The sequence below is a fragment of the Mustela lutreola genome, chromosome 3 (assembly GCF_030435805.1).
Source record: "Mustela lutreola isolate mMusLut2 chromosome 3, mMusLut2.pri, whole genome shotgun sequence".
NCBI lineage: Eukaryota > Metazoa > Chordata > Mammalia > Carnivora > Mustelidae > Mustela > Mustela lutreola.
In genome coordinates, this window is record NC_081292.1 from 144,888,963 (window position 1) to 144,961,051 (window position 72,089).

The following is a 72,089-nucleotide window of genomic DNA, read 5'->3' on the forward strand; positions in this document are numbered from 1 at the left end:
CAGACTTCCACGCAGGGCACAACATCGTGCAAGTTGTTAGATACTACAAGTTAAAACAGCATTGAGTTTACAACCAAAGAACAGAAAAGTCAAATCAAAAATCTGAGAAAACAGGCCCAGGGAGAAACAAGTGCCTCAGATCTAAGCAGCTGTATGCCCAGAGTATATAAAAGCTGAGCACTATTGGAGTAAAATACATGATTTTATGTCTCCACCACGCTATCATTGTCAGTCATTCTCATCTAAACTCTAGTCCTGTTTCTCTTAAAACTACTGAACAGACTTACTAGTTCTCTTGTTTCTTTTTAAAATTTTTTCTTTTAACACAAGTAACATATAAATATATCCTCAATGTAAAAAACTGAAATAATACAAAAGTATAGAATCTCCTCAGGGGAAAGCATTGTTTGGAGTTCGGTGTATATCCTTGGAGCCTTTTTCCATTACATGTCCATTCAAATATGTAGAGATTCATAGTAACTGGGAACATACTGTACATAACAATCTTCAACTTGATTTTTTCCATTTAGTTGTTCTCTAAGTATGGACCCTAGACCAGCTATATCATTATCACATGAAACTTTTAGAAATACAAATTCTTCTGCCCTGCCACCAACACTAGACCTCCTGAATCAAAAGTCAGGGAATAAGCCCTGAAATCTGCCTTGTAACAAGTCCTACAGCCGGTTCTAATGCACACTAAAGATTGAGAACCTCTATTTTTGAAATCTTTCCAGGTTGGGCCATACAGATCTATGCATTCTTTTTAATAGGTGCACATTATTCCATAGATTGAATATATCATAGCTGTTTAGCCATTGTCCACCTGACAGTTTCTCCTAAGACAAAAACTGCAGCAATGAACATTCCTATCATGAACTTCTGGGGTATGTCTATAGATGGATTGCCAGGAGCAGACTACTATGCCGAAGTGTCTTTTTTTTTTTTTTTTTTTTTTCAGATTTTGATACTATCAAGTTGCCCTCCAAAAGTGTTTACCAGTATTCCCATTGAGGGTGAGAGTGCTCATCTCCCCACATTTTTTTTTTTAAGATTTATTTATTTGTTTGACTGAGAGAGATCACAAGTAGACAGAGAGGCAGACAGAGAGAGAGAGAGAGAGAAAGAGAGAGAAGCAGCCTCCCTGCTGAGCAGAGAGCCTAATGTGGGACTCGATCCCAGGACCCTGAGATCATGACCTATGCCGAAGGCAGCGGCTTAACCCACTGAGCCACCCAGGCGCCCCACCCCCACATTTTTTTAAAGATTTTATTTATTTATTTGACAGACAGAGATCACAAGTAGGCAGAGAGGCAGGCAGAGAGAGAGGGGGAAGCAGGCTCTCCCCAGAGCAGAGAGCCCGATGTGGGGCTCGATCCCAGGACCCTGAGATCATGACCTGAGCCAAAGGCAGAGGCTTAACCCACTGAGCCACCCAGGCTCCCCACCCCAACATTTTTAACAACAGTTGTTATTAGCAGTTTTCCTCAGTTTTCCCAGTCTGATGAGTGAAACAGAAATGACGTAGTAAAATCACATGTTACCAGAGGGTTCAGGTTAAGTTCAGGTTCTAAAGTGGTAAAGTGAAAACCATGTATAGTCAAAATTATTTAGATGATCTCTGAAGGATAGCTACTTTGGAGACTACACACTTACTCCCAAAAGGGACAGCCCAACAGACTTTTTTCCAGGCTGTTTCTGGAGATCAAGATGACATGTTTGGGGACACTGTCATAAGAAAAATACACATCTTTATCTTTTTTTAAAAATTATGTTATGTTAGTCACCATGCAGTACCTCATTAGTCTTTGATGTAGTATTCCATGATTCATTGTTTGCATCTAATATCCAGTGCTCCATGCAATCCACGCCTTCCTTAATACCCAGCACCAGGCTCACCCATCCCCCGCCCCCTCTCCCTTCTAAAACCCTAAGTTTGATTCCTAGAGTTCATAGTCTTTCATCATTCATCTCCCACTTTGCTTCCCTACCTTCATTTTTCCCTTCCTTCTCCTAATGTCCTCCATGCTATCCCTTATGTTCCATAAGTAAGTGAAACCATATAATTGACTTTCTCAGCTTGACCTATTTCATTTAGCATAATCCCCTCCAGTTCCATCCATGTTGATGCAAAAGTTGAGTATTTATCCTTTCTGATGGCTGAGTAATATTCCATTATGTATATGGACCATATCTTCTTTATCCATTCATCTGTTGAAGGGCATCTTGGCTCTTTACACAGTTTGGCTGTTGTGGACATTGTTGCTATGAACATTGGGGTGCACATAGCCCTTCTTTTCACAGTACACATCTTTAAATACCAGACTCACACTCCATGAGGTAGGAGTCTCTCACATCTAGAAGCAGCCTGTGAAATATGCAACCATATGAGCAAACAGCAACTCCTCAGCTCACACCTTACCTTCACCACCCCACTGAACCCTCTGTTGAACTGGATTCAGGTAACTTATGTGCCCCTTTGAAGCATTTCAAGTGTGTTCCATTCTTTTATTTTACATTTTCTTGATTTTTATGTATAGCAATTGGGCATTTTAAGCACATTTTCAGGTTTTCAATGGCCATTTGTATTTCTTCCATAGAATGCCAAGTTCTATCTTTTGTCTTTTTCAATTGGACTACTTTTTTTCTCACTAATTTGAAGAGGTTCTTTATATATTTTGGACATTAATTTTTTATGGTATGATATTACAAATAAATTCTTTCTATTTGAGTATTGTTCATTTGGTATTCCTTTATATACTTGCATCGTTTATCTGATTCCTATGTCTTTCCAACTAGATGACTATTGAAGACTGAAGAGCAGTGAGTGTGCCTTATATTTTAAAATGTACCTCCTCACCTCTCCAGTCGCCAAGTTTATAGTAAAGTTACAAATAGTTCTATGTTCAGTAAACTGAATGAATTATTATATAGGAAAAGCAAAGTCTTAAGCACATAACCACATGTTATTCAATATTTAATAGTCTGAGCAGTTTCCATTAGGATTCCTTCTTTCATGAAAGAAATTGAGGAAGACACAAAGAAATGGAAAAATGTTCCATGCTCCTGGATTGGAAGAATAAATATTGTGAAAATGTCTATGCTACCTAAAGCAATCTACACATTTAATGCAATTCCTATCAAAGTACCATCCATCTTTTTCAAAGAAATGGAACAAATAATGCTAAAATTTATATGGAACCAGAAAAGACCTCGAATAGCCAAAGGGATATTGAAAAAGAAAGCCAACGTTGGTGGCATCACAATTCCGGACTTCAAGCTCTATTACAAAGCTGTCATCATCAAGACAGCATGGTACTGGCACAAAAACAGACACATAGATCAATGGAACAGAATAGAGAGCCCAGAAATAGACCCTCAAATCTATGGTCAACTAATCTTCGACAAAGCAGGAAAGAATGTCCAATGGAAAAAAGACAGCCTCTTCAATAAATGGTGCCTTCTTTCAAACACTCTGTCCATTATCCACTATTTTACATTATTACCATCAGAAGAAATCTATTAGAAACCATATAAGACTGTCTAAAGTTTTGTAGACCTTCCTTTAATTTATGACTCCATGGATGAGAATCTGTCATAAACTAGGAGGAATAAAATCTTTAGAGATCCCTCGTTATGATGCTTCTCTAAAACTTGGGCTTTCCTTCCCTCACTTATATCAGTCCTTCCACTCCCTTCATGACAGAAAAAAAAAAAAAAAATGACAAGCATACTTCTATATACAAAGTAATGATTTTTTTTTTAAACACAAAAACTGTTAAGAAATAGATGAGCCAAGAAAAGAATTACTTAAAAGGGGCACCTGAGTTAAGTGTCCAGCTCTTGGTTTCAGCTCAGGTCATGATCTCCAGGGTCATGATCTCATGGGTCATGAGATTGAGTCCCACATGGGGGCCCATACACAGTGCACAGTCTACTTAAGATTCTCTGTCTCTGTCTCTGCCCCTGTCCCCACTCAGGCACGCATATGGGCACACACACTCTCTCTCAAGCAAAAAATAAAATCTTAAAAAAAATTTTTTTTTAAGAATTACTTAGAAATATTCTAAAAGCAGGGGCTCCTGGATGGCTCAATGGGTTAAAGCCTCTGCCTTCAGCTCAGGTCACAATCCCAGGGTCCTGGGATCTCTCAGGGCTCTCTGCTCAGCAGGGAGCCTGCTTCCCCCTCTCTCTGCCTACTTATGATTTCTGTCTGTCAAATAAATAAATAAAATCTTTTTAAAAAAGTATTCTAAAAGCAGTAATAGCTTCCTGTAGATATGCTACAAAAATATAGTTAGTTTATAACCAGCAATAAACCAAACCAATCAGTTATCTAGAAATCTCTTTTTTAAACTCAGAGAGTATACCAGGAAATGAATTAAATAGATTAAAGTTAGTCTAAAAATTAAAATTAAATGCACTGTTGACTTTCAATGTATTTTTACAGCCAAGGTAGGCATTCAATCTATTACTCTATAAAATCCAAAATCTGTATTAGGCCAACCCACCAGAAAGTTACACATGTGAGCTGCATTGTTTTATTAATTTCGACTGAATTTTTTCTTTACAGTCATGATGCCAATCTATACTGAAAAACTGTATTGGATTTATCATAAAGATGATAGTAAAAACACTGTCTATTATGTTACCCATCTTGAGCACACTACTTGTTTTTATTCTTCTGACCACTACAAATTGTGCAACTGAATGTATTCTGCTTTTTGGGTTGGCAACTAGAAAGTTCAGAAACAAATGAGTAGTCCATGAGTGAGTAAGAAATTAAGGTGTGCATTTTGATTTTCAACCTCGCCTTGGCTTAATCTTTTTCCTATCTTTGTTTTCTATTTGTGCAAAATTCTTTTCCTCACATATTTCATCTGCTGTATAGTCTGTGTTTTTGTAAATGGTTTTAAATACTTTGGGGAATGAGCCAAGTGATGAAGCAATGGATACCAAACTAGAGAAAAGAGAGAAATCAAGGTATAAGAGTGGAAGCTAAAAGTAAACCTTCAACAGAATCACAGATTTTGTTCAATCTACAAAGCCTGGCATTACCTGGGCCATAATTCAACCTGGGGACTAAATTCCTTGAACTCCCTGCCTATCTCCATCTACCTTGAAGCTCCTGGTTTTAACATCTCTGACTTGTTGGCTCCTCCACTTTTTTTCCTGGACCTTACCTCATCTAAACCTTGACTGTCCTCTGCTTATAACTACCTGCATCTTGGCATAGAGACCTGAGTCTCTGTCTAATTTGCTGATTTTGGCCCCAGCCATGCTATAATTCCTCCCAAATGCACATATGATACAGGTTTTTATCACATTTACCTTCCAAACTGTACAGAAAGTGCTTTCTTTTAGAATCTTTCTAGAATGCATGAATCTTTTCAGAGTGTTGGAGTCTCCAGTGGTATGATTTATAGGCAAAGAATTCATAGTTCTCTGAAATTGAGGCCAAGCCTTAAAAATCTAGAGGAGCTACATACTCTTTAAGTGTCTATCTCCAACCAGAGGAAGACTGGGAGACAAGGACAAAAGAGCCTTCCATCAGGAGGCAAAAAAACTTAAATAAAGAGATCGAGTCCTGCCATGACAATAAAATCCAATGGCTTTCCAGTTTATAATCACAGCATTCTAAATAGAAATCTGTAAAATCTTAAGAAGGCTTTTTAAAACCCTGCCCTCATTGATGATCTCCTCTCACGTACCTTTATTTTCTACTCTCCACTTGCCCTTCAGCCTGACCTGGTATTCCCACATGACAGGCCCTTTCACTGTCAAGCTGTGCTCACTGCCCTCAAATCCACTTACAGCTTAACTTTTGCCACTGGCTTCTGGTCCTCAACCCACCACTACTCTCTTGCAAAATCAGGCCATCACCATAGGTCAAATCAACAAACATCTGCTTCCCAATTTTCATTGTATTTATCCTTGTAAGTGCATGTGACAGTAGTAATAATAGTAGCTATTACTTATTGAGCACCAACTGCATGCTAGGGCACTTTGCCACATCATTTCTTTTCCTTATAGCACCCAATAATGTTGACATTATCTCAGCTACGAGAATTCACATACCTTATGCCAAATCACACAACCAGCAGGTAGAAGATTAGGGTTTCAAATTCAAGAATATTGGAAGGGTGGTTTCAAGGTGGCTGCAAATTTTCTGCCACCACTCTACTAGTCAATTCTAAATCTCTTACTTAACTCAGGAGCATCTGATACAGTTGATCATTCTTTCTCTTTTAACTCCTTCTTGTGGCTTCTGGAGCACCACCCTTTTCCAGGTGTTCTCTTGCCTCAAATGACCACTCCTTCTCAAATTCCTTTCCCCCTATGTCTCCTTCTTTTCCATGTCTAAATGTGGAACTAGCCTTCAGGATCTTTTACCCTGTTCATCTACATCCACTGCCAGGGTAAAGACTACTAGACCCATGAGATGAGATAACATATATACTCAGATGCCTGGGTGGCTCAGTTGGTTAAGCATCTGCCTTCAGCTCAGGTCATGATCCCAGGGTCCTGGGATCAAGCCCCATGTCAGGCTCTCTGCTCCTCCCTCTCCCTCTGAGGCTCTACCTGCTTGTGTTCTTGTGCGCTCTCTCTCTCTCTCTGCCAAATAAATGAATAAACAAATAAAACCTTTAAATATCATGTACACTCTGATGACTCTTACATTTATGCCTCCAGTCCAGATGTCTCCATAGAACTCCAGACTCCTATGTCTCACTGCTTACTTGTTATCTCTATTTGGAGGACAAATTTTCATCTTAAACTTAATGTCTGAAACAAAAGTCTTGATTCCTGCCCTATCCCCCACGATGTCATCTCCTCCCACAATCACTCCTATCTCAGAAAATGGCAACTCCCACTTTCTAGTTTCTCTAGCCAACAACCTTGAAATTTTTACTGTATCTTCTTTTTCTCTCATGTCCTATATCCAACCCATCAGTAATCCTATCAACTCTGCATTCAATTTATATCCATAATCCAACTAGTTCTCACATCATTCACACCTTGATCCAAGTTGCCATTCTCTCTTACCTGGATTATTACACGTAAGAACCTCTTACCTTGTCTCTCTGCCTCTATTCCTACCAGCACCTCTCTCCTATTCACTAGCATCCCAGTCTCCATGTAATATCCAGATCTTTAAACAGAAATCACTTCATGTCACTTCACTACTCCAAACTCATAATGGTCTTCTATCTCATTCATAGAAAAATCCAAAATCATATGGAGGACTTAAGGCCTTACATAGTCTGTCGCTAGCTCTCTCTTCCATCATCTACCTTTCTCCCTTTCTCTGTGTTCCAGCTGCCTTGGCCTCCTTACCATCCCTAAAATGAGCCCTCTTCCTTCCTATTTCAGGGCCTTTGCTCTTACTCTTTCCCAAGGCATGGCTTGTTCCCTCACTCCTTTTAGACTCTTCCCTTTTCCTTATCAGACAGGCTTCTCTCAGCACCTTGTATGATAGTAAATCCCACCCCAGCTGTCACTCTCTATTCCCTTTATCCCACTTTACTTTCTTTAGTTCAGGCACCTATCATCACCTAGCAGAGTATATAATTTGCTATTATTTCTTCCCCGCCTTTAAATTACAAACTCCATGAGGATTGGGAATTTGATTTGTTCACTGCTATGTCTGCTACAGTGCCTGATCACAGTATACACTTAAGTTACTTGAATAAGTTAATTCCAAGCATCAGCTCAAACTTCATTTTTAAGTAGGTCACTATTTACACATATGCTCCTAAAGACCTGAAAAAGTTTTAATTAGGAAACTCTTACATTTTGCCAAACTCATTTGGCAAACATTTTTACCCTGGGGTCATTCTTTCCTTATGTGTAATTGTGTGCCAGCACATTAATTTTTTTTCAACCACTTTCAAGTTGGAGTGTATACCCTTACCATTTAATTCTTTCCTTGTTGATATACATACATATTTACAGTTAGGTTTTTTTTTTTCTTTTAAATAGATACAAAAGTGCCAACATGTGAACTTTGGGGAGGAAGTGAAGGGTAGGGCCAGAAGAATGACCACGATCTCCAGGGAATTGCATCATCATCAAGGCAAACATGCAACACACTTTCCATTTGTTACTTTAAAGTCATTAGAAGAATGGTGAGCTGTGCCAGGTCACGGTAGACCACTAAGGCAGGACTGATGCCAAATCTAGTGATGAAAGGGACAGGTCAATCTCCCCACATTTAGCTCTCCTGCCACTGAAGCTGAACTTAGGAGTCAGAATATGTGGGGCTCAGCCATGTATCTCTCTTAATTAGCCCTATCACCTAAGAAAATTCACTTCTAGCCTCTGGGCTTCTTCTTCTGTTTATAGCTGCATTGGATTTTATCAGTGATTTTAAATGTTTTGGGGTCCTAGACCCCTTTCAGAACTATAAGCTATTGTACTGATTTCTTAGGTCTGCCATAACAAAGTACCACAAACTGGATGGCTTAGAATTAGAGCTACTTGTTTCACAGCTCTGGAGGCTAGAAGTCCAAAGTCAAGGTGTCAGTAGGACCACGCACCCTTTGAAACCTGTAGGGAAAGGATTCTTCCTTGCTTTTCCAGCCTGTGGTAGCCCCAGATGTTCCTTGGCTTTCCAGCATAACTGCAATCTTCACATGGTGTTCTCTCTGTATCTCATACTGTCTTCCCTCTGTAGGTCTCTATCTGTGTGTCCAAATTAACCGCTTTTTTATAAGAACACCACACCAATCGTATTGGATTAGGGCCCACCCTAATGATCTCATTCTAACTTACCTATCCCTGTAAGACATTATTTCCAAATAAGGTCACATTCTAAAGTAGTGGGGGTTAGGACTTCAACATATATTTTTTAAGGAATACAATTCAACCCATGGAACACAACCATCTTCCTAAAAACAGTTCATCTGCATTCAATCTTGGGAAATTTACAGGCCTTTGAAGCTCAGCCACTTACTAGTTTTTATTAACTATATGTCTTGGAGCAAACCATAAGTCTTTTAAGCCCTCCATGCTCAATTCTAAAATAACAAAACTCTACTTATCAGAGTTGCAGTGGAGAGTCAAAGGAATCCATATAAGGCAGTAAGTGTAAATTGTGAAAAGACAAACAATTATAAAAGAACAATTTACAGTGGCTGAAATGGGGCCCAAAGCTATTGGTTTAGACTGGGGTCTCTAATTTTTTTTGATTACACATTTTACCAGTAAGAAATTTTTTAGTATACTTCTAATAACAATTTACTTTCTTATCAATTGTATACAAGTATTACTAAATTTAAGAATGGATGAGATGAAATATTTTTTTAACATTATCCAAAATATTCTGCAGTTAAACAGAAACATGAAAAAATGCTCTACATCACTCAGCATCAGGGAAATACAAATCAAAACCACAATAAGAAATCACCTCACACCAGTCAGAATGGCTAAAATTAGTCAAGAAACAACAAGTGCTGGTGAGGATGTGGAGAAAGAGGAACCCTCTTATACTCCTGGTGGGAATGCAAGCTGGTGCAGCCACTCTGGAAAATAGTATGGAGGTTCCTCAAGATGTTAAAAATAGAGGTACCTTCCAACCCAGCAATTGCACCACTAGGTATTTACTCAAGGATACAAACATGGTGATCCAAAGGGGTACCTGCACCCCAGTGTTTATAGCAGCAATGTCCACAATAGCCCAAATATAGAAGGGGCCCAAATGTCCATCAACAGAAGAATGGATAAAGAAGATATGGTGTATATATAGTATATATAACAGTATATACATAATATATAATATATATATAATGGAATATTACTCAGCCATCAAAAATCCTTACCATTTGCAACAATGTTACAATGTTTTAGTAAATTCTGTTTGGTAAATTCTGTAATGTTGCAATTTTGTTTAGTAAATTCTGTTTTAATTTGACTTATGGGGGTCCTATACTAAACAAAATAAGTCAATCAGAGAAAGACAATTATCATATGATTTCACTCATATGTGGAACTTAAGAAACAAAACAGAAGATCATAAGGGTGGGGAGGGAAAAATAAAATAAGACAAAATCAGAGAGGGAGACAAATCATAAGAGACTTGTAAGGATACGAAACAAACTGAAAGTTGTTGGAAGGTGGTGAGGGAATGGGGTAACTGCATGATGGGCTTTAAGGAGGGCACATGATGTAATGAGCACTGGGTATGATATAAGACTGATGAATCACTGACCTATACTTCTGAAACTAACAATACACTAGATGTTAGTTAATTGAGTTTAAATTTAAAAAGAATTCTGCAGGTAAGACTCTAGAGGTTTGATGGTATCATACTGATAAATTCCTACATGATACACATTAAGGAAGAGGTTCATCACTAACATAAATCCATAGTTTAGATAGTATTTGTGGTAATTTTGAATTTTTAAAAACTATTCCATATAAATATGATTACCTTGTCATTGTTTTTAGCCTGACATGGCTGATGAAGAGCTTGTCCTAGGAGGAAAAGTTTCATCATCTCAGGCATTTTTTTTGTTGCTCACTTATGCTTGCATTAGAATTAGATTCAATCTGATGTTTCTTTGAAGAAATCTTTTAAAGACATTGGTCCACTTTGTGAAGATTTAGCAGAAATTCTACGGCATTTGCCATATAACCACTTAACAAGGCACCTTTTACTAAAGCGCTTTCTAGGACTCTAAAATTGAACCTACAAGTGGGGCCTCCTGAACCCCTTGAAGGAACTCCGTTTTAATTCATCTGCAGATCAACCAGACAAAACCATCCAATGTTTAGACTGAGTGAACACACTAGTGTTGAACTTCAGACATAGTAAGAGGAAAGTATAATTTGTTTCTTGTTTTTTAGTCAAAAAATAAATAGAAGTCCTAGTATTTTCTCTCTGCACCCTGGTGAATTGTTTTGTATCCTCCCATGTTGGAGACCATTGGAACAGTAATTATCTCTACTTTATTCCTCTTCTCCCTCAAGTTTATGTTGACATGAATGCGTATATAAGGAACCCATGAGGCCAAGAGGGTGAGGTCTGGGGCAGGGGAAGTATGGAAGAAAGTGGAAGAAGTGGTATGGGTTTGTTTCCTCTCTGGTTCCTTGGACTGATTAAAAGATGAAGACAAAAATGGAAAGAATTGCTTTTCTGGAGGTATTTGATGCTATTCTGATAGGAGAGGGTCAGAAGCTGACCAATATGGGGAGGGTCTGAGCAAAAGTAGGGCTGATCAGGGACCCAACTGACGGAGTGTGGCTCGGAGCTGAGGAAAGGGCTTACTTCCTGTCTTCTGAGTGAAACACAGAGTTTCAGCATCCTGAAACTGGAGGTTTTAAGAGTAATCAGAACCAGCAGCCACATAAACAGGGGTGTTCTTATGGTTATTAAGTGGACAACATATGAGGGCAAAGAAGAGCCAGACAGGAAAGAAATGAGGGCAGAAGCCATGTAATGATGGTAGCTCAAAATGGGTGTAGGCACAAATGGAGCACACAGTTGAGGATTTCTAAGAATTTCTGGGCAATACTTTGGGGGAGACTGTAGGCAGAAAAATGGACCCCAAAGATGTCCATGTCCTAATCCCTAGAATCTGTAAATATGCTAGGTTATATGGCAATAGGGAATTAAGTTTGCAAATGGAATTGCAGTTGCTGATCACCTGACCTTAAGATAGAAAGATTACTGGGGATTATCTGGGTAGGGCCAGTGTAATCACCCTTAAAGCGGAAAGAGGGAAGCAGAAGAGTGAGTGTCAGTTTGATGAAATGTGAGAAAGACTTGACCAGCCACTGATGACTCTGATGAAGGAGGAAGGAGACATGAGCCAAGGACTGTGGGCAGCCTCCAGAAGCTGGACTAGACAAGAAAATGAATTTTCCCCTAGACCCTCCAGAATGGAAGTCAGCTCTGATCTCTCCTTGATTTTAGCCCAGTGAGACCCCAGGTCAGACTTCTGACTTTCAAAACTATAAGATAATTAATTTGTGTTGTTTTAAGCCATCAGGTTTGTGATAATGTGTTAGAGCAGCAATAGGAAGTTAACATAGGGGATGTGCAGCTCAGATCTTCCTATTTTGGAGCTTAGCCTGAAGACATAAGAAACACATAAATATAAACCAGTATTATCATGCAGAAGCTGAATGGCTTTCAGAAATTTCCAAATTAGCCAGGAACCCTGTGACTTGGTGGCAAACACCTCCTCAGCTCTTTAGGTACTATTCTTCCCATTCCCTCACTCTTCTGGAAGAAAGGAAACAAAGGGATACTTTCATCAGAGCTAGGTATGAACTCTAATGTAAGGACAGCCAGAAGAAGCCACACCCACCCAGACTAATGAGTAATGTGCCATGCATGTAGGAGCTTCCAGCCCAAGAGACAGGTGGCATAAAAAGAGGGGCAAGAGGGATTGGCAGTCGGACTCCTGATTTCGGCTCAAATCATTATCTCAGAGTCATGAGATCAAGCCCCACAGTGAGTTCCATGCCCAGCATGCTTAAGATTCTCTCCCCACTCCCATGCTGGCTCTCTCTTAAAAAAAGAAAAGAAAAAGAAAAATGAAAAAAGAATACAAAACCAAGGTAAGTGGGAGTTGAGGGTTCAGATACAAAAGAAGCAATAAGGTGACAGGGTCCAGGAGGAACCCTCCTACCCACCCCGTTTGCCTCGCCATTCCCTGAACTGGCTACTTGTTTGTGTAAAGCTAAAGAACAAAACCCGGGTAAGGCCTGGTGGAGATCAATGCCCATATCTCACACCAGTACAAAACATAATTTGGATATGCCCACCTGCCTTCTGTGCAGGCATGAAGGCCCTTCAAGACATGAGAAGCAGAGGGTACTGCTCCTTGGATCATCTCCATAGTGCCTGGTCTTGCCCAGGTGGACACCTGGATTTTCTGGGAAACCCCCCTCAGCCTCACAGCACCTGTCTCAGGTAGGCCACCACAGCTCCTTCTGAATGCCCAAGTGCTACTTGTACCACACAGTCCCCTTTGTTCTAAGACGGCCAACTGACAATTAAGAACCATCTACTTTCATTCCACACCCCATTCCAGAAGTTCTGAGTCTGGGAGAGAACTCAGAGAAAAAAATCCAGAGCTCTCTTTCTACACTGAACACTGTGGAAAAAAGGGAGCCTTCCCTGCCCAGGCAGGTCTGGATGAGGAAAGGAGTTCTTGGCTCAGAAGTCTAGAACAAGGAAGAAGAGAAACCTCTCATGTACCCACTTCCTATCTAGAAGCACACTGAGTCCTGCTAGGCACATTATGTAAGTATGTCTTGATTTCTACAAAAATACCACCTAGGGGTTGATGGGGTGGCCATTCTAACCCTCCCCTACCCCCAGGACTCTCCTAGGCAGAGCACCTCCCTTCCACCTCCAACTCCATCCTTAATCATGCCTTTGGCAGCACTCCAGGAGCAAGAGACTCAAAACGACATGAAGTCACTGTATCTTTTACCTAGGGCTATCATTACAAAATACCACAAACTAGACAGCTTAAAACAATAGAAATTCATTCCCTCAGAATTCCAGAGGCCAGAAATCCAAAATCAGTGTTAGCAGAGCCCTACTCCCTCTGAAGCCTCTAGGAGAGGCTCTTTCCTTGCCTCCTCCAGCTTCTGGTGGCCTAGACTTTTCCTCAGCTTGTGGTAGCACTGTTGTCTTCCTGTGTGTCTCTGTCCTCGTGTGTCTCTGTGTATGTGTCCACATCTACATTTCCCTCTTCAAGTAAGGATGCCAGTCCTGTTAGATAAAGGGCCTACTCTGCTCCACTATGACCTCATTTTAACTTAATTAATTACATCTGCAGTGGCCCCATCTTCCAAATAAGGTCATATTCTGAAGTACTGAAGGGTTAGGACTTCAAGGTACCTTTTTGTGGGGAACACACCACCATTCAGTCCAAAGCAGTCATGGTTGACTATTCTGCAGGAATTCTATTTTCTACTTTAATGTTCTTCATAATGTGCAATACAGTTTTATCTGTATCATCTGTTATTTCTAAATTCTCAACCACAGAGTTGGGATGGAGAAGGCAGGAACCAGAATTCCCAGCAGAGATTATAGCTTTGAAATATAAATAAACAAACAACAGTCAAATGGTTATTTCTGGGCAGGATTTTTCTCAACCCCGGTTATACCTTAGAATCACTTGGGGAGGGGTGCCTGGTGGGCTTGGTTGGTGGAGCATGTGACTCTTGATCTCAGTGTTGTGAGTTTGAGCCCCATGTTAGGTGTAGAGATTACTTAAAAATAAAATGTTAAAAAAAATTGGGGGCACCTGGGTGGCTCAGTTATTAAGCATCTGCCTTTGGCTCAGGTCATGATCCCAGGGTCCTTGGATCAAGCCCCACGTCAGGCTCCCTGCTCAGCAGGAGCCTGCTTCTCCCTCTCCCATCCACTTGTGCTCTCTCTCACTATCTCTGTCACTAATCTGTCTCTCTCTTTCAAATAAATGAAATCTTTAAAAAATTTTTTTTGATCTGAGAATTATCTGGGGCAACTTTGAAATATAAAACAATATGCATGTTATTACAGGGGTGCCTGGGTGGCTCAGTGGGTTAAAGCCTCTGCCTTTGGCTCAGGTCCTGATCCCAGGGTACTGGGATCGAGCCCCACAACAGGCTCTCTGCTCGGCAGGGAGCCTGCTCCCCCTGACCCCCCGCCCTCTGCTGGCCTCTCTGCCTACTTGTGATCTCTGTCTGTCAAATAAATAAATAAAATCTTTAAAAAATATATATGTATGTTATTACAAATATATATCTGGGTAAGTTAGTTATATATTTATATAAATGCTGCTCTTGACCCCAGATCAATTACACTGGACTCTCTGGGGGTGGTATCCAGGTGCTGCTATTGCTTAAAGCTCCCAGGAGATTCTAACCTAGAGCTAAAACTGAGGAATCCTGTCCTGGGTAACTCAATACTGCAGGGAACTATAGGGAATCACTGTAGGGACCATTCCTACCAGCTGGCTGACTACTCACATTCCTCTGTACTGAGCCCCTTCAGAATATAGGGAGGAAACTGAAGAAAATAGTTTATATAGGCCCAGTTATCTGAGTATAAAGCATTCTGCTTAAGGGTGGTGCCATTTCTGCCCCTCTGACGAGTGAAATGATGGACTAGTGACAGAGTGGGACTAGAAACAGCACCCAAGTGTCCATCCCAGTTTGAAATGCTAGCTTCAGGAGCATTAGGGCTCTGCCTGGCAAGCACTCTCTTGAAATAGTTTGAGTATGGTACTGAGAAGGAAGCCATCATTCCAAAGGGATCTAACTGGGACATAGCCAATGTAGGGGTGGGGTGGTATTTGTTCTCTTAAACCTTATGTTAACCACACAGGATTATCTTACTGTTTGACTCTATTGGACTTATAGCTACAATCAAATTCATTTTTCCCCCTGTGGGTTATGAAGCCATGGCTGTCAGACAATAGAGCTCACCAGGGTTTCTGAGTTACTGGTTAGAAACCCTCATTGTTCTTGACAACTGAGATCTTTTGGGGTTCCCAGTCTGTCATCTACCATACCAGCCACCCTTCCATGAATGTGTCTAATAGGCTACCAATGTCCTCTAACTCATTACAAATTGTAAAACATTCAACAGATAGGGTGGTCAGCAGGACCCTGCCCGAGGCCTCTAGGACTTCCTTTGTCACATTGACACTGACACCATTAGTCAACATTGCTTAATACAATCTTCCTTGGGTATGACCCATTACTACCACCATTCTTTAGCCTATATTTTTCAATTGTGGCCACAAAGATATCACAACAGATTTTACCTAAAGGCAAAATTACAAATACATTATGTCTAAAACACTTCCATTTTGTACCAGTCTTTCCCTAATGCCAAACAAGGACATTAACCTGACATGTCTTACTTTTAGTGAACCCATGCTAATTCCTAGTGATCACAACTTTTGTTTCTAAGAATTAACAAACTATTCAAGGAAAAGAAGAAAAATCTTAGTAACTAGTTCATAATGAAAGTCAAGCTCACCAGGCGGTAATTTGCAAATTCTGCCTTCTTTCCTTTTTTGAAGAATTGTAGCACATTCTCCCTTTCCACTTCCTGAACACTGTTCCTGTTCTGCAGAATTCTTCCAAGATCACTGATAGTGGGTCAGCAGTCTTACCTGTATATTCTCTCAGTACCTGGGCTATCACTCCTCCCAGCCAAGAAACCTGAACTCATCTGAAACAAGTTAAGTGCTCTCCTTACAATCCCCTTGACTGGCTTGGGTTTCTATCTCTGGTTGCTAATGTTTTTAGCCTTTCCAGGCTGGGTTAGAAAAAAAGTTATTCTCTTTGGTGGAAAAAAATGGGAGCAAACTGGAGCCCAATCCAGATTCAGTGCTGCCTAGAACTCCTACTCCTGTCCCCTTACCTGGGGACAAGAAAATTCCAGAACCTGGGGAAAGTTTGTACATATCAAGGGAGCTAAAGGGACCTCTCTATAAAGGGAGCTAAAGGGGGAGGCAGCCAAACCCCCATCACACGACTCAAAGCCAAGCACAAAGCTCCCACAAAGATGGAATTGACAGGAAAGGAAAAGCACTGTGGCCTCAGTAATCTTCAGAGGATGACAGCATCACTACTCATCGTAGACACACGGGGAGTAGAGACCAAGGCCAGCTCTGGTTCCTAATGGACAGTTCATGTCATCACATTCACAGGTGTGTATGGGGGCAGGAGGAGAGTCCATATCTCTTAGGAGTATGTCTATTAACAAAGGAGTTGTGAAATGGATATTCGTGGCAGAGTCCTTCAGCAGGTGCAGGAGAAGTAGTAAGGATTTACTGAAAATCAGTCTTCGTTCTCTCTCAATTCCCCATACAATCATCAATCAATCACTTAGTTAAACTTTCAAATGATTGATCTCAGGATGGCTCTTTTGAATAGGAGTTTTCAATTCTTGAACTACAAGGGAAAGCAAATTCCTTAAAATACAACTATACCCAGAGATTTTTTTTTTTTTTCTGGAAGCACCCAGCAAAAATTAAATGCTTATTATAAACTGTTCTGAGCACTTTACACTGATAAACCGCTCACAACAATTTTGTGAAGCTGATAGTATTCACACCTTCATTATACCAAGGAGGAAGCTGAACCACAGAGACATTAAGTAACTTGGTCAAGTTCATACAGCTTGAAGGCAATAAAGCTGGTATTTGAACCCACATAGACTAACTGTAGATCACTTACCTAGTGGTAAACTGATTGCAAAAATGGGACAATTTTCTACTCCTTCCTTTATCTATGCTTGGAATCCTGTCACCAATGTGAGAACAACCCTGTCTGGCCTACTAGAGGATGAGAAACCGTACAGAGCAGAGCCAAGTCATCCTAGCCAAGGCCATCCTAGACCAGCAGACCCCAGCCAAATCCCCAGCTAACCACAGATGCATGAGTAAGCCCAGCCAGGATCCACAGAACCACCCTGAGACCTGACAGACTCTGAAATATAATAAATGAATCCTGCTATAAGCTGCTAAGTTTGGAGGTGGTTTGTTACATACCAGTAAAGAACTGATACAGAAATGCTTGACCACTACACTACATTTTCTTTCTGATGACGCTGGCTTCATCTCACTCTAAGATTGTCCTGGAAAAGAAAGTTTCTGCTGTGAAAACCCATCCTCCAGACTACTACCTAATCTCTTTTCATCTCTGTGTTGCCCCCTGCCCTACCACTATGCCAACTTATCGAGACAGTTTATAAATATTCCTCACCTTTAGTCCCTAGTTTTTTCTGGAATCAAGAGGAAAGTAGGGTACTTCAAACCCTTTGGTACTATTTTGAGCTCTGTTTCCTTCTCTATCCTCTTTGCCCCTCTCTCCATCATTTAGGAGCTAAGCTGGAATTAGCCAAAGTAAGTGGTGCCAAAATAATGAAATCAGGGTAATGAGGGAGAAAGCATGTAGATAGTGCTGTAAATCAATATCGCTCCTTCTCAGGCCTTTCCCTTCTCTTGGGATAAGCTTCTTACTCAACATGGATAGGGACTAGCAGTCCCTGAAGGCACGCTTCTGCTTTGCCACCTGATCCCCTTAAAACCTTGAAGAGCTGAACTCTCCCTGTCTGCCAGGATTCAGGGGGGCAGCAAGCTGCACCTCCACAGGAACTAACAGCCCCTGCTGCTCAACTCAAATTAAAAAAGAGTTTGGAAACATGTTCCACAGAGTAGAAGCCTTCTTGGGCATTTCTTCCAGCTGCCTCCAGCTACTGTGTTCCCAAGGAAATGGGGGAGAAGGGGCACGCTTAAGGCATCCTGAGGGATAGGGACCACAATCCACTAAAAATGGGACTAGAAATTTCCCAAAGAAAAAAGAAGACTCATAAAAGACTACTGCTTTTTCCACTGGAGTATTTCAAAACTTTATTTTCTGTTAGGCACTCAATAAATGCTAAATGATGCTAATTCTTCTAGCTCTTCTTGCTTTAGGAGTGAAGCCAAGATTGTGAGGGTTCATTGCTCAAAAGGCCAATAGCTAAGTGACCTGGGTTGGTGAAGAGAAACCAAAATTCCCTGGGGCAAATCTAGCCTTACTGTGCCATTAAACACCCACCCCCCTTACTCATTACACTTCAACAACAATAGTTTAGTTTTAATTTCTTTTCCTTATATTTCACAGCCCTAAGGGAAAATGTCCTGTGACAATTCTGTAATAGTAAGACAATTACTGGTGACTCAGGGCTCCCTGCTGCCTCTGCATCCTCTCGCAGCTGAGGAGCAGGCTTCCCACGTAGGAACAATTTGCCATGTGAATTAGTAAAGTCAGAATAAAAAGAATCTTTACCTTTAAAAAAAATGACAGAAATCCAGATGAAATTTGATGAAAATTTAGCTCAAGGATTCTGTTTCAGAACAAGAGTCAATTGTAGGCACTGGGGTGCCTGAGGAAACCTTTCAATTAAAGTCACAAATATTTCAACTGAGAATTTACCTCTTCTGAGCCCACCACCCACATCATCCAGGAACCCCAAGAGTATCCTTCTTGATTTCTCCTCCTTGTTTCTCTTTTTCGGCTGTCTAACTTCTTCCCTTTTCACCTTTGACAATGAATAGGGGAGAAAACAGTAAAACTGTGCTCCACTTGAGGAAAAACTGACAAACCCTGCCTTACAACTCAAACACTCAACCAGAGCTTAACTGAGAGTGAACAGTTAGAGATGTCCTAGGTTAGAGGGCATAGTCATCCCCAAATTCCCAGCAAACTGTGTTCTAAAACATTTTTGTGAATGGGTAGTTTAGAGCTTGGACACCTTTTTCCCCATAAGCGTAAAGTTCTAGGGATAGGCTAAGTCCTCAGACTCAACCATAAAACTCTACATGGCCACAAGGGTCTAATAATGCACTCAAAGTGAGAACTTTAGGTGTTACATTGCCTCCTTCTATTTAAACTCTAGTTTAAGTTAAACTCCTTAAACTTTAAAATAGTTTCCATGAGAGAATGCTTGAGAGGATGTCAGAAACAGATTTCCACTTACCCAAGAACCAAAGTGAACTTTTCCTATTAAAAAAAAAAAAAAAAAAAACGAGAGTTAGGTGAAGGGGGAGGAGATTCTGGCTCTACCAAAGTAGCCCTGATGTGGCAGGTGCAGGTTTTCCAAGGAGGGTAGGTTGGGACAGGAACTTCTGGGTACCAGTGATAACCTGGAATGCCTCTCTGCTTTTACATAACATATATTCTTCAATTCTTTAGTTCAAACACTTGTCTTAAGTACTCCAAATTAGGAACTAGAAAGCAGTTACTTAGAAGGGAGTTTGGAGACGGAAGGGATCTTTGGACTGCGGGTCATAAATCAATCAATGAGCCAAGGAAGACCTACATTCACCTGTGATGACACTCTTGATTTCTGTTCTTCAATGGGAGCAAGAAGAATGATGCTGGATTATCAGCTTCTTAAAGACCAGGATGTCCCATTTATTTCTGTATACTCCAGGCCCCTCAGTGCTTTGTTCATAATTCATCGATGAATAAACATAAGAGGGGCTTTAACTTTTCAATGTTCAAGTTAACCCTTAAACAACATGGACTTGAACTGAGTAGGTAGGTGTTGTTGTTTTTTTTTTTTTTCTAGTAAACATGGTACAGTGCTATAAATGTATTTTCTCTTCCTTATGATTTTCTTAATAACATTTTCTCTTGCTTAATTTATTTTAAGAATACAGTACATAATACATATAACATACAAAATGTGTTTTAACTGACTGTTTAAGTTATCTGTCAGGCTTCCAGTCAATAGTAGGCTATAAGTAGCTCTGTTTTGGGAGACTCAAAAATTAAATACAGATTTTCAACCGCAGAGGGTTGGTGCCACTGCTGTGCAAGGATCAGCTGTAGTTGTAAAACATGTGGGCTTTAGAGTCAAAGTTCTCAGATTCAAACCATTTTCCTCCTGGGTGCGTAAACAGGGGTTTTCTCCCTGGGCTTCCAGTTTTCTCCTCGAGAAAAAAAAAGGGTGATGATGGTCTCTATCTCACAAGGTCACTGTAGGGATTGATGCATTTATATTTGTGAAACACATAGCACCACGCTAGCCACAATCTAAGCTATTACTATTTTTCCACCATCACTTAGCTCGCTACCTAGATTCTACCCCAAATTAGTTTCTCAGGGAATTTAGAAAACATGAAAGTTGATGGTATAGTGGGCTGAACTGTGGCTCCCAGAAGATTGTCCAGTTGGAGCCTGAGAATGTGTGTTCATTTGAGATAAAAATCTTTGTAGATGTAATTAAGACAAGGGTCTTGAGAGGAGATCATTCTGGATTAGGATGGGTTTTCCTAAACCAGTAACAAGTATTTTTCTAGGACATGACAGACAAGAAGTCATCAAGATACAGAGAAGAAAGCCACATGAAAATGGAGGCAGAGATTGAGATTCTGCTGCCACAAATTAAAGAATACCAGAAGTAACCTGAACTTGGAAGGGGCAAGGAAGAATTCTCCTCTAGAGCCTTCAGAAGGAGCATGGCTCAGCCATCATTTTGATTTTGACTTCTTGTCTCTAGAACTGTGACAGAATACATTTGTATTGTTTTAAACCACCAAATTTGTGACAATTTGTTGTGCAGTCTTAGGAAAATAATGTACAGTTTGGGTACAGTTTGGAACAACCTAAGTTTGGCAATGAAAACAAGCCCAAACATGAGCTGGTAATTATCATGAGGTTCTTTTTTCAGCATACTGTAGGGAAACTTCTCTTTAGGAAGGGAAAATCACTGGCTTCAGAGACTGGAATGTTCAGGCCATTCTGTCTCATCTACTCCCAGCCAAACACATTTGGCTAAGAACCCTGAAAACATTCTGCATTTTTCCACAAGGAATGAAGTGGAAGTACTTGATGTGTGGTAAGACAGTGGACAGAATCAGTCTCTATCTGGCCCCAAATAAATGGGCAAGCAATAGGGCTCTTAGATGGCGTCCAATAAATACACTCGCACTACCTTTCTGACTCCCATCTATGGAGGTCAAAGAAGTCATTAACCAAAGATTCCAAGCTAAGGAAAGCTATCTGATTGCCAAGAGGGCAACATAAGTGTATATGTTGAGATAAAGATCCTCTCCCAACTCTATGGGTTGTTGCAATCACACCTATGAAACAGATCTCCTTTTAAGAGAAAAATACATCCAGGTCTGGAACTAGAGGGTATTATGCTTAGCAAAATAAGTCAATCAGAGAAAGACAACTATCATATGATCTCCCTGATATGAGGAAGTTGATAGGGAACATGGGAGGTTTGGGGAGTAGGAAGAGAACAAATGAAACAAGATGGGATCTGGAGGGAGACAACACATAAAAGACTCTTAATATCACAAAACAAACTAAAGGTTGGGGGGCGGGGAGGAGGGGTAGAGAGAAGGTAGTTGGGTTATGGACATTGGGGAAGGTATGTGCTATGGTGAGTGATGTGAAGTGTGTAAACCTGATGATTCACAGACCTGTACCCCTGGGGCAAGTAATACATTATATGTTAATTAAAAATTAAAAAAAAAAAAATGTCCAGGTCATCTGCAAGATCCTTCTAAGCCTTTGAAATTTTAAAGGAGTCCTCAGGAGAGTCATCAGAGAGATGATGCCCAGAGAAATGGTTTTCATTCTTTGCCTCTCCTCTAACTCCTAGAGAAAAATAGCAGCAGACAGAGCAGCAACTGTCAGAGAGCAGTGACTTTTTTTGGAGCAAAGGCATTAGACAAGATGACACACACTGACAGGTTCAGCAAATAGCGGGTGCTGTCATAACAGCAGATAATTTCTCTGTGTTTGCCATGCGAGAAAGACAGTGAGTCACGCAGTATTTCAAAGACAGGTCACGATTACTCCATGTGTCATCTTCTAACGTGAAGGTCAAAAGAAAGGGGAAGGTGCTCCAAAAGAAATGGAGGCTGAGAAGGGAAGAGCAAGGAGACCTGGGTGCAGGCAAGTCAACCACATCCAGGCAGGTCTTGCTTCATAGTTCCTGACAGTGTCCAGGGAACCTATGTAATTATCTGCTTTGTTGACATCTGAGGCTCTCCCCTCACATGCAAGCAACACTTCATTAATTCCTAAGTCCTTTGTAACTTGTGAAAGTCAGGTCTTCCCTTACTCAGTAAAGGGTTTCCTATCTTCCCTTATTTTAGTAATTTACTCAGTTTATTACCGGTAAAGAAGGTTGTAAAGGGAAGAGGCAGGGTGAGGAAAGACACATACAGTGCCAAGAAGCCACATACAGTGTTCTGGATCCCAGAATACTCTGAAATGGACCTCACTGCTTAACTGAAGGGAATTCCAGAATACTTAAAACACTCATAACCAAAGAGGAAAAAAAATTAGAAGCCAAACGGATTCAAAGGATTTTTGTCGTTATTTGCCATTTTCTTTTCTCCATCAGGGAAGAAAATGCTGAGAGAATGAGAGAGAGAGAGAGACAGAGAGAGAACCCCATGAAGCACACAGGTAAATCTGGGTGCCTATTTAAAATATGTAAATGCTTAATTTTTCCCCTCTATCAGAGAGATTTTCTGAGGAAATGTACATTTTTAGCACTCAAAATTAAAATAGTGCACACACACAGGCACTTTGTCAATTCACAATACTTTGTAAGAGGACTGCATGATTCTAATTATTAGGGTAATTTTTAAGTAAATAACTTCATGAGTATAAAAAGCTATGCAGTGTATGTAATTATGCTACATTTAAAACACACACACACACACACACACACACACACACACAAAACACCTCTATCCTTCCTGACCAGGGAATGTCAAGTTGACTGTTAAGGTTGGGACAATGGCAAGTGTTCAGCACATATAATCACAGTAAGGATCTGCTGACTGATTATTGTTGACATTACCTAGTTCAATCTGATTCATCACTTGGGCAGGAACCAAGAGATGTTGTAAAAGGGCAGGAGGTTACTTTAGGAGGAGAAAAACAAAGTTTCAAGCTATGTGTGGATAAGAATCCTTGTTGCCCCTGAGATCTTTTTCTAGCAATTGTCTTGTTCCTGGGGTTCACCCTGTCTGGAAGCAGGCAGTGGGGGCTTGGTTATTTGTGCTTCAGATCTGGAAGTTTCTCCCAAGATGGAAGAAGTGGGATGCAGAGATTACTAGGGACCAGAGATCTGGCTGCACAGAAGCAAGCTCAGAGGAGTCAATGGAGACAAAGTCTATTTAAACATGCACACGCATGTGCGTTCACACACACACACACACACACACTCACATAGCCCTTCTAAGCTGCCTCACATTTACCACCCTATGAAATTTTTGAACAGGTAGTCTGTACACAAACACATGTTAAAAAACAGAAAGAAAAAAATATACCCAAATAGATGATCTCTTATCAAAAGTACTATCTTGCTAATCAGAAGCCACAACTTAATTCTGCTCTTTGGGAGATTATGTGGTCTCAGTAAATAAACTGTGAAAAGTAAATGATTTGTAAAAATCAAAGCACATATACAAATCATCCCAGACACCATTTCTCATTTTCTTACATAGTACTGCATACAATACTGGTTTTGGTCCTGCATTCTTACATCGTTTTGAATGATCACCAGACCATTAATTTTAAAAGTCAGTCGCTTTGTCTGTTCTAGTAATTGCCTGGACTTGTTTTTGTACTTTGGAAAAGGCAAAAAGACCAACCCTGAGTTGGGTGGAATCATTTTTGGAATAATGGTGGGTGGCTGTTCACATCTGGATTAGGTATAAAAGGATAACATTATGATGATGAACGCAACAGAGCCTCATCTGCATATAAATAGACCTAATCAGAAATGCAAATTGCAATCAGGCAAAATTTTTAAAGGCTGTGTGATTGTACAGATAAGGAAAGGTTAACACTTGCATTGTTAAAGTAGTGAGCCCACCCAGAGTCTTCCTCTGAGAGAGAAATGTTTTCGGAGAGTATAAATCTCTTAATCTGCAACCCAGCCAGGAAAGAGCTCCCTGATAGCTTCTTTTTCGGTAACCAGAAGCTTAAGCAGCCAAACAGCAGCCCGATTCCGATGAAAAACAAACAACCAAACCTCTTGCACAAACCTCTTATGAATACATACAATAGAAAATATACTAGCATTTAAATGCCCTCCAAATGGACCTCTTTCAGCACAGTGTCCCATTGAGATGGAAATCGGGATGGAGAGAAGGTCTTTTAACTGATTTACTTTTCTGATATTTTTTTTAGTGCTGCTCTGAGTAGATATGAAAATATAATACTCACTTTTTCATCCCCAAATTTTCCTGAATATTTGAGAAAGAGTCAAACAAACAAAATGACCAGATGTGATTATATAATTAAAAAGAAAACCCTAGTATGTAAACACATTACTTAATCCAAAATTGCATTTTAGTCCTCTGGTGCAAAACACAATAAAGGAGTATTTCAGAAAAATCAAAGTACTGAAAATATATGTAATGGTTACAACACGTCCTATTTTCTTGGGATATGCTGTCTTTCAGGAGCATCCATCCTCTTTCCTCCTCCACTCCCCCTGTTTTCCCAGAAAAGAAATACATTTTATAATCAGGCTTTCTCTGGTTTGGCCAGAAATTGTTCACTAACTATTTATTATTCCTCTTAACCAGCCTCTTTCACAAAGAACTAATGAGCCAAGAGCGCCATCTTGTGTCCTACCTTGGAATCTTAAAAAGCGTTTTCACAGGATGCATGTCAAAGAGGGGAGGGTCTCCATCCCCCAGTTCAATAGCTGTGATCCCCAAGGACCAGACGTCACACCGAGCGTCATAGGAAGAGTCATACTGCTGCTCACAAGCAATGACCTATCAGACAAAAGCAAAACACATCAACCCCACTGCCACCTCCGATGTCCTAAAAGACCCATGGACTATCCTAGCCCCCTCTTAGTTCTTTTGGTTATTCTGATATTGAATCCCAGTGATAGCAAGGGATGTGTCATCTAGATGTTATTTGTATGTGCCTGATTTGTCAGCTCGATGTTCATTAACTTTATAAAATATTTCAATACAATAAGCATGCATTGAACCCTCTAGCAAGCACAGTGCAAGAGGAGGCATGGTTCATACCTCGCTGAGCCTGCTCTGACATCCCTTAAGGAAAGTCTTTGTCTGCCTTCACCTTATTACCAGCTGCTGAATTAACAGCAAGGAACAGTTGTTTGCAAAGATGCTTGTTTCCTGCACAAAATCTCCAGGAGTGTGGCCAATTGAGCAGAAAGATGTTTGGAAGACTGGAAGACTGATGTCGTTAACATAAAATAGGAACCACTCCCTTCCATCCCTTTTCTCTAAGAATACCTGCCCTTTCCACAAACCCCAGCAACTGGTTTGTAGTTCAGTAGCGCCAGCTGTATCTGTTACTGGGCTGACTGTGTACTAGAGCAGCAGAACCAGAAATGTCCCTGGGCTTGTCCCTGGTTTGGGGAGCATGGAACCCTGTGAGGAAACCTCTTTCTAGCAACCTTTTGAGTTAGACAAGAAAAGCCCCTCCACTGAGACTTGGGGCTGTCACAGTGGGACTGGAAGAAAGCTGGGGTAGACCAGAAAATGTTGAAGAACCAGGTGTCCCTATTTGACCCCAAGTCTATCTCCTCAACCAAGGATGACCCTTGGCTACAGGCAGGTAGGAAATTTTGTACTGCTCTAAATGGCCTATGTGGCAGACAAGTGACATCACTGAAGAGCCCTGTGGGGCCAGAGTGACAGGCCTACCCGCCCTGTTAGGCCACTGGAAGGTATTTGGCTTTGATTCTGAGTAAGATGGGCCAACCAGCTCTGAAGAACAGAGTGACAAATTCTGCTTTCACGTTAGCAGATCTCTGTGGCTGTTACGCTGAGGCTACATTAAAATGGGACAGGAGTAGAGGAAGAAAAACCAATTTAAAATGCTACCACAAGAATCCAAACTACAGACAGTGAGAAATAATCAGACTGATTACATAATTTTGAAGGCAGAGCAAACTAGATTTGCTGACTGGGGCTCATGAGAAAGAGGAGTTGAAGACGAGTCCACAGTTTTTGACATGAGCAGTTCCAGAATAGAACTGGTATTTGATGAGATGGGGAAGACAGGAGGAGAAGCAGCTTCGGGTTAAAAGGCAGGAGCTCTGCTGTGGACCTGTTAAGTCTGAGATGTCGGTGAGACTTCGGATGGAGAAGTTCATTTTAGCAGGGTGAGTCTTATACCTGACTAATGACCTGAAGAACAAACATGTGTTGTTTTAAGCCTCACATGTGCAATATTACAATGGTAGTGACAGAAAACTATTATATCTCTTCTTAGTCAGACCCATTTAATTGGCCTTGCAATGCCAAATAATGCCTACCGTCTCACCTGAGACCTGGTGCTTTTGCTTTTATCATTGCCCTCTACGCTTCTCTTCTGGTTTCTGAACCGAAGTAGCTCTTTTCATGTTCTTGCATCCCTGGCCTGAACCCAGCCCTCTCTTCTGAATAGACTAACTGCCATAGAATATTCTGCCATTTTAAAACGTGATTTCTAAGTGTGCATTCAAACTAAAGCTCAAATAATTCCAACTTCAGAAGCAGAAGCCATTTCGCAGTCTCCCCAAACCTCCCTTCCATATCCCAATCAGGTGAGAAACACTGCTATTTTTAAAGATCTCCAGAGAAGGCTATTCACCACCTTCCCTTTCAGAAATGACATTTCTAAACATGTGGAACAAACATAATTTTAGACCTATCAATCAGCAAACAGCTCACCATTCTTACATGTTCCTAAGAGGGAAAGAAAAATAAGACTCTGTCCTTCTCCAGCAAAAGCTACATCCAACTAAAATTTAAAGTGAACCTATAAGTAAATGACAAACCATGTCCATTCTAAATGTCCTAAGACAATATGAACTAGCATGTCCAATAAAGGACACGAGCTCCAAATGCTTGGGATATTAGAGGGAGACCATGCCTGGGGAAGTAAGACAACAAAAAGTGTCAGTACCCAAAGTCCACACTTTATGGGAGGAAATTCAAATCAACTTCCAGCCATCTTAGATGTGACACAGAAGACAAGTCCAAGAACCCATCCAAATGTGAGAATGGAGATATCCTAATGTTTCACAAGTGCAGTCATAAAATATTCAAAATATTTATCTGGTTTCAACTTCTCTTTACAGACAGATCTTATCTTCGGTTCTGTCTGACTAATAGTATCTTTTGGCCAAATTCTCCTCCCGAAACTTAGTTTGTAATTCAACAAAGAAATTCTTTAAGATCAGCTTTCAAAAGAGGTTTACAGAAAATTTTGCTATTAAAATAATTCACAGATAATTACTGAGTACCCATGAGTCAGGCATGGTACCAGGTCCTAGAGAGGGAAAGCTAAGTTCACACATGTAATATTCACAATTTAATTCCACATTGTGAATTTAAATTCACAATTTAATCTTCATAATCTTCTGTGAGGTAGGTGCTATCCTCACTTTGCATAGGTGTGGAGACTAAAGCATAGCACAGTTAAATAGCTTACCCATGGCCCACAGCTAGTCTTTGTCACAGCCAGAATTTGAATCCAGGAAGAGAAGAGACAAGTAAACAAAACATTATAATATGATAAGTGTTCTACACAATAAAGTTTATGTTCAAAGAATGGCTGAATTATCAGCTGCTGCACTCATATTTTGAATAAATTAACCAGGTTTCTTGAGATTTTTGTCACTTAAACTCCCATCTCCTTGAAAGGAGTCTCTTTCAGGAGCAATCTTTCACAGAAGTAAAAGACCCCTTATGTGAGCTACATGTGGGATTCATAGACACACCCTAAGAGGATGCACCACAGCTGGGGTCAGCACATCTTGGACCTGGATTCCTTCTCTATCCAACACCAAAATCTACAACTATTTCTTAAGGAGAAGTAACCCCATTCTCCTCAGCACAGTATTCTCCTTATTTCTAGGTAAAATAAAGCTGAGTTAAGAATGCTTAGATGGTCGATTGGTCTTTGGTTCCCTTGCCCAAAGGAGAAGGCAACCTTTCAAAGAGCTCTCTGAATCAGATGTTCTGCTACTCTCCTAAGAAAAGGGCACTGGCAACAGCAAATAAGTATACTGTGCTGAGACCAAGTTTCCCAGGTTCTGTAAGTCATGTTTAACATGAGGGGTAGAGAGAAACAGAGTGAGATGGCATGGACTCGGGCCCAGGACCCCAAACACCTCATTCTCTTGTATCTCTTCACCTCACTTCACTACCACCACCCCAAGAAGGAGACGTTCCCAAGGCAAGTGTACACATACATTCCTTGACCTCAAGTCTTTGCTTCAATCATAGGAGTATAAATGATGTTGGTGGCAGTGGAATAGGGAGGACGGAATAGGTATAAGAAAGAGCTCAAGAGAAGACCTGCAGGATTGGTCTTCCCTTGGAGAGGGATTTAATATGGGAGGTTAGGGAAAGGGACACATCCAGAAAGACTGACATCTTGATCCTGGGTGATCAGGAGAATGATGGTGCCGTCAGGGATGTCGGGAAGAGAAGTCATTTTGGCAGGCAGTATGACAAGTTCAAATTGGGTCTGAGTTCTACCCCTCACCGGATATAGAAAAATAGCTTGCACTCTTGGGAACTCACTTTTTTCCACATAAATGCAGTGAGAAAACCGAAATTCTCTTAAGATCAGAAGCAGACTATATACTAAAGGGTAATGATAAAATATATGTTTTCAGTGACTACATGAAGTTTTATGTTACAGTAAATATATCTTACATCTCAGAACTCTATAGATGTAAATCCTCCTATTGTTAGTTGCCAACAAAACTCCTCAAAATTTGTAGTTTTAATACAGTTATAAGTACCAGAAGCAGATACCAGGTTGTTTATCATAAACTTTAACAAATTTGTGTGTCTATCTTAATCCAGTGTTGTGAATAGAAACCTGCTAATAAATGTCAATTTTATAAAGTATGGATTCTCCAAAGTTGATTTTAAAGTCCCATAGCATGTTGGAGGTTGATGTGAAGAGGATGTGCCTTCTGCAGTGTCCCATGAGACATGTATATGAACAGTTACAAATGTTTAGTGTACCCAGCAAAGGCTAAGAGCATAGCATTAAATGATTCAAAACAAAGACAGAGTCCTAGTACAGTACTTGCTAGTGGCCTAATGACTCCAAGATTAAAATATTCTCCTTTTGAGGTGCCTGGATGGCTCAGTCAATTAAGCATCTGCCTTCGGCTCAGGTCATGATCCTGATCCTCAGATCAAATCCCAATCAGGCTCCCTGCTCAGCAGGGAATCTGCTTTTCCCTCTCCCTCTGCCTACTGCTCCCTCTACTTGTTTTTTCTCTCTCTCTGTCAAATAAATAAATGAAATCTTTAAAATCATAATAATAAAATAAAATATTAACTGACTCTTGAGAAGTTTCAGAGGTACATAAATTTACATAATTCTGCATAACTGCCTTTAAAAACCCAAGTCTCTGGCATATCAGTGTTTATATGGTTTCTGAGTTTTTTTTTTTTTTAAGATTTTATTTATTGATTTGACAGAGAGATCACAAGTAGGCATAGAGGCAAGCAGAGAGAAAGAGAGATGGGGAAGCAGGCTCCCTGCTGAGCAGAGAGCCCAATGCAGGGCTCGATCCCAGGACCCTGAGATCATGACCTGAGCCAAAGGCAGAGGCTTAACCCACTGAGCCACCCAGGCACCCCTGTTTCTGAGTTTTAATAAATAGTTTTAACCACTTGGTGCTAATCTACATTAACCTCATCATTTTTTTTTATGTTTTAAAGGGGCCAGAGCCTTGATGATCTCAGTAAAGCGACCCCTTAAGTGAACAGAAGTAACCCACAGTAAGGATTATGTCTTATCTTTCTTTCCTTCCTGTCCACATCAATTTGTGGCACACTTCAGGGAAGCCGTGTTGAAAAATCTTCAGACTGGAATCTGAATGCAATTCAGAAAGTCTGAACTCCATTATTTACTAGCTGTGTGCCTTTGAGCAAGTCCCTTGAAAACTCTGAGCTGAGGCTTCTTGAGTTATAGGGCTCTCACTTTCTATCTATAAAAGAGAAAGGTGGGAAGGAATGATCTCTGCTATCCCTTCCAGCTCATATACTCTTACGGCTTTATGCTTTCTAAATAAGTGATTTTGGGGTTGATCTCAAACAGAGGTTAACCTCTCCATGCAAATTAGCTAGAGCAAACAGGTTATTCTGGAGTGTGAGCCAGAAGGCTGGAACCTTAAAGACTTCATTGTCAATATTTTGTAAAAGGTCTTAAAGTCTATGAAAAGATGCTGGTTGCTATGATAATGCCTGTTAGGAAAGATGAGCTTCAACATCAGAACAATGGTTTGGATGCCGGTTAATGGAGTATGTTCCTACCTTGAAATGTGAACTTATGGCTTTTCTGGTACCCTTAGACTACACTGATGCTTATTTTAAGATGAGGAAAAGCACTTATGCTTGGATTACTAACAATATCTATGCGTTAGCAGCCACAGTGCTCAATGGCAATAGCTATTGAAATGGGCTACTGAATAGCTACTGAAATGGGCTTGAGCCTCCCAAATGTCAGTCATTACTCCCTTGGCTGCCAAAAACTTCTCTTTCTAGAAGAACATGAGAACAAGAAATCAGTTTTCACTAACAGTTTAGCTCTACCGGTCTTTAGAGCAAAGGCTAGCAGTCAAACATCTTTGTTAGGGCAGTTCTCTTTAGCCTTCTTCAGGTTAATGTATTCCAAAGTTCCAGACCCTCTAAATGTCCCTTGTCATTCCTTCCCACCCCACAGAGGGAGGACCTCCTCCCTTCTCCCAAAGAAGTTCAGGGCTAAAACAGCACCCACAACTTGATAACACAACTGCTTTGACAAATATCATCTCCTGGTCCACCACTGGGCATGGTCAGTAGATTTCTGTTGAGGATAGGTGACCCTTTCCTCAGTTACCAGGGGAATGGCAGAGAAAAAACAACTCTTAGTTGCTCTTGGATTGTAGAAAAATTTGTACCTTTGGCTGGTGAAAGAAAATCCAGAGCCAGGCACTTTCATCTTGGTTTTCCCAATCCCTTACTAGATTACATTGGCAAATTACCTCAACTCCTTGCACCTCTTCTTCCCATGCAAACCAAGCAACTGCTTTCTCTGGGCCTTGTTTTGATGTACTGATTATGAAAATGCTGGTTACCCAGATTTTTCTATGGTATCAAAATTAATTAGAGATATCACTGTGTCACTGATGTATGGGTAATACCTATTTTGTTTACTTATTTACCCCTTTTTGCATTTTCTAAAGTGTCTATAGGGAACATGAATTCTTTCTGCAACAAAAAGCAAATATTGTCTGTTTTTTGTCTTGAAAACCTAAATAAGTACTGAAAAGTTTGCCTTAATTTTCAAGGACATCTTTCATTCCTCTAGAGTATTTGTTGGCTATTGGGATTTTTCATCAATAAGTTGGCAGGTTAAAGGTAGTATCTTGGTCATGAAACCAGGTTCCCATGAGATTAACACAAGAAGAATTAAACAAATTCCCTTTCCAACAATAACCCTTTCTATGTAAGCACAAGGCTACAGGTAGTACTTTCACTTCCTTAGGCCATCACGATCCCATGAAATGCTCCATGATTATAGTCTCATTTCAGCCTCGACCAAGAGTAGGGCTTGCTGATAAAGCTCTGAAGATAGAATTAAAATCCACTTTCTATCTCTTGCAAAAAGACTTGGGCTATAGGAACCTGAGGGAACAAAACTGTCTCTCCTCATCTCAAGGTCTTCATTATCTAAGAAAAACACCTGTATTAGATTAGATGTAAAGGGGATAAAAGACAGTAACATATGAGCTCCTGCATTCAGAAAACCTAGATTTCTCTGACAAGATATTTAACTTAAACTATTTATCAAATTATATATCAAAGAGCTGTTGGACTGAAATCTCTTTCAATAATGTGACTTTAACCAATACTTTCAAGCAAGTAGTATTATAGGAGCACCATCTAATATAAGGAAAAATATTTTTTACTCATAAAAAACAGCTCATCAAACTTAAAAAATAATAGATGTCACTCGGACACTCGCATTTTCCCACTAATATTTTTAAATGTCATTAAAAATGCAGTTAGGTTTGCCTTATATGTTCTGATTTCTTACCTTACTAGAATTGATGGTGTGATACAAAATTGTAATCAAAGCTCAAGATTAAAATTTCACTCAAGTACGCAGGCAAAATGCTGTTATTTCAAGAGCTAAATTCAGCTCTAAAATCGGCAAGGCAAATAGACCTAGAGCTATTAATCCTTGGCCGACCTTGAACCCAAAAATGCAGTCAACACACTGCCAAATAAGATGGGCTGAGAGGTGCACGGGCAAATAGGATTCCTCATTTTGCTTTTTGCAATTTATGTAGCATAATCGGTATATGTTATTGATCCTAAACATTTCTGAAACAGAACTTTTCTTGAATTGGAAATTTCAGTTAAAAATATTTCAATGGCAAATATTATTCACCAAATTTACATACAAACATCTTAAAGTGTTAGAAGCTGAGATACTGAATAAACATATGAAGTCTCTTCCTTTTGATGAAATATAACTTCAAGGAAGGATACATTTGAGATTTGCTTGATTTTTTTTTTTTTTTTTTTTGTAAAGGGAATGTGGATTAGAAGATCTGAAATTGATAGGATTGGTTGGGTTTTCTTTTGGTGGGGGTTCTTTCATAAAACTCAAGGCTAGAATTGAAACTATATTTTATATATTGATAAACTGCCAAAAATAATTTAAATTATTTTTAAACTATCCTTATGAAAATCAGAAAGGTCTCGAATTAAAATATAATGTTTACAAGACTTTTCTCAGGATTGCTAACATTCAACTTTGCCTTTAGAGAAATAAAACAAGGTTCAAATTAATGCCTGCGCAATACCAACTTCCCACCATGGTAGTAGAGGTTAGAGGTGAACTGGTTTTGGATTTGAGGCCAGGCTGACTTTGCACTTAAATTCCCCAAAGCCCCAGGAATGTGTCATTTATTCTTACTTATGTGATAAGCCCCATATCCATCTCAGGACCAAAATTCACAGAACTCCTTTGTGAAAGGTAAATTAGTGTGCCCATATTGTTCTATGCACCCTTAGTATGCAAAATGTTCTGAATCCATGTAAGGACACAGTGAGGAGATGGTATCTATGAACCAGGAACCTAGCAGGCCCCACCAGATACTGAATCTGCAGACATGCTGATCTTGGACTTCCAGCCTCTAGAACTGTGAGAAATAAATATCTGTTGTTTAATTTAAAAAAAAAAAAAAGGCTCTAAATGAACACATTTGCTTGGAAACCCAGTATAATCCCACTGTCCTCCCCCGTTGCAGCAGCTTTCCCTACCAGAAATGGATGCAAGAAGGGATCTTAGGATCTAGATTTTGTCCAGAGTTACACAGCTGGTTTGTGGCCATACCAGGAGCAAGATCCATGGTCCCCCCACTTCCCTCCTGAGAGGCATCACCTGGGAATTCTTATCAAACAGAGAACATTAGGTCATTGCCAAAGAGATTTCATGTACCATAAGCCATAGCCACAGTAACTTCCATACCTGGGAGCATGTAAGCACACCCTCCACTTAAGCAGATGGATTTACTGCTGCCTCTCACTTCCTTGCTGCCCCTGCCCTTTGCCAGCTAATGTTCCATTTCTACCAGGGTTCAGTTAAGGAAAGAATGAATAGCAGTTCTACAATTCAGGGCATTTTATAGCTTGTTAGGTCAGGTTTTATTACCCCAATGAAGAAACAGATTCAGAAAGGTTAAGAAACGTGCCCAAAGTCACACAGCTAGTAGGTAATAGAATTGAAGCATGAGCCCACAATAAGAAACTAATGGGGATCTGGGGCACCTGGGTTGCTCAGTGGGTTAATTAAGCCTTTGCCTTTGGCTCAGGTCATGATCTCAGGGTCCTGAGATCGAGCCCCACATCGAGCTCTCTGATCAGCAGGGAGACTGCTTCCCCCTCTCTCTCTGCCTGCCTCTCCCCCTACTTGTGGTCTCTCTCTCTGTGTCGAGTAAATGAATAAAATCTTAAAAAAAAAAAAAAAAAAAAGAAAAGAAAGAAAGAAAAGAAACGAAACTATAACAGAACTGCAGAAATGGAAAGGAAGCAAATCAAATAAAATATCTGAATGCTCCAACATAGGCATACCCCTTTATTTGCAAGTTGTCTCCGGATTCTGTCCTCTCACAGGCTGATGTCACCATGCAAACCAGGATGCCCTTGGGAATGTCATACATTCCTACCAGGGAGTCATTTCCTTTAACCTTCTAAAACTAAAGAAGGTGTGGAAAAAACCTGGGACGTAATAGAACACTACAAATACTAGTCTCCCCACACACCACCTGCTCCTGCCTCACCCCCACCCCAAGGCTCCTGCCTCACCCCCACCCCAAGGCTCCTGTCTCACCCCCACCCCTTTCCTGAGGCTGAATACCCTCCTCCCTTTGCTTTCTCAGTGACCATCAGGCAAAAGACCAAATGCAAGGTTTGGCCTAGGCATGAAATCCCTTTCATGGGACTGAACCCCTGGGCCCTGGGCCCTGGGCAGGGCAGTGGAGGCCCTGATGGAAAGGTAGCCACCAGGTAATTTGGGACTCAGAGCTCTGGAAGAACCAAGGCCAGGTCTGACATTCCATCAGCAAGTACTTTTGCCCCTGTGGGAACAGTTTGGCCCTTCTCACCTTCCCAGGGAGGGGTGGGAGGACAGCCTCGAAAGCTCCAATTATTCACAGAGGCCCTTATTTTGATACTACTTGCTCATCACTGAGTGTGGGATGGCGGGAGGAGAGGAGATAAAAGGCCTCTGCTCTGGCCCTCCATGCTTCTGCACATCTGGGAGCTGAAGCCTCAGATGGAGTTCTATATTTAGACCCACCGAGGAGGGTGACAACATGTCACCACCACCTCCAGGGCCAGCCCCCCACCTCTGCACTAACATATGACACATGACTCAACTTCCCTGCAGAGCTCCAGCTGAGAGAGGACCTCTTGCTGAAGCTGAGGTTAAAGGCTGGGGCTGCACTCAATCATTTTACCCTTACCCTGGGCCCTTCACCCACCAGAGCCCCAAGTACCTGGATTGTGCTTCAGAGCCCTTCAAGGCAGAACCACTGTGGGAATGCAGGTAGGGTCAGCCCAGAACAAGAAGGAAAGGAATCCCACTATTTCTTAGAAGCTGACATAAGAGTCTGGAGGAAATCAGGGAAGACAAATGGGTATAGAATCTCAGGAATGAATATCTTAACCCTCACAATAACTTCCTTCAAGATAAAAATCAGGAACATCTTTAAAGCTTTCATTCCGACTGGGCAGACGCATCACGCCTTCCTGTGCCGCCCAGCTCCTCCTGCATTCATGGTGCACCCCCCAACTCCGGTGGAGGCTTGGGCACCACGGGGCTGCCTGGAAACCTCTGGAGAAAATGCACATGCTGACCCTACTTTCTAATCGCACTTTCCAGTGAGTGCTGGCGTTGCATGGGAAAATAGGTGACACCCAAGTCTTCCAGTCAGTGATCTGGGTGCTAAACCCCTCACTTGAATCTCCTGAGCAAACAAGCCTTGCATTTCTTTCAGAGATATGACTGGCACATGGGATCCCAATTATCCCCAGTCATTTAAAAAAAGTCAGGTAAAAATGGACTCTGATGTTCTCACCATTTATGCCACTTCTCCCATACTGAGAGCTTGGAGAGATCCTGCCTTCATCATCAGAGGAACACCAGAGCCATGGAATATGTGAGCTAGAAGAGGTTTTTCTCCCAAAAACCTGTAAATCTTCTCTGAGAAACAGAAGAGAGCTTGGAGGCAGAAACTACCCAAGCCAATCTCTTCTTCTTACAGATGAGACCAAGTTAGGGAGGGCCAGGTTCAGACAATACGCACCACCATTTTAAAAAATACTTACTATGCCAGGGACTGCACAAAACATGTTCAGTGCATCATTTGATTTTGTCCTTTGAAGCTGTTTTTTTTTTTCCTTCTCATTTTACCTCTTTAACTTCTCCCCACCTTACTAATCACAAATATTCAGGAACTTGCCTAAGGTCCACGGTTAGGTGGGTAAGCAGGATCTACAATTTGCTCCCAGGTCTGACTCCAAAATGTGTGCTCTTAACTTTTCTCCCCAAACTGAAGCCATATTAAAATAACTAAGCCACAATCGCTTTCTAAAAATGAGTGGCAGGGCTAAAACTAAAATCCAAATCTCCTAAATTCTCTTCTGAAGAACTTTGTCATTTTGTTTTTTTCAGATCCTTCCCTTGGGGATTAATCACATTGGCTTCTAGCATCATGTTGAATTATTACATTTTCCTCAACATATTAGGAAGGATCATTCTTATCTAAAGTAATTATAAAACTGACAATGTTTAAATCTTATCTCGTACACTGGTGGTCACAAACGGTTTACGCTAGTATAGTGGTTAAGGACTCTGGAGCTAAATAGCTGGGTTCAAAACCTGGTGACATCATAATACCTTGTCCAAGGACAAGAAGAGTCTTTCTGTGACTTACTTAATCCAAACCACTGGACTAGTAATAGCACTGAAATTATGGAGTTATTGTGAGGGTTATAAAAGAATTCATTCATATAAAGCACTTAGTGCCCAAAAAATGTCTGCACCCCTATGTTTACTACAGCATTATTTACAATAGCCAAGATACAAAGCAATACAAGCGTCCATCAATAGGTGAATGGATAAAGAAGAATGTGTTCTTTATATACAATGGAATATCACATAGCCATAAAAAAGAACGAGAGATTGTGACAACACAGATGGACCTACGGGGCATTATGCTAAGAGAGAGAAAGACAAATACCATATGATTTCACTTACACATGGAATCTAAAACACAAAACAAAAGAACAAACAAAGCAGAAAGAACACCATAAATACAGACAACAAACTGGTGGTTGACAGAGGGGAGAGGGATGGCGTGATGAGCAGAATAAGTAAAGGGGAATGGGAGGTACAGGCTCCCCAGCTATGGAATGAATAAGGCATGCAGATGAAAGGTACAGCACAGGGAATATACAGTCAATGGTATTTTAGTAGCATTTTATAGTGACAGATGATAGTTACACTTATGGTGAGGATAGCATAACAGAGTTGCTGAATTACTATATTGTACTCCTGAAATTAAAGTAACATTGTGTGTCAACTACACTTCAATAAAAAAAAAAAATAAGTAAATAATAAAAAATCATTTTCTAACAAAAATAAAAAATAATGCACTTAATACCTGGTATATAGTAAGCACTCAATAAATGCTAACTCTTATTTGGGGACCAAATCCATTAACTAGAGCTTAGGAAGCGAAATGCTAATAATGACAATACTATTTCAGTTCTGTAGTGTTTTTATGGCTTTCTGAGCCCTTCAACACAAAATATCTCGTTTGTCATCTCTAGTCCTGGCAGTACTAAAGGAAATCACATTATCGTATCATTTAGCTAGGAAAAGCATAATTAATGAAGGCAAGAGTGGTACAAAAAGCCTGTGATATTTCTGCATTGGTGTCAGCTTGTTGTTATGGCAACCGTCCCCTGTCAAGACCCTTTTTCAGGCAGAGACCCAGTTTTGGAGCCGTCACAGCACATCTGTTTCTCTGCTCAGCTGATTAGCTCTTGTTTGCAACAACGAGCAGATGGAAGTAAAAACAAAAAAAAAAATTTTTTCTGAAAAGAAGCAAATGTTTACTTTATCCACAAGTCTGCTTTCTAATACAGAAACAGACCTTTAGTTGTTTTAGGAAGATGCCAAGTAAACTGGATCCTTAATATATGGGCTACTTCTCTCACAGGTGGGACTGTAAAGTGTAGTCAACTATAAATTACTGGTGATAGGTCCTTCATGTGTGTGTCTTTTTAAAACAATGGTCTCATGCTCCAGTTTCAGAATACTATTCCACTACATCTCTGTGCGTCTTTGTTGTATGAGCTATCTCAGCACACATTCTCCACACTGAACACGCTTTGTGAACACACTAAAGTGAAAGAGTACAGGGCTAGGGGGTTGGGAAACCTAAATTCTGGGACAAAGACTGCTCTGAACTGGCACAGAGAATACCCTCTCTCTGCCTTAGTTTCTTCATCTGTCAAATGGGACTTGCATTCCATGCTGTCTGTAAGGCCAAAAAGTTCAGGACTTAATAGGTATGTGGATTTGGGCATGACTTCTTTGAGCCTCACATTCCTCAGTGGTAAAATGGAGAAAATAACATCTACTAGAGAGAGCTGTTGAAGTGAAATCATGTATTAAGCATCCCTAAGCTAGTTCCTGATACATTAATGCACCCTCAGCAAGTGAAAGTCCCCTGCCCATCATACACTGCTTAGCAGGTACAATATTTAAACTATCTGACACCCAGCTGGCTCATTGCACTGGAGCTGGTCCTTGAGGTCCCTTACTTGACAGATACGACCTACAGTGGCTGAACCATTAGAAGATCTGGGGTGTCCAAAGGAAAGAGACAGGCACCTCTGGTGGCCAAGGAGAATTCAAGGGCCTCTGGATGCCAGCCATTTACCATCCAGAATGGAAGTATTTCAATAATTTACCAATCAGCATGGCAACACACATGCATATCAGTTAACACCAAGGCATTATTCTAACATAGTCTACAAATGTCCCCAATAATAATGATACTTTGATCCTTTTTCTTGAGTTTCAGTCACTTACAAACATTCAGTTTAATTCTTTGCTACATGTGACAGTGGGAAGGGAAGATGAAGGATCAATTTCTCCAACCTCCACCATCACCGTCAATATCCATAAAGTAGGCTTATATCCCATTTTGCTATAGACCAGGATATTTTGAGGCATGAATGTGATGCAAATACTAGCAGAGCAATACCAATACTGACAGTGGACATGGGTTGTATTGGAAATCTTCTAGTTCAGTGGGTCACAAAATATGGATCCTCGTCACCATTACCGACCTATCCCTACCACTCAGTATCCCTAGGCACTTAGCCTGCCAGAACCTTGTATTCCTTATCTATAAAGTCACATACTCATGTCTAACTGGTAACCTCACAGATAGTTGTGAGCACTTAAAAAAAAATTTGTAAAAGTTATACAGAAATATGAGATATTATTATGCCTTTTATTATAGGAAAATGGCTGTCAGTATCAGATAAAGGGCTACTATCTAAAATCTATAAAGAACTTACCAAACTCAACACCCAAAGAACAAATAATCCAATCAAGAAATGGCCAGAGGACATGAACAGACATTTCTGCAAAGAAGACATCCAGATGGCCAAGAGACACATAAAAAAGTGTTCCATATCACTCGGCATCAGGGAAATACAAATCAAAACCACAATGAGATATCACCTTACACCAGTCAGAATGGCTAAAATGAACAAGTCAGGAAACAACAGATGCTGGCAAGGATGCGGAGAAAGGGGGACCCTCCCTCCTACACTGTTGGTGGGAATGCAAGCTGGTGCAGCCACTCTGGAAAACAGCATGGAGGTTCCTCAAAAAGTTGAAAATAGAGATATGACCCAGCAATTGCACTACTGGGTATTTACCCTAAAGATACAAATGTAGTGATCCGAAGGGGCACATGCACCTGAATGCTTATAGCAGCAATGTCCACAAAAGCCAAACTATGGAAAGAACCTAGATGTCCATCAACAGATGAATGGATAAAGAAGATGTGGCATATAGGGGTGCCTGGGTGGCTCAGTGGGTTAAGCCTCTGCCTTCAGCTCAGGTCACGATCTCAGGGTCCTGGGATCAAGTTCCACATCGGGCTCTCTGCTCCGCAGGGAGCCTGCTTCCTCCTCTCTCTCTCTCTCTCTGCTTGCCTCTCTGCCCACTTGTGATCTCTCTCTGTCAAATAAATAAAATCTTAAAAAAAAAAAAAGGAGATGTGGCATATATATATACAATGGAATAATATGCAGCTATCAAAAAATGAAATCTTGCCATTTACAACGACATGGATGTAACTAGAGGGTATTATGCTAAGCTAAATAAGTCAATCAGAGAAAGAAAATTATCATATGATCTCTCTGATATGAGGAATTTGAGAGGCAGGGTGGGGGTTCATGGGAGAAAAGGAGGGAAAAACATGAAACAAGATGGGAGTGGGGAGGGAGGCAAAGAATAAGAGACTCTTAATCTCAGGAAAAAAACTGATTGTTGCTGGGGGTGTGGGGGGGAGAAATTATGTGGCTGGGTTATGGACATTGGGGAGGGTATGTACTATGGTGAGTGCTGTGAATTTGTAAGACTGAGGATTCACAGACCTGTACCCCTGAAGCAAATAATACATTTTATGTTAATAAAATTTTCAAAAATGAAATTGGCTCTCAGGAGACAGTAGAGGAGAAAAGAGACAATAAACATGGCTAATAGGAATATATATAAATATCTAAGACATAGGCTAAAGTAAGAGGCAGGAGACCAGAGCTCAACGTAAACAAAGGTTTGAGGGAGGTAACCTGTGTCACATATCTTAGGAGATAGTTAAAAATGCTCAGCTAGAGATCAGGTAGGACAGAACAAAATTCTGAAGGTGCTGGGTACCCAGGTCGGAAGGCAATCTGCTATGCTTAGTACATCCAGAAAGAACTGTGTTTGCCTTAAACACCTGAGGCTGTGAGAGAATGGTATGTGTGTGTGTGTGTGAGAAAGAGTGTGTGTGTACAAATAGCCAAAGCTGGGCTCTCTAAGCTAGCTCCTCTAACATGCAGACGTGTAGATTCCAAATGACTGTCTGATTACCTTGGAAACTTGAATTATTTACTAGAGAGGAGGGGTGTTAAGTATTTGGAGGGTTATTATGGGTTGAGTTGTATCCTCCAAAAAAAAAAAAAAAAAGTTGAAGTGCTAACCCCTGGAACCTCAGAATGAAAACTTATTTGGAAATAGGGTTGCTACAGATATAATTAGTTGAGTTAAGGTAAGGTTATACTGGAGCATGGTGGGCACCTAATCCAATATGATGGACGTCCTTATGATAAGACAGCCCTGTTAAGGCAGAGGCACAGAGGGAGAGTGTAGATACTGGAGCTGTGCAGCCACAGGTCAAAGACCACCAGCAAACCAGGAGAAGCTAGGAAGAAGAGAAAAAGGATCTTGGAAGCTTCAGAGACAGCACAGCCCTGCTGATGCCCTGATTTTGGACTTCTAGCTTCCAGAACTGGTAGATAATAAATTTCTCTTGTTTTAAGCCACAAAATTTGTTCTATTTTTGCTATGGCATCCCTAGAAAATGAATACAGAGCTGACAGCGTTGGACCTCCAGGACAGAAGAGAACCTTCTTTACCTTCTTCAACACAAGATCAGCCTCATGGAAGTAAAGGAGGGTATCTGTTTGTACCAAGGGTACCTTAACTGGTGGCTACTGGAATGCTGGAGCCACTACTGCTTAGGCAAGGTTGTTCCCAAGTCAGTTTCTAACTACAAAGACGTGCAGGTTGCAGGGGGCAGTCTGGATTTTTGATGGCTTCACTTAGCTGCTGAGTCAACAAACTCTGCAACTACCTACTTTGTTCTTACACAAGAAACTAAATTTCCTATTGGTTAATTCATTTTGCTCAGGGTAATCTGTTAAATATATAGTTTCTATGCTGAATGTTTTCTTTCCTTCTTATCTTCCCTGACATAGTATGAAGTACTAGCACACGAAGGACACCCCTAGAATTTTTCTTATTCTATATTGCTGAGTTGATACTGCTTTTACCCAGTATTTTTCAACTTTAGTCATATCCAGATGAGGCAGAGAGAGGGAATAAATGGAGAGTGCTGATAATCTGTGAGTCAATGCCTGCCACAGCCTTGAGCTGCCCCAGTGAACTGTACGTTTGGACTGCTCATCAACATTTGATTGTGCTATGGTCACATTCCATTAGCTACCTGGTTTGTAGTATAGCCTATTTGAACTAAATATTGAAGTTACTCTAGCTGGTGAAATAAAAATGGAAATAAAATTGGGAAAAGAATAATTGGGTCCCATTTCTTAAAAATAATGGTTCAAGGATCTTTCAGCTGCATTTTCAAAGTAAAAGCACTGGTCACCTGTAATTTCATCCCACTGGTATTGGCACTGCATGCATTGTTGTCATGTTTAATCTGAACAGCACTTATTCACACTAGAAAAGTGAATGCATATTAAGATCAATATACTATGTAGGCTGTCATATGAAGACAATGTTCATTTGAACCTCTGCTGATTATACTTTCAAGATCTGCTCTTGACCCAAAGCTTTGCTCACCAGGGAGGATATAAATGTTTGTAGAATCCACCTGTCAAATGGAAGATTGTTCCTGTGGACATTTTTACAGACAGTTATGAAGCAAAAAGCAGCTTTGTTGGAAAGAGTAATTCTCCATTTAGAAAATAAAAACATGAGGATTGTGTGGGCTTAAGTTTCAAGAACCATAGCCTGGGACTGACAGCATACCCGGGCAGAAGCAGGCATCCTGAGAGAATCTTTGAGGCAGGCATGAGCCATCAGGCACTTGCTGCTGAAAGGCACTGTCAAGGTCTCCATGCGGCCATCTGCCTACTCCTCAACTTAACCACTCTAGCAGGTAGGATGCCATGCTGGCTTTTCCCTGCTGAGAACACAACCAGTTCCAGACAATCTGGACAACAGAAGCTCACCACAGATCACTATACTGTCCCTTCTAGAAACATTCCCAAATATTTTATTCAACCTGGATGAAACTGAAAAGTCACAAACACCTCATGAGAAATGTAGAAAGTCAAGGGCAGGCTTCTCTTATTTACATTTTGTGATTCTGGAAACACTAGCTTGCTGTGGGTTAGAACAAAAACACCATCTTCTGTGTTATGTCACCCTAAATATGAGCTGAGTGGCCTCCATTATGCTTTAATAACAGATCAATCAAAATCTACAGAAAAATTTGTTGATACCAATAGTTGTAAAGCCTCCTCAAACTATCCTCCAAATTCATCTTCTCCTCTGGCTTCTTTTTTAACCAATATATTCATTTATCCAAGAGATGCTCACTGAGCACCTAGTGTATCAAGCACAGAACCCTGCCAACAATTATAACAGGATGATCACAGTGTGCTAATGGGGGTTCTAAAGGCTGCAACAGAAACAGGGATAGGAGCCTCAGCCAGGGATTAAGGAAGGTTTTATACAAGGACAGAGGCATTTGTGCTAACACTTATTAAAGAGGAATGCTTCATGGTTCTGAGGGTTACTCCACAAGATATAACAATGCATGGAAGGGTTTAAAGGAATGCTATATCAACATGGATTTGGGGTGAACTTGTTGTTCACTACTCCTGAGGCTTAAGAAGTAAATTAGGAATCAGTAACCTGAGAAGAGGGTAGATAGGTAGATACAAGTTAGAATACAAAAGGCTTTGTTCACCATCTAAACGAGTTTTGATTCTGTCCTACAGTGTTTCTCAAAGGGGGGTTCACAAGGTCCCTATGAAAATTTTTATGTTTTTGTTGCAATGATAATTTTATTAGTAATAAAATGACAGGAACAGTGATAAAAACATATTCCAAATCATCGGGATGAGCGTTTGCCTCACAATTTCAGTGCCCCTATTTATGTTTATTACTAAGTTGGCATAAGCCAACAGAAATGTACCAGTCTGAGACCAAAGGAGATGCTGTTTGAACAAAGATCACCCTAGCTGAAATTGAGCAGAGTGGTGGGAGAATGGGGTCACTACATGGTATACAGTAGTAAGTAGGACAAGATAACTGAAAATAATGTATGCTGTCATGCTCTGAAACATACTCATACAGCAGAGGACAACTAAATTTCATAAAACAGTGTCATTTGGCTCATTAAATTAAAGGTGTTTATTTGAATAATACTGGCTTTGTAGCTTTTTCATAACACATCTTTTCCCTTGTAGTTTTATAGTTCTATAAACATAAGGCACAAGAAGTTTATATCTAGTTTTATGTTTTTTAAATCCTATTTAAGAAACATTTAAGATTTAAATAAACACTGAAATCTACATGGCTTTTCTTTTTTCTCCAAAAGAAGCCTGTCCATTACCCAAGTATGAAAAAGGACCATAGACAACGGTGAGCCACTGAAAAACTTTCAGCACATTGGTGTGAACCGATTATGGTGGTAGGAGACCACCTGTGCAGTCACAGAGAGGAAGAACGGCCATGGGAACAGAATGGAGATAGAAAGACCTTTAAGGAGAAGACTGCCTGAGTACTGTTATTAAAAGCTCCCATTTGCTTAATCCCAGAGACCTGCTCAGGGCAGAGGCCTCAGGACTGTGGAATTAAATGCTGATGGTGCAAGCAAAGCTGTGTCGGTGTTTCAGGGTAGGCCTTATCTCGCTGGAAAATTCCCCAAACTTCTCCATGATTCATCTCACGGAGGGCTCTGTGATGATGCCAGAACTAAATTAGGACCAAATCCCAGGTTTTACTAGAGAGCCAAAAAAGCATACAAGAGAAATTGCTATCGACCTCAGAACAAAAAACAACCAGGACCTCTGCATATAGTGCTGTAGTCCATTTGGAGCTGAAATCTTTCTCTTTACCAAGCCATGTGTCACTGGGGCTGCACCTATCAGGGAAGGTGACTTGCTAATTTATACAAGGCTGGGTAAACTTGCTAAGGCATGACCCGTGGAGAGAGCTGCATATTCTGGGGGAACACCTTTTTCTAATTGCATGAAGGTAATTTATAGGCTAGCTAAGACTTAATCCTGCTTTTCTCAGATTATGTGCCATCATTATCACTCCCCAAACCAGAATTTACAGTTCCAAAAATTTGGGGAAGCATATGATTTTCTCATGAAAAGGCATAGTACCAACACACTTAACAGATAAATGTCTTCTACTTACCTCGGGAGCCATCCAGAATGGGGTGCCAACAGATGTGTTTCTCCGTAGACGTGTACTGGTGAGTTGAGCTGAAACACCTATAAGAAAAGAGTACTGTAATTCAGCAGTGAACACAGGGTTGTGCTAGATCAGAGGTTAGCAAACTTTTTCCATGAAGGGTCAGATAGTCAATAGGCTCTGAGAGCCATATGGTCTCTTCCATAACTACTCAGCTCTGCCACTGGAGAGCAAAAAAAGCACAGCCATGGACAACACAGAAACAAGAGTGTTGCTGTGTTTCCATAAAAATTTATTTATGGGTACATATAACTTTCACAGGTCATAAAATATTCTTTTGATTTTTTTCCCCCAATCATTTAAAAATGCAGAAACCACTCTTTTTTCATAAGTCACATAACAGGAAGCAGGTCAGGTTCAGCTGACACACTGTAGTTTACCAATCACTGTGTAAGAGCATTTATTTACCACTCTTATCTAAACCACTAGACTATTTTTTTCCTAATGAACATTTCTATCCATATTACTACAAAATTAGAAAAAGAAAATATCAAGGGGTGCCTGGGTGGCTCAGTGGGTTAAGCTGCTGCCTTCGGCTCAGGTCATGATCTCAGGGTCCTGGGATCGAGTCCCACATCGGGCTCTCTGCTCAGCAGGGAGACTGCTTCCCTTCCTCTCTCTGCCTGCCTCTCTGTCTACTTGTGATTTCTCTCTGTCAAATAAATAAATAAAATCTTAAAAAAAAAAAATTAAAAAAAAAAAAAGAAAATATCAAGAGGCACCTGGGTGGCACAGTTGGTTAAGCATTTAACTCTTGGTTTGGGCTCAGGTCATGATCTCAGGGTCATGAGATGGAGCCCTGCGTCCGGCTCCAAGCTCAGTGTGGAGTCCACTTGAGATTCTCTCTCCCGGCCCCTCTGCCCCTCCCACTTATGCACTCTCTCTCTCTCTCTAATAATAAATATTTAAATAAGTCTTTAAAAAAGAAAAGAAAGAAAATATCAAGAACTAAACCCAAAATGTCTTCCTATTATATTTCCAAAATATTTCAGGTGATTTCTTTCTTAAAATGGTGCTTCATTTCATGGAGGAAGAAAATCAGCATGTATTATTTATAATAGAGCATCAGTGTGGAGACATAAAAAGCTTCTAATCCCTTATCTTACCTAGAATCCCAGAAACTTGGCAAGAAAACTGTTTGTCAAGTGTAAAAAGAAGTAGCCTAAAAATATTATTATCTAGGGCTCAGTGTTGAGGATCTGAATTTTAATGTAATTCCAGTGTATTTTACCTATCTTAGTCTTCAGACAGCTCTCTTCTTTACACAACAAGTGAACAAAGTAGAAGTAAATATGTATCAGATGAGGAGTCAGAAGACCTGTTTTCCATCCCAATTATGCCTTTTCCTAATTGTATAACCTAAAGTAAACCCCCTCACTCTGAGCCTGTTTTCTTATCCTCAAGTTGGAGATAATGATACCTGGCACACCTAACACAGAGTTCTTCTTAAAGATCATATAAGTAAACAAATGTGAAACAACTTAAAAATAGTAAAATATTTTACAAATATAAGGTGTTCTCTTTTACCAAGCAGACATCTAAGGCAGCCCTTAACAGAAAGACAAGCATTGCCACTAACACTACTGAGGATGAGAACTTAGAAACCTGAATCAGGCATAGATTTGCCAAGGACCCATGGGTTATTTTGGTGGATCATTGCTGGACACTTACATTCTCTTTATTAGAAATCCAAAGAGCGCTCTCTAAACTCTATTGACCATGGATAATTTGTAATTTTGCCAAATTCTCTACTGTAATTTTGGTTAAAAAAAAAAAAAACTTTACTATTCTGTTTTTAATTTCTAGAAATTTCTTTTGCAGCAACTGGATGTTTAGGAACCTTCTACCGGCAAGATTAGATTTACTCCAAATCACAAAGCCAGTGAATAGATAAATCAGCATTAACCCCCATCCTCATCCTTCTAGGCTCTTTCCCTCACAATACATTGACTGCCCTTGGGACCATGTGTAAAATACAGATCTGATGTTATCCACAGCATATTCATAGGGTTATGCCATTCCTTACATAGAAGGAGGAGTATAAGGGGTGCCTAGGTGGCTCAGCGGGCTAAGCCTCTGCCTTCGGTTCAGGTCATGATCTCAGGGTCCTGGGATCAAGTCCTGGGTCTAGCTCTCTGCTCAGCAGGGAGCCTGCTCCCCCCCCCCCCCCCGCCTGCCTCTCTGTCTACTTGTGATCTCTCTCTCTCTGCCAAATAAATAAATAAAATCTTTTAAAAAAGAAGAAGGAGGAGGAGCGTAAGACTTGAACAAAGTATCCCTCTGCTATTTTTCTTTGCTTGCTCTTAAATAAACCAGTACTCAAAGTAACTTCATTTATTTTCGAGTAATTTCTTCTGAGCAAATCATTCACTAATACATTTTAACACTGAATTCTTTCTTAACAACAAAGCAATGAATATTCAAAATCATCAATCTTTTCTCCTACCATGTTAATGTTTATAAAGAACATTTTAAAAAGTGCTTCTGTAAATATTTTCTCATTATTTGTAACAATCATACTGAAGTACTAACTGGTGTTGAACACATTTAGAAGATTAAAGCATTCAATATGCTTAAAAAGGAAAACCAAATGGTTTGTTGGTTTGTGACTATCAATACATGAATGATTATCACAAGAAGATATTTAATAGGTCTCTGGCCTTACGTGATATTGCTCTGCATTTCCTCTCACACTTCCATTTCTTGTTAATGTTTCCAGTTCAACCAGCCTCACATGTAGCAGCAATAATCACAATTTAAAGGGATGTTAGCTGCCAGACCCAAAGGACTATTTTACCTTCTGCTCATTGGGAATAAGTATGCCTGAGGCTAGAAAAAGTCATTTGAAAGACCAAACTGCTTTTTCTTTTCATATGCAAAAGAAGAAATGACGAAATGTAAATTATAGACAACAGCCCTGAGACCAGAAATACTTCCCAGAAAACCAAGTTTTTCCATCAAATTCTTCTTTTGAAACACTTTTATTTTCTATCTTTAATAAAATTGCTTCTAAAGCTGAAAATAGATTAAGAAACAGCATCTCCTAGGGTGATCCATCTGGTAAAACTCCCATTCTCCAGTCTGTGTCTGACTGGAAAAGTCCCTCAGCCTATGGTATAGCACAGAGGCCCCAGTCTTCTGAGACTGCAATAAATTGTTGCCTTGGGCTAAACTGCACACATCAAGAAAACAAACGACAAGCAGTCATTACCAAAGTCAACGAGCTTAACTCCTCCTTCTGTTGTCAGAAGAATGTTATTCCCCTTGACATCACGGTGGATGATTCGGTTATTGTGCAAATGCTGAAGGCCCTATGTGGTGTCCCACCACCACAAAACAACAGGAAAGACAAAGGGGAAATGTGAATGGTTATTTTAAAACAATTACTCTGCCTTTAAAAATCCAATCAACGTCCACATTTGGCTACACCGCCCTGCTGCTATACACCTTGCATATCACAGGGCCATTTCCACTTGTTAATACACAATAGTGACCCAACTGATCACAAATTGCCCCCTCTGATGTGATCCCTGTCTGATGGATGGTCTTACCAAGAGGGCCCCATATAAGATGTATGAGATCATTGCTTCATCCAACCGCTGGCCACGCCTGAGCAGACCTTTGACCAGCTCGGTGACTGAGCCCCCAGTACACAACTGCAGGAGGAGGTGCCAAGGAGAGAGAAAAACAGCCGGACACATACAAAAGAAAAACAAAAAGATGTTAAGAAAAAAAGCCCTGATATAGCAAATTTACAGATCACAAAACTCCAGGTCAGAATAATTAAACTTCATATGTACATTATGAAGTAACGTATGTGTGTGTATTTATTCATGGTGATGATTTAAAACTGAAAGTACCTGTCCAAAAAGTTGATTGTCAAGTGAAATATAAAAGCACAAATTACTCAGACATTTGAAAGAGAACGCGCATGAGTAATCACGGTGAGTTACTGGATATTTTTCATTTTACATGAATATTGTCTATTTAAACACACACACACACACACACACACACACATTTTAAGGATAAGAGAAGACCAAACGAGACAAAGATGGATGCCATTAACCCTTGGGAGGAAATAAATTTCATTTCAACCCTTCTTGTCTCCAGGGCCAGCACTACAGGCGCCAGAAGCCCTGCATGTCAAATTTATGGGGTGCAGTTGCCTCATCTGTGTATTTACTCTTCTTATATTCAACCATGGGCATTCAGCAACTTTATGCTCTTCTTTTCTGTAATGAAAAACACTGTAAAAAAAATATGTATCTTGCATATTTGCTCTATATTATTATACATTATATATTGTTACATATTATATATTGTTATATATTATATGTTACTGAGATTTGAGAGTACATGAACCAGGCGAACTATACCTTAGTGGAAACTCAAGTGTTTTCAAGGATGCAGGTTTGGACTTGCTACATGCTGTCTTAAAGGTTCTTAATTGGTGTGAGCAGGACATTTAAAAACCTAAAACTGTAGCCAGCATGTTATATATGCATCTTATATTTTTTCTGAGAAAATTCAGGGCTTTCTTCAGATTATCAGAGCCATTCTTTCTCTTATGAGGTTAAGACCCCCCTCTAGACCTAGGTTTCCTCCTGGCAATTTGTCAGCAATTTGGGAAAGAGTTAACTAGTGACATGGCAGGCCCCCTGGGATGTGGCTGCTTGAATTAATTAGCCTTTCATAAACAAGGAAATATGAGGGAAGGAACACAGATTAGCACCTTTCCTAAAAGAAGACAACTCTTTGTCAACGTAATACATCTATTTCACTCTAATTATGAATATTTGTAATGTTTCAACAAAGGGTGAGTCGATGTTTTTATTTGATGTGTATTATTCCCTGTTACATACACGGCAGACACCTTGCATACACATTAACAATCAAAATAACCTGGAACTGAGTCTGCCCATTTTTTACCATTTAAATCGCTCAAAAGTAATAATATGTGACTAAAAATCTAATACAGAATTAGCAATCTTTAAAACTATGATAAAATTACTATCAAGAATGATTTAGGAGGGACCCTAAAAGCAGTGAAATTCATTGAAGTCTATGATGGTCCCATCAGTTTGCAATTATAAGGTCCTTTGAATCTACTCTCTACCAATGTCAGTTATAACTTGTAATTCAACACCCATCACTCTGAAGGCCCTAATGCTGTGAGTCCCAGGATCCTGTCTTCCAAAAGATTCCACATTCTTTTGATTATGACTATGTTTTGCATGACCCTGAAAGGGCAAATAACATTCAATATTCAATCTAATATCCTCTTGGGCCATGAATGCATTTTCAGTGCCATGATCTGTATTAAAAGCTAAGCTTTCAACAGACCAAAATAATTGTCCAGAAACCTCCGAACTCGATTCTATATTTCAAGGAACAAACACTGGAGAAGTGACAAGTCAAATGATGATCATGACATGACAGAAAGTAAGTTCTCAAGAAAAAGAAAAACCCTTCTGGAGCTGGTGGTATAGAGCTTGGAGAGCTTGAGAGAACAAGATTGGAGTGACAGTGCTCCCTCTTGAGGGGTTCTAAGTAAGGACACAGTTCTCACAGAAACTTCAATTTCCTATGACCCTCTTTTCTCTTGTAAATTTAAAGGGAGACCTCCTCATAGGAGCCTCATGCCAATGAAGAGGTGTCCGTGTTGAATGGAAATGGTAGTAGGGCAGGGTGAGGCTGACCAAGGCTGGGACTTTAACAGTTCCCTATAGCCCATTCATGACTTATGGAAGATTCCATTTGAGGACAGGAACAAGACTAGAGTTTGAATGACAAGGACAAAGAGAGTGAGGACCTCATGATAAAAAGGAGTATCAGGGACCAAGGACATGGGCAGACAACAAAGCCAGATAGTACAGGAACTTAGGTTCACACACAATTCAAGGCCTCTGTCCTCACTGCTATAGCTTTACATTAGCATCTGTTGTACACAAATCCAGATGCCATCCAGGACGAAGGGAAGAGGAAGAGGGAAAAAAAAGTTTCTACAAATACTGACTCTTTACCCCCATGACTTAGCTTTGACCTAGACTATGAAAATGGGATCTAAATAGTAGAATTTGCCCCTTTCCAAAGCAGTCACTCAGTTGGACTAAGTTTAACAGAATAAATTAAGATCAGTTGTCTCCTCTAGGTGGGCTAGGAGCTCAAGAACAAAGTTGAGTTCAGTTATTGAAAAGAAAGTTACCACTTTGTTCTCAATAGTTTGTGACGGTCCAGTTTATAACCCATTACTCAATACAACACAGTCCTTGACCTCAAAAAGCTCACAATCAGTAATAGACACATGAGTAATGAGGGCATGGCATAAGGAAGTAGAGGTATGCCTAAGGGAATGAGGTGGCACCAAGAGGGAATGGTGGCCTCTGCTGAGACAGGGTGAAAAGAAGACAGTTTGTGAAATCTTTTTTCAGAGACTTTCTTGCATCACAGGATGCAACATTTACAATGAATTTAAAGGACAAACGAGTTTAGTGGATAAGAAGGGGAAGGGCATCTATGAATTCTAAATAATCAGCTACTCTTGGACAAAAAGTACCAGATTCCTAGGGCCGGAAGATGGGGAAGGAAGGTGGGGAGCAAAAAATGACAAGTGTGCCCTGCTAATGAGTACAGGCTTTATTACTGCACACACATCTATTATAACACCATAATATATCGTTAGGTAGGAAGGGTAAACAAATCAGCAGGTTTTAGGCAAGAGGTCTCTATTCAGATTTATAGTCTAGAAAGACCTAGGCAGCAGACTGGAGAGTGGACAGAACAGGAAGACAACAGAAGCTGACACCTGCTAGGAGGTGTTGAAGCAATCAAAAAAGGGAGGGTCAAAAAGTCAAGGGTCATGAAGATGAAGATTCAGGGACAGATATAGGAGGCTTTTATGAGATAGAACCTGCTATCATTTCTGGCCCATTGGATATACACAGTTAAGGAGAGAGAGCCTAGGGATCTTGTGAGAGTAAGGGAAAAATCAATAAAGTTCTTTGATCCTCCAAAGCCAAAGTGATAAGGAGCAGAAGGCAGGCTGAGAGCAAAGCACAAGCCAACACCCTACACCCCCACCCCTGTGGTAGATATGTGACATTCCTCAGGCACTCCTGGCTGCCCTAGAACAAAGGAAAGAGATAAACAAATGGTTAACTGATAGAGATCCTGGTCAAGCAGGACAGGAGTCTCCATTAGTTTGCAACTGTCTTGATGATTTACAAAGAAAAAAGCAATCTCCAGAACCTATAGACTCAATATCCTGGGGCCCTAACATTACCCTCCCCTTCATAGAGTAGAAAATCTTATATAATCAGTCACACCTCACAACCCCAGTGCAGCTCTTTCTGCCCACGGGTCCTGTCTCTGTGCTTTAATAAAACACCACCTTTTTGCACCAAAAATGTCTCAAGAATTCTTTCTTGGCCATTGGCTCTGAACCCTACCACTTCAAACCACATCAAAACAGTAATAGGAATGCAAGGCACTATAACACCTTCAAACAGAACCTCTCCCGAGCCTGGCTCTGGGAAGCACATGTTTTGTTGAACTCCAAGTGCACTATTAAAATTCTACCAAGAGAAAATTTAAATTACATGCTCCAAACTAACTCAACCCTGGAATTTTCCCCCAAAGTGTCATTTTAGTCTCCCATGCCCTACTTTAACTGTGGCCACTTTTGTCACAAACACAGTCTATTCAGCGATATTTTATATAGATAGCCAACTTATAAACTTTCTTCATAGCCCTAGAACCTATGAAGAGATTAAGAGCAGCCATTTCCATAGCAGGATCAAAACAGAGCTGTGGATTTAAAAACGACAAAAGGATCCTACTTGGTAGGTGCCTTTTGTTCACTAAATGTCAGAATTTAAGAGCTGTGTCACTTCCTGTGATTCACAGAAACATAAAATTAAACTACTCACGGTCCCTTTAGGGAAGCTGTCCTGGGAAATTGAAAAGCCCCCCAGTATAATTTTAAAGGGCAGCCTGTGGGTTACAGGAAAAGGACCTTGGGTCCTCTGTACAAAAAAGGAAAGCAGGGACACACTGACAATTATCTTCCCAGTGTAAATGTTCAGTGAGATGAAATGAACATTTTAAAAGCATGACAAGAAATTACATTTAAATGCATCAAATAAAACAGTCCCCTTAGAATTCTAAGAAGGCAACCAACCCTCCTGCCCCGCCCCTGAAGGTTGGCGCCTGCAGCCCTTCCTTCCCACACACTCTTGCCTGCCATCAGAGTCAAAAACAGAGGTGTGTCTCCATCCCTGTTTACTTCCCTACGGCCTCAGCATTCAGGAAATGTGGCAGCTGGATGCATCTAGAATTTAATGAGCATTTTGCTCCAAACCAAGAAAAATAGAAAAATCATTTATGTACCACATCTATTTTCTAAAACAGCGTTGAATATTGATTCAATCACAGTATGTGCATTTGCTAAGATGGCCATAATTTCAAGCAATAAAATGTTCCTTGCTCAATAAGCCATCAACTTTTCTCCATGTTATTAAAGAATGGCCCATGCAGTACAATCACCAGAACTTTACTCTAGTCAAAGCTCCAACTTTCAAGTAGATTCTGTACTGGCATGTTAATTTGACCCAGTCAAATTGCAGAATTAAGAGGAATTTCTTTTCAGTGTCTTTTTGTTCAGCCGATTTTATCCTTCAAGGGTGTTCGGCTCAATAGGGAGCATAAAGCAAAAGCCAAGAATCATCAAAATTACTCAGTAAGATGCCTTAGTGAGTAAGGAAAGGGTTAAGGTATAGGAAGGGAGAGATAGGAGGCCCTGACTCCCCTGACACTGCTCAGGCAAGGGGCTTACATGACCAGGCTCACAGAAATCCCAAATTCGGAGAAATGCTGAGGAGTATAAATCCAGAGATAAGGGAACAAACCATATCACCTAGCTCTGAATGTTAGCGAGTAATTTTTTTTTTTTTTTTTTTTTGGAAGCTACATTGTAATCACAGAAAATGACAAGGGTGTTATCAATAGTCCTTGCTCAAGGGGCGCCTGGGTGGCTCAGGGGGTTGGGCTGCTGCCTTCGGCTCGGGTCATGATCTCAGGGTCCTGGCATCGAATCCCGAGTCGGGCTCTCTGCTCAGCGGTGAGCCTGCTTCCCCCTCTCTCTCTGCCTGCCTCTCTGTCTACTTGTGATCTCTCTCTGTCAAATAAATAAATAAAATCTTTAAAAAAAAAAAAAGAATAGTCCTTGCTCAAACCAACAGGGCACAAGAATCTCAAGGTCACAAGCTTCCCAGTTAGTTCTCAATAAAAGACTGCCACTAAAACCCCACAGTGGCAACCCATTTGGGACTGCTCTGACTCTAGGGAGCTTTTTTTTTTTTTCTATTTCTGCTCTCACCTTCACTTAATAAACTTTCACTTTGGGGCACCTGGGTGGCTCAGGCCATTAAGCATCTACTTTCAGCTCAGGTCATGATCTCGGGGTCCTGGAATGGAGCCCGAGTCGGGCTCCCAGCTCACAGGAGCCTGCTTCTCCGTCTCCCTCTGCGCCCTTCCCCCTCATGCTCTTTCTCATGGTCATTTACTCTCTCTCTCTCTCTCTCAAATTAAAACAAATAAGTAAATAAACTTTCACTTCACCTCACCCTTTTGTATCCACAAGATTCATTCTTTGACTCCATAAGGCAAGAACCCTGCAGCCCTGTGACATTAGGAAGCACTGTGCCGGTGCTGTCCTCCTCTCAATAAGGCCAGAACAACAGATTTTTTCCTGCACACTGTTGGGGCAAAATAAATACAATACACACGATTGTATTTATTTTGCTGACGCCAGATGAAGTCAATGGCTTGCACTAGAACAATGAAAATTGTGTCACTTGCAACCCTAGAGTTCCAGTCAGAGTGGGGAGGTAGGTGGGCCCTGAGATTCCCACCTCCCATCTCATCTTTCTCCAGGGCACTTGCTTACTGGGGGTGGGGGGTGGGGGTGGGACAGAGTCTGTCCCACTCCTTAGCTTCTCTCTCTTGCTTTTGCTGAAGACACACAATACCCGTACATAGGCTGTAACACTACTGCATTTCAAAGTTACCCCCTTCTCCACTCCCAAGGGTCCTACAGCTTCCTCCTCCCCCCAGCAACCCAGTTACTCTCCTTCTAGAACCCTGTGAGAGGCCGCCATCTGAAGCAGTGCTTGCTAACCATCTCTGGCCAACCAAAATGTACTTGTCCTATGTTCCAAACTCACAGAGCCCTGCTACAACCCTGATTTGTTAACATGATAAGCTTGGTTCATGTCACTGTATCAGCAGGTGAAAATGGTTTAAAGTATGACACTTGCAGTGATAATGAGCCCACACCAGACTTCCTAGGGCCTTAAAGAAAAGCAAAAACTGGACAAAGATGTCTCCCTTCACTTCAGCCTAGCTTAGTTAACTTATACACAGATCTCTGATAGAAAAAAACAGATTTTTTAAAAAGCTAATTTTTTATCAGGTTTTATAAATATTTCACTTTACAGACTCACTTATGTTCTCTAAACTTCAAACCATTTAAGATGAACATGTGATTCATGCTAAAATTAATAGTTCTATCTGCCAAACATTTTACACTAAAAGGCAAAAAGAGAAAATGTAGTTTATACTTTAACACCACACTAGGTATTTTTTCTAAGTATTATGTTTTTCTTAAAGGTCTAAATTCTTATATTTCATTTAGGTGAGAGGTAATAGGACTGACAGATTTTAAAAATTTAATATTTAGATTAAAACTTATTCACAAATTTTCCAAAACATTATTATGTGTGTCTTTTCTCCACACCTTTCTGATACAGTAGCTGTGTGTTGACTTTCTGCTAACAATTAGCAATGAATTTCAGAAATGATTTTTTTTTTTGCTTTTGTTTTCAGAGTTGTAGTGACTTAAGGGGGTTATCAATAACATTTTCCTAGCCTCTAGAATTGCTCTATAGAATAGCTTGTCCCTGGTCCTTTCATTTCATTCAGCAAGGGAAGAGCAAAAGTAACATAAATTTAATCTCAGTATACATAATGAGATGAACAATATTAAACAGACCATAAATTTGTTGTGTAAAGCTGCCTAAAAAATTACAGATAAAGCAAAATGGTCAGGGTGCTATGTAGACCCTCATGGTCTTTCTGCTGCATGTGTGGGAATGTGTGTGTGTGTGTGTGTGTGTGTGTGTGTGTCCAGGAGCTGCTTTGAGCCAGAGGCCGAGTCTGTGTTCCCAGGACCCAACAGGCAGTGCCACAGGCTGTAGCAAAATGTGATGGGAGAAAAATTCTTAAGTGTGGCTCTCCAACTAGTTCTGCCACAGGTAATTCCTTATGTAACCACAGACATGTCACTCCTTCCCTGAGCTTCTGTTCTTCAACTGAATACCAGGGGACTGACCTGAAGAAAAGCCAAGGTTCCAGCCAGTTCTAGGAGCCTAAGAGTCCCTTTTCTTATAAGCATATTATAGGTACTGGACACACCTAACCACCCAGCAGCCTGGCAAAGATGGCCCATTCCAGGACCAAAAAAAAAAAAAAAAAAAAAACGCAAAAACTAACGACATCTGGTTCTCCACACTACCAACTTTGGCATGGACCAAAACAACTTGCAAAAGGCATACATATCAGCATATTATATTGCTGAAATATGAATAATTCAGTATCTCAAGGCAGCCTCATTATCTGCCTTTGGTCACCCTGAAAAAAACAAACAACAGTCTGCAGGGGAGCACTTGCATGAGGTTTATTAGTTCCTAGTTCTGGGCTCCTTCTCATCTTTCAAGGCCATGTCCAGCCCTTTCTAGCTGCCTTGCCAATGCCAGTCACTCCTCATCAGGAAGAGCATTTATTCTTAGGGGGCCACAGGTACGAGCAGCCCACCTGCCTACCTGATCACATCAAGGGGAGGCCCCTTTTAAGGCCTCAGAAAATTCTGGAAATTCCAGTCTTCCATGTTTGAATAGAGAGCCTTAATCATCAGCAAGTAAAAACAAACTGAAACTAAGATTTCTTGGTCACTGCTCTTCCATTATGAAATTGCAACAAGGTTTGAAACATGGAGATCCTTAAGAGCTAAAGAAGAAAATAATCAGAGACCCTAGAAACAATACTTTGCATGTCCCAAGAAAAGCTGGATTTTAAAAATTAATGTTATTCTAGAGCTCATCGGCAGGATAAAATATATATTCTCTGGGTAGGGGTAGGGAATAATAAAATCCAAAAGAAGATACTATAAGAATATATTCTATAACAACCAGCCAACCAAATAGACAAAGATGATCTCTGAAAACCAAAACCCCTTACATATTTATATTCTGAGGAAGGCAACTGATTTGACATAAACGTTCAAACTGGTTTCCCTGAAGGTTACCCCAAATGAATATAACAAATGAATTCCCCGTGCACAGTTGCCATGGCAGCCAGTAATATATTGTTCCATGCCCAGGCCCTCTCAGAGCCAGGCAAAAGATTGGGACAAGAAGCTAAAGATGTATTGAGACCTGACCTCTTGTTTTAGCGCTTCTCTCTTAAGCTTTCAAATATGTGCTTGTGCTCCTAGAGTGCATATGTGAAGTCAGGCACAGAGGTATGTCTGTTCAGAGGAGTGGGATCCAGAACAAATCAAGGTGGCCCTAATGAGCACGAGGCAACAGACCTATCCTAAGATACTAATTTCCTATATTGCCATTATTATGTCTTTCCCATTTTCAGTCTCACGGGGAATGAAGTCATAGGGACTGACTCTTTTGCACCCAGATACACACATTTATTACTATTAATAAAAAAGAAAAAGGCAGGATTACAGTGTATACAGTGGTGCTCTTCCCAGATTCCTTCTTCAGAGCACATGCTGCCAGGAAGACTGCCTGCTCCCTGCTCCCTGCTCCCAGCTTCTGGCAGTACCACTCCCCAGGAACTTCCCCCAGCTACCAGGAACTGCTTCCACTTAGGTAACACCCCTCCCAAGGGAGCACCACAGCTGTGACTGGCTGATGCAGATATACAATTCAGGACCGCTCTGCCCTAGCATCCCAGCTCTCCATCTCCCAGAGAATGGGCAGCAGCCTCTTGCGACTACATTACTATTCCGTGTCTCCCTTGCCCAGTCTTTCCTTCCTCACTTCCACCCAGGTCCAGCTCCTGTAAGAACTCTCCAATAAACCTGCCACACGTGACACTCAAGAGTCTGTTTGAAGGGAACCCAATCTAAGCTAAAGATTAATGAACGTGAATGGGCTAATCCAGACTTGCCAAGCCAAATAAACCTTGGGTTAGCAATTTTTTAAAATGAGTTGCAATCAATTGGAACATGTTTTCTGTGAAACATTCCCAGTTTAAGGAAAAAAATAGCCTTTTCCAACTGCATTCTTGTATTCACTCTGGATGAGAAGAAATTATTAAAGTTTTGAAGCAGAGAAACATGAACATTTTTAACAACTTACCTATAAGAACTGCGGAGGAGATAGTCACATCTGTAAGGTACTTGTGACACACAGGAGGGACCAACTCCTCACATGAGTATCTTACACTCTTTAGGCAACAATGCATCTGCTTGTCCCTGGTGCTCTGTTTAAATGGATGGTTACCCAACGGGGCCTCTTACCTCCAGGACGAGCCAGAGCTGTCCTCCCACACAGGGATCCGCTTTGTAAAACATCCCATAAAATTTTACAACATTGGGATGATTCGGAAGAAACTGCAAAATGTTGTATTCTGCTTCAATCTCTTCATCCATATCCTATACAGGGTAAAAAATGCACGCTGGATTAAGTCTAACATCTGAGGAAGGGTACGGGTATTATATAATTTAATAAAGCATATTTACTCTGTATTTTTAACGTCATCATTACTGCATCTTGAAAATAGCTAACAATAGGCATTCACATCCAAATAAAAGCTTCTAATTATTACATCAATAAAATATCCTTATTATATCCTTTCTTCTTTAATAACACTATTAAAAATATCTATTTTTATTTTAAAATGTCTGAATTTTCAAAGCAGTTGAAGTAGCTTTCAAAGCAGGAGAAGTAGCTTGAAGGGACCCAACTCAGCTTAGGACACCTTATAACCTCACTGTGCAAGATAGCTTCCAGCATTACAAGGTGTTCAGTGCTCTGAAAGAAGATGAATGAATGCCACAAGTCTGGACCACCCTGCAACTTAGAAAAAGACTAGACTCTGTATAAAGGAGTGAGAAACATAACCCTTTCCAAGAAAATAACTTTTGAAGAACTCAGAGGGTCAAAACCAAAACGACAGTAAAATGGACAAGAAACAGAAATTCAAAGAATTTTTTAACTCCAAATGGAGTTCCCTTCAAAATAAGCTGACAAATCATGACTCATTTTGAATTTCATGCCAGGTTTCATGAAAATCATAACTAAAACCAGGAAAGAAGTTGAAAGCTTAACATATGTGAGTTATATTGTGGTTGCAATTTACTACCATTACTTACACTGATTGGATCCAAAATTTTTACTGCGGCCAGGCTCCCATCTCTCTTGTTGGTTACCTTGTAGACTTTGCCATATGTGCCTTTACCTATGGTCTCTATAATTTCCCAGGTATCAGTGGGATCTGGAAGTGATTCAAGTCCAAGCATTGTGGGGTTATAATGAAACAATCCATACAGATGTTTCCTGATGGGGAAAAAAGTTTGTTATGTGCAACAGATCACAGGATTGAGGGCAGTGGGCTTTCAAAACAAGAATATTCTTTAAAAAAAAAAAGGGGGGGGATTTTATTTATTTGAGAGACAGAGATTGAGGAAGCATGAGCAGAGGAATGGACAGAGGGAAAGAGAAGCAGACTGCCCACTGAGCAAGGACCCCCACCCCCAATGTAGGGCTGGATCCAGAATTCTGAGATCATGACCTGAGCCGAAGTCAGAAGCTTACCCCACTAAGCCACCCAGGTGCCCATCAGAACAAGAATATTCTTATTTCTTAATTAGCAACATTATGGTACTTTTTTCTTTTTATTTTCCCCTTTTAAGTACATTACAAAAAAAGTATTTGAAGTCTTCGTAAGTAATGGGGGTAGAAGGTGGAGGAGTGGGCAACACGACTCTGATTTACCTTTTAAAACAATGATTATAAATGATAAGATTATATAACCCTTACAGGAAGGAGCCAAGGGGCCAAAACAGTTGCTACTGGGGGAAGAGTCTGAAAGCTAAAGGTCTAAGATCTTCGTGCTCAGGTTCTGGTAACCATGAGTAGGCCTCCCTGATGGTCGCTGGACTCCAGTCTCCAACCTCCATATGCAAAGTCTAGGCTGCTAGGAAGGAGGATCTGGTGCCTCCACCAGGCATTCATCAATGTACAGCACCCACTGCTGACCAGGTTTTGGGTCCTGTGAGGATTAGTTAAACTCAGACTCTGTCTATACAGGAATAGCCTAGTGTGGGAATCACACTGAGTACTTCACCAGGAGCTGCAAACTCACTTTGCCTATTTAATAAGAACACAGCCCTGTGGAGTTAAGTACTTTAAGTGCCAGAAGGAAGCTTGATAGGCAAATTAAGTCACCTAGGACTAATCCCATGAAAAAAGCCCCCTTAACTTCAGTTGCTCCCTAAAGAAGGGTCTCAAACCTGGTGTGTTTCTAATTGCAGGGGAGGGGCCAATCTGGCTTTAACAACAAGAGTCATGGCATCCAATCCCCACACAGTGGCCTGGTAGCCATCCACCGTGAGCACTTCTGCCTCATCCTGGACATCCCAATTTGCACTTCTAATTCTGATTATTTTCTATACTGCATCCTCCCAAGGTTCAGCCTTCTGACCTGGCACAAGAATCCAGTTTTCATCCCTACCCTTTACGACAGGGGCATTTCAAAGATTATGAAAACCATCACCAAAACAAAATAAAATCCCAGTGAATATGGGGTTGATGCCAGAAAGATCTGTCTTTTCAGATCTCACCTGGCAGGCACACCAAGTTTCCAAAGGAGCCTACAATCAGCACCTTAAGAGCCCAGGCAAGGTTGACCCTGGGCTAAGGAACTGACCCCAAAAGACTGGCTGGACCCCAAACAACTCCTGCCTTTCATCTGGTCATTTCAAGATTCCAATAAATTCCTTTTCTCCTGGCCAGTGTTTTATAAAAAATCTTTCTTACCACATGTTTCACTATTTTTGCCATCTGTACAGTACCTATGCTATCAGTTATTAAATATGTTTAATATTTTTTACTGGATGATTACACTCGAGACAATAAAGAGTTATTCAAAAGTTCAGCCAGATGCTGCTGCCCGTGCTTGCACTTTCAAAACAAAAAGGCGGGGGGAGACAGATCATCAAATAATGGAAGGGAATTACAGACAAGCACAAAGTATTCCTTAACATCATCAGAAGACCAGGAAAAAAATAAAAGAGCAAGGAAATAAATTTGTCTCTATGTGTTTCAGTGTTCTTTATTGTGAGATTCCCAAAACCTCTCAACACCTTGAGAACTGTTCCAGGCCTAGCTTCTACAACAGCAAAAAGTTGGACCAGCCGGGAGTACTGGTCAAGGCCAGACAGGCTCAGGGGGTACTGGGTAGTGAAATGTGCTTCCTGGAGAGAAGAATCTGGGCCATCAGCTAGATGGACTCACTTTACACTTGCCAGTGTAGTCTCTGTTCCCCCACGAGCTAGCACACTCACATTTCGGTTCGGTGTCCTGACAGTAGTGCTCAAGTCAAATTGTCTGCATGATCCTGGCCCTTCCCTGACCAATCCTGAGACGTGAACTGGCTACTCATCTCTCTGTACCTTGGTTTATTCATCTGCATCATGGAACTGCTGCTATTGGTGATGCAACCTACTTCACAGAGTTGCTATTAGGATTTGGAGATGGAGAGAGAATAAAGTGAGCATTAATGAGAGTCCAGAGAGGGCAGCTGCCATCATAAAAGAATAGTACCCCGTTCTCCTTCAGAATAGGCAAGGCTTAATGGTTTCCTGTTTTGTTTTATCTCACTTTTAGCCATGAACTAAATGAGAACCAAATTAGTTTTACTCCAATCAGTTAATAGTTTCAGACAAACGGCTGGAATTTGGTATGTGCAAATGAAATTAAATCACAGAATGTGGCATCAGGAGAGGACCCTAGAGGCCACTGAATCAAGTGGTTTTCTAATGATTTGGGGCCACAAAACCCTTTTGTTAAATTCAATCTCACTTAGGATGCTGATGTTGAAGCTGAAAGCAGCAGCACAGGTCTGGCTGAGGCAGGCTGGGGATCCCTGTGCCCCCATGGGAGACATGTAGGGTGACTAACCATCCTGGTTTACCTACGACTGCTTTAGCACTGAAAATCCTATGTCCTGGGAAGCCTTTCAGAACTCAGAAAACTGAGATAGTCTCTTAGTCTCTGAAGCCCCCTCAGAGCATTATTAGAGAAAAAAAAAAACAATACTCTTCAAGCACCCCCACTCCACCCCCCCTTAGTCCCTGTTATATACTAAATTGTATCGCCCCCCCCCCAAATTTATATGTTGAAGTCCTATAGTCCAACTATATTTGGAGATGTCTTTACAGATGTAATTAAGGAAAAATGAAGTCAGATGCAGAGCACTAATCCAATATGACTGGTATCCTTATAAGAGATTAGGACACAGACATACACAGAAAGAAGACCATGTGAAGACCTAGAGGGAAGATGGCTATACCCAAGCCAAGCAGAGAGACAGAAAGATCTTGCCAATACCTTTATCTCAGACTTCAGCCTCCAGAACTGTGAGGAAATTCTGTTGTTTGAGCCACCCAGTCTGGGGAATTTTGTTATAGCAGCCCTAGCAAACTAGTGCACTCTCATTTTACAGATGAAGAAAATAAAACCCAGATTGATGTCATGACTGTTTACAGGCAATGCAAGAATGGGAATCCAGGACTCCCTGGGCCTGATCCTATGATCTCTGCCCCACAGAATAGAATGAAGAGAGTCAGCTGGTTAACAAAGGTCCTGTCTGACCAACTGCACCAAATATTTTAAAGCTCTGTGGTAGGATTACTCCCAATCACATGGAGCCTAAACGCCCCACAGATCTAATGGATGGCAATCTCTGCTCCCCATAGAACAAAAACAACTTATCTGGAGGAAGTCATCTACAGTTAGCACCAATGATGGTGAACAGAGGGAGGACGAGGTTCCACTGCCATGCCCATCACATCTGTCTGGGCATCCATAGATAGGGTTAAATAAATGTGCAACAGAACATTTGCACAATAGCACAGTTGCCCGTCCTTTTCTCTTTAAAATCAATACCTGACTCTATCAACTTTCTGACGATTGATTAAATAGTCCCAACAATGGCTCCTTATACAGCTCTATACATGTGGTGGTAATCTGCTCTCAGGGGGCAGCTGGACTAGCCCTGCTGAGAGCCAAAAAGCTGTTCCTGGTCAGAATGTTAACCTTGGGGGAGACCACACTTCTGCCTATGTCTGTGTCTGGGGTGTGACAGCCAGAGCTGGACCTCATGGAAATGGTCAAGAGTGCAGGGATGAACCTGACACCTCAGGACTGTGCAGAACCTCAGAAGTCCCTGCAGGGGCAACTGAGTTTCCTCCAAGTCCTGAAACAGGACCCCAGTCATTTATTTGGACTAGAAATAAAGGGGTAACTTCAGGAGGCTACAAAACTCAGGTTATACGGGCTACTGTCTTTGAAAGACAAACAGGACTAGTCTGTCTCAGCAGAAGAAAGTGATACAGTTCTCAGCGCAGGGTAGGCTCGAGCAACTCACAAACCAATCAGAAGTCCTATCCGCCTTCACATGTCTATGTGTGCAGTTGCTCTAAAACAAAGACTCGACGAATACTCTCTGGTTTTGCATTGTGTGAAAAGGGGTTATATCATAGTAAAGGAATATATTCCTATCTTTGTCACACATGATTAGCCAATTATCTAGGGGACAGCCAAACCTCTCATTATTTAAGCCAAGGGAGAGACAGATTCATTGATTTAGTAAGAGACTTTACCCTTATGGTAACACAGTCTCTTGGATGTTAAGAATAATTGTCCTTTTTCTTGTTTTGTTCTGTTGTGAGGAGGTAAACTTGCAGAGGTCAGAAGCCACATCCCCTTGTTGAGAATATCTTGTAGTTGAGAATATCTTTCTGTGGATGAGGACTAATGAACCAAACATGACTGCTGCTTGCAGTTAACATCAGGAACAGGGCTCACACCACCAGAGAGCAGCTCAGTTCTGGATCCCTCTTCCCACCAGAAGTGGGGGCTTGCCCAGGTTACACACCACACTGCAGTGAGGAGTTTCCCATACAGCCATAAAGTAAATAGCTCAGTGGCTGCTTTACCTTATCAGAATTGAATGTTTAGACTTCCTCAGAAGTTTGGGTTTCAATCATCAGCAAAGTACTTTAAAAAATAAGCTATGGAATATTCCATAGTTAGTTTTTGTCAAACATGATTCCACAGATTTCTAGTTCCATACATATACACAAAGTCAGGCATTAGGCTTCCTAAAGGAAGAACGTCCCGCTACCTAAGAAATGGTATTGCCAAAAAAATTAAACCCGAATCTCATCAAGCTTCTTAATTACCAATTTACATGAATAAAAAAGGGCAGGATAGTCACATCATAGTACATAGAACTGTCAGTCACTATGTTGTACCTCTGAAACTAAGGTAACATTGTGTGTCAACTATATTTCAATAAAAAAGGCAGAGCCCATGTTAAATAATATAGTCTGTGTACAATAAGCAAAATCCAGACTTAAATCTCTCCAAGAAACTCTCCAAGACAAATGATCCAATATTCTCCAAAAATAATTTGCAAATGAAAATAAATTGAGAAGGATAACCTCAGGATTAAAAGAGGCTTATAATACATATCAACTGTGAAATAAAATGTGGATTCACTAAAAACCCCACTAAATTATAACATTTATAAGATACTCAGATCACCAATTAGTTATTTAATGATTATTAAGGAAGGAATTTTTAATTTTGTTTTAGTTGTTATAATTGTATTTGCAGGATTTTTTTAAAAGATTTTATTTATTTATTTGACATACAGAGATCACAAGCAGGCAGAGAGGCAGGCAGAGAGGAAGCAGAGAGTCCAATGCTGGGCTCGATCCCAGGACCCTGAGATCATGACCCAAGCCGAAAGCAGAGGCTTCACCCACTGATCCACCCAGGCACCCCTATGGCTATCTTTTCAAAAAGGTTCCATATCAGAGTGCTTGGGTGGCTCAGTCAGTTAGGCATCTGCCTTCTGCTCAGGTCATCATCCTGGGTCCTAGGATTAAGCCCCACTGGGCTCCCTGCTCAGTAAGTAGTCTGCTTCTCCCTCTCCCTCCTGCCCTCTCTCCTTTCTGTCTCTTTCTATCAAATAAATAAAATCTTAAAAAAAAAAAAAAGATTCCTTACCTTTTAGCAGTACACACTGAAATATTTACAGGTGTAATATATGAGGAAAAAATAAGAAGGGGTATACATGACAAAACATTGGCCATGAGTGGTAATTACTGAAGCTGAGTACATGGCAGGGGCGGGGGTGGAGTTCATGGTTATATTCCATTAACTTTCCTATGTTTTTCAATTTCTATAATAAAGTTTTTAAAATTCAGCTTAACTAATGTATGTAAGTGTACATTCTGGAATTTATACAGCTGGTCAACCCTACCTCCCTGAACAGTTTCCCCACCACCACCCTTGATAATATTCTAAACAGTCTCAAAGTCCCATGTAGACTAGCACTTCATCCATGTAAGAAACAATAAACCTTTAACCAACAAAAACATACCCCAGAATTTGGCACTAAAGCACCAACACTCAGACTGTCAGAAAGTCACCTTCTCATTCCCCCTTTCACTGACCGAGGCATGGTCAGTGCCCCTCTGTGGCTGATGTCCCAGCCCAAACTGCCATTAAATACAGAACCATAGTTAGGAGTAACTAATGAACCGCTAAGCAGCACAGGAAAATCAATAGGCAGAAGAAGCAAGTGACCTTCTTCTGTCCGTCCAACTCCTGCTCTTTTTTTCTGAAGGAAGACAAAGGAAGGAACATCAATTTACAGACACTGAAATGAACAAGAAGACTCATCACGACAAAGATCTATAAACCTTTCCATCATGTCCCTGAAAAAGAACCTGCCCGATGGCATGAAGTTGAATTTGCCCAAGGCTAAAAACACAGTCACATAAAAGAAGAGAGAAATGCGTACTAACTAGCTGTGTGGGTGGCCCTGTGCAGCTGATGAAAGGCTTAGAAAGAAAATGAAGAATAGTCTAAGGTGAGCTTTGACTCTGGCAATAAAAGGAACCGATGGAACAAATTTCACATGATGCCCTTAAAACTGATGTGTTTACTGAAGAAGGGGGGAAAAAAACTAATCCAAAGGAGGAAAATGCTCTTGATAAATTCCTTGTTCATTCACCTGTATCTTTTCAGAGGCTCTAAGAGCTGGCATCAAAATGGGGTCAAAAACAAATAGATGATCTCAATTCTTCCAGTGTTGAAGTGAACACTAAACATCCTCATTCTGAAGTGTGGCCATTTCTTCCAAGGTCTTGGTTTTTTCCTTGTGCTTTACTTGTCACTTCTTTGATTAATCCAAAGCTAGACCTCGTAATTCCAAGGTGGTTGTACACTATCTCCCCTTCTTTCAATAATAGGTCACACATTAGACAAAATTACCATAAAATTTAGTCCTGTGCATCAGTAGTTTCTAAATGCTCATTGTATGCAACCCCTGATTAGGTTCTACAACAAATATAGGTAAGAGTAACAAACTCAACTCTGCTTTTGAGGTTCTAAACTTGTTTAGAAAACCCTTATGACTTCTGGAGCAAAATGGAGAAATGAAGTCAGGTACTGACTTTCCTTAAAACTAAGTGCATGAACAATGTTAACAAGAAAAAGCTGAAATCCAGCAAACAAAATAAAAACATATTAGCAGCAACTAAATAAAAGAAATGACAAAATATCATGCCATTATCTTTGAAAAGCAGCATTCAGGGAAAGTGAGTGAGAGATAGAAAATCCCACAGTCACTGCTGTGCTCAACCATGCTTTTCTTCTCCCAGAAGTGTGGTAGGTTTTGGAGATGGTGAGTAGATAGAATGCTAAAAAGCCTTAGCAACACTCCTTATCTAAAAAGAAGTAATCAGAGAGGGAGAATTAACAGCAGGGAAATGAATCAAGCCTCATTCACTTATATATTCAATAAGAATTTATTAAGAAACTCTTGCATAATCACTGAAAACTAGGCTCCGTGGGTCATTAAAAGGAAGTAGAAGAAATAACCAGGTTCTATTCGAAAACAAACTGCATTTCCGGAGATATGCAGGAAAGATGCCTCCTGCCAGGTGAGGTGACCCTAGCTCAGCACTTGAAACAATATTTCAGAAAGAAGAGCAAAACCAGTATCCATCAACCATGACTGCACCTAATGCCTAATACCTCTATATCAGGGAACACAATGAATAGGTCTTAGAGAGACAGACATTTCCTGATATAGTTACTGAATATCACAGCAGAGAGAGAATTTTTCAGTTCCCCCAAAATAAAACAAAAAACAACAAAACAAAACAAACTCTCAGGCACTCGATATTTAACACAAAAAAAATACATAATCTATGTGTACAAAGTTCTGAAGGAGAAAAGGTTTGAACAACTATTTTTACGTTTAGCCAGATTGTTGTTCAAGTATAAAGACAACAGACATTTTCAGACTCAATAACTCAATGACTCTGTGAGTCTTACTTGGGAAAAAAAAAAAAAAAAAAAGACTTGAGCCCCAAATCCAGAAAAACAAGAGATAAATGTGGAGCTCTAGTAAAAAGTCTGATAGGGAGAACTGAACCTAGACACATTTAGAAATTAGGTTAAACGACAGTATGAAGTACATTTATTTCTTACTTGCCATGTTACACATTTCAACAATAAAAAGCAATAATAAACCCAATTCAACAGCTTGGGGAGAGACAGAAGAAAAAATAAAGGTAGAATTTCCTAACATTTCTTTACTTATAAAGATGATAAATCAAGAAATTGAGATTTAAGTATTTGAAATTATTAAAGTTAACCACGTAAAATAGTATCAGCAAAAATAAGGATAATTTTCTTATCCATCTCAGTAAGTAGTCAACAGATAATTGATTAATTGATAAGGAGAGGTTAAAACCACTATGTAAATTTATAAAAGAAATCTCTAAAACACCAAAAAATAGGCTACAAATTTTCAGCATTATCATGAAAAGTACACTTATTCACATTTGACACATACATACACCATAGAGACAAAAGACAATCCATAGGGTAAGGGATGAGTTTGGGGTAGGGATGAAGGAATCATTTAAAACAGAAATATGGGGTTCCTGAGTGGCTCAGTTGTTGAGTGTCTGCCTTCAGCTCACGTCAGGATCCTAGGCTTTGTGCTCAGCAGGGAGCCTGCTTGTCCCTTTCTCCTGGACCGCCCCCCACCACCATCATGTGTGCCCTGTCTCTCTCTCTCTCTCTCTCTCTCTCGTAAATAAATAAAATCCTTTAAAAAAATAAAATAAAAACAGAAAATATAATGTAAATTTAAAAGTATTCATCTTATAATAAATATGTTTCTTAATGAGGCCGAAATATAGAACAAAACAAACTGTAGAGATCCACATCTAAAATAAACTCTCCAAGAGACTCTCTATAACTCAGAAAGTTTAAAAGTAAAAAAGACATCAAAGATAAACCAGGAAAATGGTAAGGGAAAAGAAAAAAATTCATAATCTTAATATCAGAAAGGAATCACTAAAGTTTAAGTCAATAATGTACTTACACATGTTATAAATCACCACCAAAAACAAAGTGATGAAATTCATTAAAAAAAAAAAACCCTAGAAGAAACCAACAAAAGACAATAATAGTAATAGACATGGTTAACCATGACAGAACAAGAAGACAAAGTAATAAGAAATATACACAATACAGTCAATATGGCTAACCCATCAGATATAATATCAGATATATATCATATATATCTATAACTACATAGATATCTACATATGTATATATCTATAACAATATAGTTATAGATATATCTAACATAAAACTTATTTTCAAGTACTTTTTAATTTTAAATTTAATTTTAATCAGAGAAGGAAACGTAGATTCATCATATTAACAGACTAAAAAAGAAAATCCATATGATCACCTCAACACATCCAGAAAAAGCAATTGACAAAATTCAACATACATTCAGGATTTTTAAAAAAATGCTCAGCAAAGCAGAAATAAACATGTACGTCTTCAACTTAATAAAGGCATCTAAAAAAACTCAGAGTTCCCATCACGTCTAATGGTGAAAAACTGAAGGCTTTCACCTTAAGATCAAGAACAAGGCAAGGATGTCTGCTCTCATCACCTCTGTTTAACACTGCAGGGAAACCAGTGCAATAAGGCAAGAAAAAGAAATTAAAAGCATCTACACTGGACATTAGAAAGGAAGAAACAAATGGACTTTATTTGCAGATGACATGTTCATCTACATAAAAAATCTGATAACATTTATAATAAGGCTACTAGAATTAGTGAATTTATCAAAATTATAAAATACAAGGTCAATATTAACATCAATAATATTTCTGTATTACTATAAAGGAAAACTTTTCAACAAAAAATGCTGAGACAATTATATAGCCATATACCAAAAGAGAAGAGGAACCTCTACCTTTTTCTCTCATATACAAAAATTAACTTTAATTGAGCATAGAACAAATGTAAAAATTTAAACTTCTACTAGATAAATATACAAGGATGTTTATTGTAGCATTGTTTGTAATAGAAAACCAGATACAAACTTAAGCTCCATCATTTAAAAAAAAATCATGTGATAAACCATACTAATTACATAAAAATGAAATACTATCCAAACACATGTAACCATTTAAAAGAAAGAAAATAAATTTTGTGTCAATTAATATGGAAAAAATAACAAAATAAAAAAATTATAGTTTTTAAAAATTATTGAACATCATGTAAAGATAACTTCTGTGTAAATAAAAAGAATATTTACATGTATAACTATTTTATGTGTATATTTATGTGTATCTATATATCTGAACCTTTACATACATATTTTCCAGAAAGCTACAAAAAAAACTCTTGAACTTTAGGAAGAGGTACCAGGAGTCAGAGAAATTAGAAAAGGTAAAGATTAATATAATTTTTAGAAAAAATTATACTATTTTAAACTATTCATTCTTTTTTGGAGGGGGGCTAGTGCATATATTATTTTATTTTAAATGCTAAACCATTTTTTTTAAGCAAATAAGAACTCTCTATAGAGGAGATCATTCTGGCCCAGATGCCTGCTGAAGTCATGGGAGAAGAGAAACCATGTGAAGCTGTAGAAGCCCATCTGAGAAGCAGAGGAAAACAGAGAAGGAAGAAACCAAAAGGACCATGCTAAAAAGAGGACTGGTAAGGGGGTTCACTACCAATTCTAAATGCAGGCACTCTGAGGCCTGCTAAGCTTTGTCTGTCCTTATACATACATGAAATTTCCTACTGCATTCTTCTAAGAAGCTGCTTCTTCTCACAAGCAAATTTACATCCCTCACAAGCTAGTTTTAATTTCTAACAACCCCAAAGGAGCCTGGCCTGTACCCTTTTTGAATACCTTGCTTTATTCCACAGTGGAGGTGCTACCTTACCTTGCTGAAAATGAAGCAATCTGAAGCATGTACCCTGTGAACTCCTGCAGTCAGTCAGGCCTAGAAAGTATGATTTAAATAGAAACTTGTCCAACAACATTTTCTACTTGTGAGAAAATTTATGAAAAAGATTTCCATCTCTGCATATGTTATTCAGAATATTTTGTCTAAATGTTATGGTAAGCTCTGTATGAATTACAAATCATAGAGGAATGCTTTTAAACCCAGAGAACAATTTTTAAAAAGAAATCAGAAAAGTAAACAGTGAAAGTTTAGAGGAAGGGGAAAGTTACACAAATATCAAATATAATAAACACCCAGAGACACCTCAAAAAAGATAGCACCATATATGCATGAACACACTACAGTATAATTCCAAACTAACATATAAGCAAGTACGTGATAAAATTGTAAAGGTTGGTAAGAGATTAGAACCATTTTCAGGAACTGCCTTCTTAACAAACAGAACCTACCTGTACAAGGCTACATAGAACCATTCAAGTACAGCTTAGATGCTATCTCTTCTAGGAGGCCTTTCCTAATCTTCCCATTAGTGGTGACCTTTCCTTTATGGTCTCACCGTATCAATACTCTTTTCTAGCAGTTACCACAATGCCTGATGTTTACAGATCACATGTTAGTCTTCTCCAAGTGGTCTCCTAGAGAACAGGGGTCATGCCTTCATAATTTTTTATGCCTCATAGGCAAATATCCATTGTATAATAAGTGCTCAATAAATTGTTGAATATAAGATTAAAAATCAGAACTTTAAGAACCAATAAAGTTTTCCTAATTAAAAAACAACACCTGTAGTTTCATAGAGCACTAAGAAAATGAGGAAAAATAAATGAAGAAAAATACGACAACGACACTCAAAATTCCACCATCCCAACTCATAACCACTCTTAACTATAAGTATCATTGCAGATAAACACACAAAATCATTGATTCATTCATGTCACAACCTTGTTTAAACAAGTAACCTGTGATGACGTCAATGATAAATTCATTGTAGTCTAAATTCTTCAGTCAGATATTTAAGACCTCAGCAACCAAAATGCAGCCTTCCATTCCT

At 40.1% G+C, this 72,089-nt stretch overlaps 1 protein-coding gene across 1 annotated transcript; it reads right to left on the minus strand.

Annotated features, from left to right (window-relative positions):
* Positions 1–25,124: 25,124 nt before the first annotated feature.
* On the minus strand, positions 25,125–59,976 carry LOC131827112 (myosin-IIIb-like). The gene is made up of 6 exons (XM_059167070.1): positions 59,813–59,976; positions 58,958–59,092; positions 48,912–49,016; positions 48,572–48,671; positions 45,304–45,380; positions 25,125–25,274 (listed from the first exon to the last, which is right to left on the minus strand). Exons 1-6 carry the CDS (start codon positions 59,957–59,959, stop codon positions 25,125–25,127), a joined length of 714 nt encoding a protein of 237 aa, XP_059023053.1. The 5' UTR covers positions 59,960–59,976.
* Between the last annotated feature and the right edge of the window lie 12,113 nt (positions 59,977–72,089).

Excerpts from the sequence above, each read along its gene's own strand:
- LOC131827112 (XM_059167070.1), bottom strand. The coding sequence starts at position 59,959 with ATGCTTGGACTTGAATCACTTCCAGATCCCACTGATACCTGGGAAATT. Across the intron at positions 49,017-58,957 it reads AGCTCTGGCTCGTCCTGGAG|TTGTGTACTGGGGGCTCAGT; the intron begins GTAAGAGGCCCC and ends CTCCTCCTGCAG. Across the intron at positions 48,672-48,911 it reads TCTTATATGGGGCCCTCTTG|GGCCTTCAGCATTTGCACAA; the intron begins GTAAGACCATCC and ends GACACCACATAG.